Source organism: Papio anubis, chromosome 8 (genome assembly GCF_008728515.1).
Source record: "Papio anubis isolate 15944 chromosome 8, Panubis1.0, whole genome shotgun sequence".
In the NCBI taxonomy this organism is placed as follows: domain Eukaryota; kingdom Metazoa; phylum Chordata; class Mammalia; order Primates; family Cercopithecidae; genus Papio; species Papio anubis.
This window is the reverse complement of record NC_044983.1, coordinates 131,753,534-131,825,622: the sequence shown is the minus strand read 5'-3', so window position 1 is coordinate 131,825,622 and position 72,089 is coordinate 131,753,534.

Sequence of the window (72,089 nt, the reverse complement as noted above, 5' to 3'; positions counted from 1 at the left end):
AGCTTTAAATATTTAACTTTTTAGTTATGGAATTTTATTCTTGTTTCTGTGTATTAATGTCTTCACTGATATCTTTTAAAATGTTTTATAATTTTCCTGAGAAACAAACAAAACTTTCATGAGATTTATTTCTAAATTAATATTTTAATGTCACTTTAAAAGTATCATTCTAAGTTAAATTTTAAAGCATTTTTGCTGATGAGATGTGATTAATTTTTTAATTTAATATTTCACCTAAGTTAATAATCTCTTTTAATTCTAATTGTATACCTATGGATTATATTATTTTAAGCACCCATCACTTAGAAATGAGAACTTTTAAAAATTTTGTATATGTTGCCTTTGTTTTTATTTTCCCACAAAACTTGCTAGGATATCCAATACAATGATGGGTATAGATACCGCAAACATTCATGCTTTTTTCTAATCTTAACAGGAGTGTGTATCACTAAATATGTTTGTGTATCTATTTTTGTGGATATTTTTCATCAGGTTAATGAAGTTTCATTCTATTCCTGTAATAGCCAGAATTTTGTTTTACCTCTTTTTTTCAATCAATGGCTGCTGAATTTTATCAAATACTTTCATTGTATCTATTGAGACAATCATATTATTTTTCTCAGCTAGTGTGTAAAGATGATATTAGGGAGACCCCTATCCACATAAGAAAATACTAAGTTCATCATTGGCACGCAGGTAAACTCCGCTTCTGTTTTTCTGTCAGTTGAAAATGGCCAGATGGTTGGGTTTTGGCTAACAGAACGTGAATAGAAATAACGCATATCACTGTCAGACTTGGCCACTAGAAATCACTTGTGCTTTCTCCTCCATGATCTTTCTCATTTCCAGTCTGTGACATATTCAAAGCAAAGGTAGCAGAACCTCCCACAGGTCTAGTTCCTGAAAGACTATATGAAAAAATACTTCCAAAATGGTAAAGTAAGAAACTCTGAAAATTTACTCCTCAAAAGAGCAATGAGAAAATTGGCAAAATTGACAAAATCAACTTTTTCAGAACTCTGAAAATTAATCAAAGACTTAGAACTCTCTGAGAATCATTAATTCAAGAAACTTAGCTGAATCCCAATTGGAACAGTGAGCTTTGCGGCATTTAATATTTCCTTTTTGTCTTATATGCCTCTCTACAGCTCCAAGTGGCATTGATTACCAGTAGCCTCACAATCATGGTAGCTGTGGCAACAAGCAGCCAAGAAGGTTCTCAGGTGGGTAGAGGGGGTCTTGGGCCTCCCAGAAGTCCCAATCCAAAGACTTTTCACTCTTTTACCTAGTGTAGTAACTCCCTGAAAAAACTTATTTGAGACTTGCCTTATTTGACTGTAACCAGACCTTACTCAGTAAAAATGCCCTCCCGAGGTGTTTGTTAAAAATAATTCCAGGCAATTATTTAACACCCTCACTGTTTGGAACAGTAAAACGAATCAGCAGAAAACAAGTGGTTGACCAAAACATTTAAAAAGAAAACCTGTGTAATAAGATATCCAAGGAGATCTGAAAAGCTTTGACATATTCCTGGAATCTAGAAGACTAAGCACATGTGTAGGGGTGCACACTTGTTCAGGAAAGACCTGAGGAAGCTCTATTTTCTCACCTGTGTCTGACTTTGACACTACCCACAAGCAGGAAGTGAAAGCCAAGGATGAGTTTGACCCAACTGAGCATCAGAGTGCCTCAGCAAACAGTGCTTACACCCTCGCCACTGTCTATTAGATTTTGACTTTTTAATAACAGTCATTCTGACTGGTGTGAGATGGTATTTCATTGTGGTTTTGATTTGTATTTTTCTAGTGATTAGTGATTGAGCATTTTTTTTTCATATGCTTTTTAGCCACATGTATGTCTTCTTTTGACAAGTGTCTGATTCTTAGCAAACTAATGCAAGAACAGAAAAGCAAATATTGCATGTTCTTACTTATAAGTGGTAGCTGAATGATGAGAACACATGAGCACGTAGAGGGGAACAACACACACTGGGGTGTATCAGAAGGTGGAGGGTGGGAGGAGGGAGAGGATCAGAAAAAATAACGAAAGGGTGCTAAGCTTAATACCTAAGTGATGAAATAATATGTACAACAAACCCCCATAACGCACATTTACCAATGTAGCAAACCTGCACGTGTACGGCTCAACTTAAAATAAACATATGTTTTTAAAAAGAAAAGTGTCTGTTCCTGTACTTTGCCCACTTTGTAATGGAGTTACTAGTTTTTGCTTGTAAATTTGTTCACGTTCCTTACAGATTCTGTATATTAGACCTTTATCAGATGCATAGATTGCAAATATTTTCTCCTATTCTGTAGGTTGCCTGTTTATTCTCTTGATAGTTTCTTTTGCTATACAGAAGCTCTTTAGTTTAACTAAGCCTCTTTTCTAACACACCTGACCTTCAAGAAATACTAACATGAGTCCTACAGGCTGAAATGTAAGGACACTGGATTGTAACTCAAATCCACATAAAGGAATGAAGAACAGCAATTAACACTCTCAATAAAGGTAACTACATAGGTATATATGGAGAACATTATAATGTATTTTTAAAAATCTTCTCTCTGATTTTAAGATACACTGTATAGAGCAATAATTATACAATTATGATGGTGGTATTATAATATACAAACAGCAATTTGTTTGAAAATAACACAACTTGAAAGGTAATACAATTTTATTGGTGCAACATTTTAATATTGTTGAATTTAATTTATAATTAATCTAAACTAGATTGTTTTCAAGCTACAATAATTATAACCCCCTATGGGTTATAATTATAATAATAAAAATTAGACTGTATGGAGAAATATTGTGCCTTCTAAAATAGAATATATACCTTGCACTGTTAAACATAAATAAATTTTGTATTATTTGAGCTATTATGTGTTTTCTTTTTTTTTTTTTTTTTGAAATAGAGTCTTGCTCAGTCTCCCAGGCTGGAGTGCAGTGGTGCCATCTCAGCCCATTGCAAGCTCCGCCTCCCGGGTTCACGCCATTCTCCTGCCTCAGCCTCCCAAGTAGCTGGGACTACAGGCGCCGCCACCTCACCCGGCATTTTTGTATTTTTAGTAGAGACGGGGTTTCACCATGTTAGCCAGGATGGTCTGGATCTCCTGACCTCGTGATCCATCCGTCTTGGCCTCCCAAAGTGCTGGAATTACAGGCGTGAGCCACCGCGCCCAGCCCATGTGTTTTCTTTCTTTGTTGATTTATTCCTGTGTTTACAGTTACATAGGCTAATATATGTGCTAAATTACATTGTTGATACTTTTGGTATCAAACTTTTCTTGACCTTCTGAGATAAACTGAAATTAATCATAATGTATTTTGCTTTATATTTGTTGCTAGACTCAGCTGGTAAATAAAACTTAGTGGGGGTTTTGGATTTGTATTCATGAGTAGATTGGTGTACATTTTTCATTATTCTTAAAGGCTTTATCAGATTTTGACTAAAATGTGATATGCTAACCATATAAATCAAAATAGAGTGTTATCTCTATTTTCATTCTCTAGAATTATTTATCTAAATTGGATTTTTTGTTTTATGAAGGTAATATTTAACAGTAAAGCTCTGCACATTTTTATTTTTATGAGCAGATTTTAATTACTGTCTCTGTTTTTATAAGACTATTTACATTTTTATTTCTTCTTGAATCAATTTTACTTAGTTTCACTTTTCTAGACAGTTGATTCTGTGTAAATTTTTTCAAATTATCATCATATTTTTATAACATCCTCTTATTAATCTGTTTATAGTATCTGCATTTCTATCTAATATTAAAATCCTAATATTGACATTTCACCTTTTTTATATTAATCAAATTTTTAACACCTTTGTTTTTCATAAGAAACAACTTTGGTTTTGTATATTTTTTCACATATTTGTTACATTTATATTTTATTAATTTTGGTTTTCATGCACATTATTTTAGTCTACCTTCTCGTGCTGAGTTTATTCTCTTCTTTACATAAATTCCTTAAATCAAATGCATAGTCATTGATTTCAGACTGTATCCTCTAATAAAAATACTAAAACTACAGTGAGCCTGTAGGACTCCCTAAAAATTTTTATGAAAATACTGCTTTAGATCCAACATGGAGTTTTTAAATACAATATAATCAATTTTTTAAATTTATATTATAAATAATTCCTGATGTATTTGTGATTTATAGCTGCATTTTAAACTTCATTTTTGTTACAAATTTTTGTAAAAGTTACATGTGCTCAGGAAATATATTCTATAAGATGCCAATCGTTTTACATTTTTGAGATGAGGTGAGCTATATGGCTACTATGTGCCCATATTTTGAAAATGATTTATATGTATAGAAAATAACATATATAAGGCAAATGCTAGATGTTTCATATATGTCCATTAGATACCAGGTTTTTCAGATAAAATATATAATGCCCTATTAAATTTGAATTTTGGATAAATATTTTTAGTACAAATATGGTCCAAAATATTTATTTAAATACAAAATTAGGTAAACATCCTGCTTTGATTTTTCTTGCTAAATTAGGCAACCTTAATTAAATCAATCCTATTTATTAATTTTGTTCTAAGCTTCTATATTATTTTTGCCTTCTTGATCTGTGATTGAGAATGTTAAAGCTTTTCCTGTGATTTTGGATTAGTCAAAGCCTTCTTTTACTTATATCAAGTTTTGCTTCATATAATTTGAGGTTATATCATGCCATACATAAATACTGATAATTTTTTTTTTATGTTTCAAGTGTGTTTAATAGATCTTTCAAAATTCTTTACTGATCCTCTTAAGATCTAATAATGATTTTTGCCTTGCATTCTATTTCCTTAGTGTCAACATAGCTATAGCAGCTTTTTATTTCTTTGCATTTAATTAATTCAACACATACTTATTGAATGTCTATTAAATGCTATGCTCATATCAAAGAAAAACAAAAATACAAACAGAGCAAAAATAAGTCCCTGTTCTCCTAAGACAAACATTATAATTGTGCAAGAGAAATTAATAAACTGTATGCGGAATTAGATCATGATACATACTTTAGAAAATAACTGGAGAAGAAAGAAAAGGAGTACCAAGGTTGGCCTCATTGCACTCACAACATATAATAATTAGATTCTGAGAAATGAGTTATGACCTGGGTATCTTTAGTTTATTTTACTGATTCATGAAAATAGGTGATTAAAACTTTGTGTTTAGTTCTGATGATTCAAAAGTCAGATGTAGTGAGGTTGTCAATGTTAGAGGATGTGGTGACAGGGTCCATGCTAGAGTGACTAGAAGTTCTAGGGCCACTTCTCCATTTCCACTAAACATAATTAGATGATGAGAAGCGAGCGGCGCTCTCAGAACACCAGAGATGCTAACTTCTCGATTCTTGACCACGGTATTAAGGATGGACATGGGTGCATACATCAACAGAGAGGGCAATATTAAAATATAACAAAACCCATTAAAGTAAAATGCCTTCATTAATTTCAGTGTCACTATCACTACCTTGTGCTTCTTTATTTTAAATTTTTTGAGTATTTTTGAGACAGGGTCTCGCTCTGTTGCCCACGGTAGAATGCAATGGGTGTGCTCATGGCTCACTGCAGCCTCAACCCCCTGGGCTCAAGCAATCTTCCTGCCTCAGCGTCCCAAGTAGCCGGGACTACAGGCATGTACCACCACACCCAGCTAATTTTTTTATTTATTTTATTGGTTTATTTATTTGCACAGACAAGCCTCACTATGTTGCCCAAGCTGGTCTTGAATTCCTGTGCCCAAGTAATCCTCCCGCCTTGGCCTCTCAGAGTGCTGGGGTTACAGGTATGAAACACCACACTCAGCTTAAATAGTTATTAAATAATGGTATAGATGAACAATGTTGAGCACACGGAAATTACTTTTTTTTAACTTAAATCTCGTTCTTGTAAAAAAACAAAGAACACATACTAAAAGTACCTATAATATAAATAGCCAACTTAACACATGTTTATACCTTGAGAACTAATGTAACACAGTTCCAGTCCAGATATATACTGACAATCATTCAAGAGTCCTCCTCATGATCTACCCAATTTCACACTCTGACTCTTTAGTTTCCCTTATTTTGTTTGTTTGACTCAACATGATGCTAATGAAATTTATCCAAGTTGCTTGAGAGCGCTGTGATTCATATTCTTTTTTTTTTTTTTTTTTTGAGATGGAACCTCACTCTGTTGCCCAGGCTGGAGTGCAGTGGTGCCATCTCGGCTCACTGCAACCTCTGCCTCCTGGGTTCATGCTATTCTCCTGCCTCAGCCTCCCGGGTAGCTGGGACTACAGGCGCTGCAACCACGCCCAGCTAATTTTTTGTATTTTTAGTAGAGATGGAGTTTCACCGTGTTAGCCAGGATGGTCTCGATCTCCTGACCTCATGATCCGCCCGCCTCGGCCTCCTAAAGTGCTAGGATTACAGGCATGAGACACCGCGCCCAGCCACTGTGATTCATATTCTACATGTTATTTACTATTCCACTGTTTGATTAGACCACAGTTTTACTACTTATGGATACCTGGGTTGTTTCTAGTTTTGTGCTAATATGAAGAGTCATAATATGAACAGTTTTAGCACATGTCTCTTTGGACGAGTATGAACTTATTCTATTGATTATGAAGAAGTTCTGGAATGGCACAGCCACAGGATACAAGTTTCCACAGATTTAGTAGTGTATGCTACCTTTTTTCTAAAATATTTATACAAAATTTACCTTCTACCCACATAGTTTGAACAGTGTATTATTACTCCACATCTCTACAACTTTTGGCACTAATGCATTTACTCATTCATTCATTATTCATTTTCGACAGCTACTGGGTAGGTAGTGTTATCTAATTGTACTTCCCTGATTGTTAATAAAGTTGACTACTTTCTCATAAGTTCATCTGTCATTTGTGTTTTCCATCTTGTGAAGTGTGTTCTTTTCTAGCACACTATCTGTTGTTTCCTTATTGGTTTGTACTAGTCAAGTATGTACCTCTGTAACAGTGGTTGTTCTTAGTGTTATATTTTGATGCACGTTAGCTCTTAATTTCATGAAGGCAACCTTATCAATAATTTCCTTTACCAACTGGTATCACATATTGTGTGACAAGCCCTTCATTGCCTGAGATCAGGAAGATTATTTTCTTGAAGTCACACAGACAGTGAGTGGCTAAGCCAGGTGAAAATCTGAGTCTGAGGAGTTCCAATGACTGTGACCTTCTCACACTGCCGGCAAGACATTGCTTCCATCTGAAAACAAAGCAAAGCGGAAACTTCCCCCAGACAAAAACATATGCACTGGAAATATGGAGCGGTCATTGTCAGAGTTATACAATCTGCAGTGTGAATGAATCCTTTGTCGTTTCTTACTGAGTTAGACACAGCCTTGGATGAACAAGAAGGAATAAACAAGTGCATCAGAACAGTCTGTTTAGTCGAATGAAACGAATTCAGCTGCCTCTGGCACTGGGTAGTGTTCCGTAAATTATCTTTGCCCATGAACTAAGTGGCACCCCTTAAAGAGTTCATCCACCTCACATGGATGAGCAGTTTACATCAGATAACAGATTCTTCACCTCCATGATCCCGCCGGCTGCTATTATCTCAGAGATTTGTCACTGTCCTGTGGGGGAATTGGATGGCTTTGAACGCATAGCTAGTTTTTCCTTTGCCAATCTTTCAGACATGAATGTGCATATGGTGAACTGCTTTATGGAGGGAAAAGAGCTGGTTTAGAAAATGTTTTGAGGGATGGAGGACACATTGTGTTCTTAGTTAATGTAGCATATCACCATGCTGTGCTGTGACTTTGAGTCACTAGAAAAAAATTAAAACATATTTACAATTAGTACATTAGTTGTAGTAATTTCACCTTAGTAACTTGTATTACTATTTTGTACTCCCTACTTTATGGCCATGTGCATTAGGGTGCTTTAGGTTGCAAGTGTTCTATCTTTTATATTTCAAACTTTCAAACACACGCACACACACATATACATGTATGTACACACATACATATGCATATGTTAATCTGCTTAATCTTCATTGAGCAGATGATAGATGTCAGCCTCATTTTAAATTATGTAGAAACTGAGGTATAGGGCGGTTAGCCATCCATCCTCTTGCAGACTATATTGAAGGTATTAGTACCTTGCACTTAATGGACAGAGATCCAAAGTATGTTAGGTAAAAAATATTTAGGCCAAATGACTTGATGCTTGAAAAATACATTGCAGGCAATGAAATTCAGGAGTAACAGCAAAATGAGGACAAATATTAATAAACCATGTCAACACATGTAAAACAAGACACAATCAATAAGTTGAACTGGTCACACAGTTTAATATGTAATTAAGATAAATGAACACCTAAATAATTTATGCTTTGACATGGTACCATTCTTGATCAATTTCACAGTGGAAATTGTGTGTGTGTGTGCGCATGTGTGTGTGTATCTGTACAATAGTGCTTTATTACTCAATTTGGATTTGATCTTTCCTTACATATACACCTAGACACACAAATAGTGAGACAGCAATTATATTCTTCAATTTATGTGTGGGCAAACTGTCAGAAAGAGTCTAAGTGAACTTCTATCTCAGTTTACCTATACATAAATTTGAAAATCTATTTATTTCCCCAATTTAACTTCCGAGGATCGTAAAGTCAATATGTAGTCAAGCCAGGATTTTAAACCACTTCCAGTCAGTGTTAAATTTAGTAAGTTTTCATCTGTATCTTGCTATACCCTTACCAAGGCGTGGCAATGCTTATCAGCTATTTCTGACATTGTTAGTGAAAGATCTCATGTGTATCAGCAGAAACTGGAAATAAGGCTTGACAGAAGGTGTCTTCTACAGGCTAAGCTTTTCCAAGGAAATGCTGCATTGAGATGCTCTTCATCAGTTCCAAACCAATTAATAACTAGATACAAAACATGTGAGAGTCTAGTTGAGGACTCACTACTATTTCTTTGTAATGCTCAAAATTACATAGAGAAACACTCACTCTCCTCTTGTGTAGCTATTGCTTCTGTTTCAAGTCGTTTTAATTCCCTAAGTGTTTATTAATTTCCATTGCTTCTAAAACTCAATTTGGATTTTCAATGGGAATCAGACTTTCAATCTTCTTTTAAAATAGAAACTCAACTTTTTTGTTTTTGCTCTTGCAGGGAGGTATTTGATTTTGTCTGAACTAGATGACACACATTTTTAAATTGGGAGTGGATACCTGGCCATTGCATTTCTGAAGAAAAAATACTTTCTGACCATGAACATAAGGAAGAAAAACAGCCTTTGCGTTTGGCAAGGTTTATGTTGCAGTTTTTGTACATAAACAGAACATTTTCTGAGTGATGCCTGGCATCAGGTATCAGGGCTATGAAAGAAAAGAAGAAAATAAGGTTTTTTAAGGTAGGATAATGGGGTTTGTTTCTAAAGTTTGAGATATTGGTGGTGTGGTTTGGATGTGTCCCCACCCAAATCTCATCTTGAATTGTAGCTCCCATAATCCGCACGTGTCATGGGAGGAACTTAGTGGGAGGTAATTGAATCATGGGGGTGGGTTTCTTTCTGTGCTGTTATCATGATAGTGAATCAGTCTCACTAGATCCAAAGGTTTTATAAAGGGCAGTTCCCTTGCACATGCTCTCTTGCCTGCTGCCATGTAAGAAATGCTTTTGCTCCTCCTTCACCTTCTTCCATGATTGTGAGGTCTCCCTAGACATGTGAAACTGTGAGTCCATTAAACCTCTTTTTCTTTATAAATTAGTCAGTTTTAGGTATGACCTTATAAGAGTGTCAAAACAGACTAATATAATTGGGGAGGAGGAAACAGTTGGGAGAGACAGATGCCAGGGGTGTCAGAACTGAATGTGTGCCCAAAGGGTGTGAATGCCTGCTGGCAGGTGCTTTGTGGTGGGTTGGCAGGAGGGCCCAGAAGAAGAGCATCACTCAGATGCTTAAAATATGATGGATTGGTGTTCTTTCTTTAAGGAAATGGGTGCTTCACGTTCTTCTGAGCACAGGTTTATGTTGGCTGACTTACCACTTTTCAGGTAACAGAAAAACCCATGTTGTTGATAGCATAAGTGCCCTCACCAACCACAGTCATTTCAGGAGAAGGAGTGATTCTGGGATGATGCAACAGTACCTTCCTCATCCCTCAAGGCACTTTCTGAGAATGCCTCTGTACAGCTTGCCCCCTTCTGATGACAAATACATCTGTAAAAATAAAAGGAAGCCCTTGCATCCCTGTCAAAGGGGGAAAGAGGTGATTCTTTCACTGTATCCTGCAGAGCACCCAGAGCTGGGGCAGAGCAACTAGGGTAATTACTTCAGAGACCATGGTCATTGTACTGTAAGAAACCATTGACTGATGGAATGTGAACATCTTACAATTAACATAAAAGCTACTATGTGTCAGGAATGGCTATAACAACACTGTATCTTTTATGTTTTTAATTCTCATTTTAAAAAAATTCTCACGATTACCCAGTGAAATAGGTATTTTCATCTCTGCTTTAAGAAAAGAATGAGTTGGAACTGAGAGAGTTATAAAATTTGCTTATAACCGCTTGCATTGGGCACAGCACCAGGATCAGACACTTTGTTTGGTTGAACATCAAAGCCCTCCTTTTCTTTGATGATGCGACACTGTTTCTTTGTGCTAATTCTCTGTGTGGCTTTAGGCAAGTCATTTTAAGTACTTTGGCCCTCAAGTAACATATTTGAAAGTGCAGAAAAAAAAATGGCTGTCCATTGCCATTCTTTGCAAGCTTGCCTTCCAGTGTGAAGGTTCGAAGAGGTGGGCCACTTTCGCATTTTTTTCCCTTTAAACACATGCAGCCATATACTACTGAAAAACTATATTAAAACTGTTTATCTCTCTTGGTCCTGCCTTGCTGTATGTGCTTTTCTTGAAGATTGAGGGAGGAGATGAGATTGTATCAGTGTCACTAAAACAAGAGCAGCCCTGCTGTAATATCGCCCCTTGGATGAAAGGAACTTTTCCTTTTTTCCTGTTTTGTATTGGAACCACTGTAGTTTCAAGTCTATCCTTCTTTCACCATCATCAAGAATCAGACAAGGCCTAAAGACATTTACGGAATGCCTGATTGCTTTCTCTCCATTCTAACTGAGTTGGGTTGAGGGTCACGGCTGACATGGGAAGAACCAATGGGGAAGCTTCTCGGGGTGTTTCTCACAATGAATCATGCCAGCACTCTCAGTTACCCCCGAGCTGTCCAGTTTGATTGATACCAAAGGCTTTATATGTTGGAAAAAGATAACCCAAGATAAATTTCACAGCATTCGTAATGAGTCAGGAGAGGGTAAAAATCAACAAACTCTAATGCTGTTTTAGAATTCTTCATCTGAATCAGCTCCAGGAAATGAAGGTCACACAGTGGTCAAGGCAAAATAATAGCAGGCTGTGAGTTTCAGTGTCCCTTAGATTTAACTAGTGAAGGGGGAAATAAAAATGTGGAGCAAAAAAACATCCTTCACAATCCAAAATTCCTCTCCCCTAGGATGTCACTAATCCCTTTCAGCTATGGTACTCAAGTGGGGAATGGGATGGACCCTTTGAAAAAAGTCTGGTGGCTTTCTCATGATGTGGGATATGTGTGGCGGTGTCCCCAGAAGCTGTGTTTTGCATAACACTGTTACATCCCCACCTGGCATCATCTGGCCACTCTCCTCCCATGTGAGAAGGTCAGACAAATAAAAAACAAAAACAGATAAACAAGAAAACATCAAAGCTTTGGCTTGCCTAGAGAAAAATATAGAGATTGAATGAGTCTCCATTTTTGTTGTTGTTGTTGTTGTTGTTGTTGTTGTTTTTTATCTCTCCACACACCCTTGAAAGTATCCTTGCTCTTGAAGTCACGTAATTCATCAGCTAATCTTATGCTGGCATAGTACTGCATTTTCCTCTGTTGTCTGTGAGCCAGTAAGCCGTATTTTGTGGGTTTATATTTTCCACAGTATGTACAAAGATAGTCAATAATAAGTTGAAAAAAAATAAATAAAATGGAGCAATAAAAAGGTTCAAGGCTCGACACACCACTAATTAATCATAAAGCTGAAAAACTATAGCAGGTGGATATATACTTGACAGAAGATGATTTTTTTCTGTGTGACTGGAAGTGGTACACCAAATCCAGGAGCATATGTGAGTCATATTTGAGACAGGAAGGGACAACATGAAGAATTTTGCCTGAGATGCAGCTGTTGTGTACGAGACCAGAAATGAATCTATTAAGAAAGGCTGTCTGAGGACAGAGTGAGGGTTGATGGGAGAGATAGCTAGAAGACAAAGCTAAACAGTCTAAGTTGTAGACCATGAATAGTTAAAGTGAATTGTGAAGAGTATGATATAATTTGGAGACTTTGTTTTCTCCCCAAAAAATCCTGTGTTTCAGAGTGGGCTGGTATCCTGAGAGCAGGGCTCAGCCCAGAATAGTGGAGGAGATGGGAAATAATTGAAGGACATGGGACAGTGGGTGATGGGAAGTCCCTCCCTGAAGAATGTTTAGCAAGAGGATACAGAGACTGCCAGGATGTCAAACACAACAGGCCAGCTTTGGGGAGGCACAAACAGGTTTGAAACAATGAGCATACAGACAAAGTCAGCAGAATCTAAAGCACTGAATGGTTCAGAAAGTGGGGAAGGGTATCAAAGGAAGGGAGAGAGCTTCACAGGAGGCCTATGTGAAAAGGGAAATGTTAAGAACATAAGAACACTGGGCTTGTATGGATGTCAAATACTGGACCATTGTTCAAATTTAGTTCAGCTGTTTAATGACAAAGAGATGGGATAGACCCTGCATAATGATGTAAATACAATCTATTTCAGTGAACCACAATTTTCTCACCCATAAAATAAAAATAATAAATAAAGACACTCTATTAGTTCATTCTCATGTTGCTAATATATACATACCCAAGACTGGGTGATTTATTTTTAAAAAAGAGGTCTAATGGATCCACAGTTGCACATGGCTGGCGAGGCCTCACAAAAATGGTGGAAGGGGAAGCAAACACATCCTTCTTCACATGATGGCAGGAAGGAGAAGTGCCAAGAAAAGGGGGGAAAACCCCTTATAAACCATGAGATCTTGTGAGAACTCAACAAACTAATTATCACAAAAAACAGTAGCATGGGTTAACCACCCCCATGATCAATTATCTCCCACTGGGTCCTTTCCACAACACATGGGGATTATGGGAACTACAATTCAATATGAGATTTGGGTGGGGACACAATCAAACCATATCATTCTGCTTCTGACTCCTTCCAAATCTCATGTACTCACATTTCAAAAGCAATCATGCCTTTCCATCAGTCCCTCAAAGTCTTAATTCATTACAACATTAACCCAAAATTCCAAGTCCAAAGCAAAGTCTCATCTGAGACAAGGTAAGTCCCTTCTATCTATTCCACCTATGGGTCTGTAAAATAGAAAGCAAGTTAGTTACTTACTAGATACGATGAGGGTACAGGCATTCGGTAAATGCAGCCATTCCAAATATGAGAAATTGGCCAAAATGAAGAAGATACATGCCCCATGCAAGTCCCAAATTCAGTGTGGCAGTCAAACCTTAAAGCTCCAAAATTATCTCCTTCAATTTCGTGTCTCACATCCAGTGGCACCCATGCAAGAGGTAGGTTCCAATGGTCTTGGGCAGCTTCACTCCTGTGGCTTAGTAGATACAGCCCCCACCTGGCTGCTTTCATGGGCTGGTGTTGAGTGTCTATGGCTTTTCCTGGTGACTAGCGCAAGCTGTTGGTGGATCTACCATTCCAGGGTCTGGAAATCAGTGATTCTTTTCTCATAGTTCCACTAGCCAGCGCCCAAGTGAGGACTCTATGCAAGGGCTCCAACCTCACATTTTCCTTCCATCCTGTCCTAGCAGAGGTTCTCCATGAGGGCTTGCCCGTGCAGCACACTTCTGCCTGGACATCCAGGTGTTTCCATACATCCTCTGAAATCTAGGCAGAGATTCCCAAACCTCAATTTTTGACTTCTGCATTCCAGCCAGCTCAACACAATGTGGAAGCTGCCAAGACTTGGGGCTTGCACACTCTGAAACAGTGGCCTGAGCTGTACATTGGTCCCTTATAGTCATGACTGGAATGGGTGGGAAGCAGAGCATCAAGTCCCAAGGCTGCACACAGCAGGGGGACCCTGGATCTGGCCTAGGACTCCAGGTCTGTGATGGGATGGGTTGCTGTGAAGGTCTCTGACATGATCTGGAGACACTTTCCCCATTGCCTTGGTGATTAATATTTGACTCCTCATTACTTATGCAAATTTCTGCAGGGCTTGATTATCTCCCCAGAAAAATAGGATCTTCTTTTCTATTGCATTGTCAGGCTGTAACTTTTTTTTCAAAATTTTATGCTCTGCTTCCTGCTAAATACTTTGCTGCTTAGAAATTTTTTCCACCAGATACCCTAAGTCATCCCTCTCAAGTACAAAGTTCCACAGATCTCTGGGGCAGGGTCAAAATGCCATCAGCCTCTTTGCATAGCAAGTGACCTTACTCCAGTTCCCAACAGATTTCCCATCTCCATCTGAGACCACCTCAGCCTGGACTTCATTGTCCATATCACTATCAGCATTTTGATCAAAGCCATTCAACAAGTCTCTAAGAAGCTTCAAACTTTCCCACATTTTCCTGTCCTCTTCTGAGCCCTCCAAACTGTTCCACCCTCTGCCTGTTACCAAGTTTCATAGTCACTTCCACATTTCTGGGTATCTTTATAGTAGTACCCTACTCTCTGTGGTACCAATTTACTGTATTAGTCAATTCTCATGCTGCTATAAAGAACTGCCCAAGACTGGGTAATTTATAAAGGAAAGAGGTTTAATTAACTCACACCTCCCACCAGGTCCCTTTCTTGACATGTGGGGATTATGGGAACTACAATTCAAAATAAGATTTGGGTGGGGACACAGTCAAACCATATCAGACACTCTCCAACTTTAATTATAAGTATAAAATAAACTAATTGATGTAAAGATTGTGTTGATAATTTTTTAAAAATAATTAATATGATTAAGTATTTTATTGTGTGCCAAGCAGTGTGTTTTACACATTTATTTTGTCTATTTCTCCCAAACATAATTCCAGTTTACCTTGTTACAGCCTTGTGACATAGGAATGCTGTTTATCCTCAGAGAAGTAGGCTCAGGGAGAAGCTGCGTAATTTATCACTAGTCACATAGCTAGTCAGTATCAGAGTTAATATTTGAATCCAGGAACTTCTTATGCCTAAGCTCAAGATTTTGACTACCGAATTGTGTGGACACTGAAGTTTTAACTTGTGAGACAGTTCTGGCAGGAGGATTTGTGCAAAAGGGTATTCTAGATGAAGGGCTGAATGCCAGTTATCAAACAGGGTTAATAAATTCTCTGAACAGACCTGTCCTTCCTGGTTGACTTACATCCTGCCCTTTTACTGTCTTCCTTAGAGTTTAAAGGCATTATTTCTGACATTTATTTATTAGAGTAGCAAGACCTAAATGTTATAACACTGTTCATTTACTTTCCATTACATCAAGGGGAATATCAGAAGGTTCTTTTTTTCTCTTCCTTCATCATCTTTACAGTATAGATATTGAGTAGGAATGAACAGATACTTCTAATAATGACTGACATCTATTTTGCCAATCCCTTTAGCTGTTAAAGAGTCAAAAACTGTAGATGTCCCTTGAGACCACTTTACGTCCTGAAAGTATATGGACATGTTATTTACTGAGCTTTCCCTACTTTCCCTCAAAAAGATGTGCAAGACAAAAAAGAATGTTTAAGATTTGATTACTTCCCATAATGAGCAACTTTAAAATATTGATGTGAAAATACAATCAGACAATTTTGCTTGTCCTGTATTATTTTCACTTGCACATATTTAACATTAAATAAAGCACAATGTTTCCTTACTGTCTTTCTTTTCCCTTATCTTGGTAGCATAAAATACGTTGCATTAACATTTAGACTCTTACGCGGATAAGAAACACTCAGGGGTGGTCTGACATGTGATAATGCCTCAGTCTAACATACAATGATTCTTTTTTACAAACACACACACACAAACAGACTAACAGATCATTGCATGACTCCAGTCACATCCATATACATAGTTAAACACATGTAGCACTTTAACAGAGTATAGCACTCTTTCCTTCCTGTTCTATCTCATTGTTATTTTCTCTTGTTTAGTCAATGTCTTCCTCATCATTTACCCTCACATTTTTGACATTCTGAAGTGTGCACATATTCATTCATGTATTGATAAAATATTCATTTATTAAGCACCCACCATTCTGCCAGGCATTTGACACCAAAGGTAAAAATATTGAACAAGTCAGCCAAATTCCTGTTTTCATGGAGCTTGCATTCTAGTGGAAGATAATAGAAAAGGCAAAAATCAGTAGACACAAAATGCTATTTCAGAGAATAAATAATAAAAATAAAAAGGAATCATCACTTTTGAATTTTTCAATCCATTCTTTATTTATTCAGCTAATATTTGGCACTTATAATCTTCCAGGAAATGCATCAGAGGCTGAAAATAAATGGAAATGAATAATATAGTAGGGCAAACTCACAGTGGTTGAGGAAATAAGGAGAGAGGCAGGAGACCGGTTTGCCTTGAGTATGAAGAGAGTAAATTGTTTAAAAACCCAAATGCATATGCCATAGAGTAGACATTGCACTCAAAATACATTGTGGTCCCATTTGTCTGCTCTTGCTTTGTTGCCATTGCTTTTGGAGACTTCATTATGAAATCGATGCTAATGCCTATGTCCAGAATGATATTTCTTAGGTTTTCTTCTAGGGTTTTTTACAGTTGTATATTTTACATTTAAGTCTTTAATTCATTTTGAGGTGATTTTTTTATATGGTGGAAAGAAGGTGTTCAGTGTAAATCATCCGCATATGGCTAACCAGTTAACCTAGCAGCATTTATTCAATAGGGAGTTCTTTCACCATTGCTTGTTATTGTTGATTTTGTTGACTAGCAGATGTCTGTAGGTATCTGGCTTTATTTCTGGGTTCTTTAACCTATTCCATTGTCCCATATGTCTGTTTTTGTACCCGTACTATACTGTTTTGTTTACTGTAGCCTTGTAGTATAGCTTAAAGTTGGGTAGCGTATTGTATGATGCCTCCAGCAATTTTTTTTCTTAGAATTGCTTTGGCTATTTGAGTTTGTTGTGGGTTCCATATGAATTTTAGAATAGTATTTTCTAATTTTGTGAAAAGTGACTGATATGGTTTGGCTCCTTGTCCCCACTCAAATCTTGTAATCCCCAATGTTACGGGTGGGACCTGATAGGAGATGATTGAATCATGGAGGCAGATATCACCCTTGCTGTTCTGAGTTCTAGTGAGTGAGTTCTCTTGAGATCTGGGTTTTTAAAAGTGTGTGGCACTTCCCCATTCACTCTTTCTCCTGGCACCACATGAAGACATGCTTGCTTCCCCTTTACTCTTTCCCCATAATTGTAAATTTTCTCAGGCCTCCCCATCCATGCCTCCTGTACAGCCTGTGGAACTGTGAGTCAATTAAACCTCCTTTCTTTATAAATTACCCAGTCTCCAGTAGTTATTTACAGCAGTGTGAGAACAAACTAATAAAGTGACATTGATAGTCTGATAGGAATAGCAATGAATCTGTAAATTGCTTTGAGCACCATGGCTATTTTAACAGTATAGATTCTTCCTATCCATGAGCATGGAATATTTTTCTATTTTTGTGTCATCCCTGATTTCAGCAGTGTTTTGTAATTGTCATGGTAGAGCTCTTTAACCTTTCTGGTTAGCTGTATTTCGAAGTACTTTATTCTTTTTCCGGCTATTGTAAATGAGATTGTGCTGTTGATTTGGCTTTCAGCTTGGGTGTTTTAGTACATAGAAATGATACTGATTTTTATACATTAATTTTGCATCCTGAAACTTTACTGAAATTGTTTATCAGTTTTAAGTGCCTTTGAGCAGAGACTATGGAATTTTCTAGGTATAGAATTATATTGTCTGTGAAAATAGATACTTTGACTTCTTACCTTTCTTTTTAGATGCCTTTTATTTCTTCCTCTTGTCTGATTGCTGTGGCTAGACTTTCAGTACTATGTTTAATAGGAATGGTGAGACTGGGAGTCCTTGTCTTGTTCCAATTCTCAAGGGGAATGCTTCCAGCTTTTGCCCATTCAGTATGATGTTGGCTGTTGGTTTTTCCAGATGGCTCCTGTTATTCTGAGGTATGTTCCTTTGATGTCTAGTTTGTTGAGTATTTTACCATGAAGTGATGTTTAATTTTATTGAAAGCCTCCTCTGTCTATTGAGATTATCATCTAGTCTTCCTTTTTAGTTTTGTCTGTGTAATGAATCACATTACTGATTTGGCTATGTTGAACCAAACTTGCATCCCAGGAATAAAGCCTACTTTATAGTGGTAAGTTAGTTTTTTGATGTGTTGCTGTATTGTGTTTGCTAGTATTTAGTTGAGGTTTGTTTTTTCATCAATGTTCATCATCAGTGTTTGCCTGAAATTTTTATTTTCCGTTGTATCTCTACCAGATTTTGGTATCACAATAATGCTGACCTCATGAATGAGTTAGAGAGTAGTGTTTCTTCCTCAATTTTTTGGAATATTTCAGTAAGATTGGTACCAGTTCTTCTTTGTAAATCTAGTAGAATTCAACTGTGAAGCCAACCCGTCCAGGGCTTTTTCTGGATGATCGATTTCTTGATTACTGATTCTGTTTTGGAACTTGTTATTGGTCTATTCAGGATTTAATTTCTTCTTAGTTAAATCTTTGGAGGTTGTATGTTTTCAGAAATGTATCCAATTATTCTATGATTTCTCGTTTGTGTGCATAAAGGTGTTAATAACAGGCTCTATGGGATTTTTTTCATTTCTATGCAGTCAGTCATAATGTTACCTTTTTCATCTTCGATTGTGTTTATTTAAATTTTTTTCTCTGTTAATCTAGAAGGAAGTCTATCAATTTTGTTTATCCTTTTGAAGAATCAACTTTTGGTTTCACTGATCTTTTGTATGAGTTTTTACATATTAATCTCATTTGTGATATTAGGTTGTTAATTTGAGATCTACCTAACTTCTGAATGTAGGCATTTAGCAATATAAACTTTCCTCTTAACACTGCTTTAGCTGTGTCCTAGAGATTCTGATATGTTGTATCCTTGTTTCCATTATTTTCAAAGAATTTTTTGATTTCTGCATTAATTATTCTCTGTATCTAAAACTTATTCAGGAGCAGGTTGTTTAGTTTCAATATAATCGTATAATTTTTAGAGATCTTCTTGGTATTTATTTGTATTTTTATTGTGCTGTGGTCTGAAAGTGTTGTTGGTACAATTTTGGTTCTTTTTTGAATTTATTGAGATATCTTTATGGCTGAGCACGTGGTTGGTCCTAGAGTATGTGCTTTATACAGGTAAGAAGAATGTATTTTATGTTGTTGTGTGGAGTATTCAGTAGATGCCTCTGGACAGCCAGAGAAATTGTCAACAAAGTAAACAGGTAACCCGCAGAATGGGAGAAAATTCATCCAGTTGGAAGAATACTTTGTGAATATTGGATATTAAATTCTAAGTCTAATATCCAGAATTTAAAAGGAACATAAACAAAAAAACAAGCAAAAGCCAAACCACTTCATTAAAACATAGACAAACTATATAAAGAGAAACTCCTCAAAAGAAGACATACATGCAGCCAACAAGCATGTAAAAAATGCTCAACATCACTAATCTTTAGAGAAATGCAAATCAAAAACACAATGATATATCATTTCACACCAGTCAGAATGGTTATTATTAAAAAGTCAAAAATAACAGATTTTGGAAAGGTTGTGAAAAAAATAGAAATACTTATACACTGTTTGTGGGAATGTAAATTAGTTCAGCCATTGCAGAAAGTTTAGAGATTTCTCAAAGAACCTAAAACATAACTACCATTAAACCCAGTAATTGTAGTACTAAGTATATACCCAAAGGAATATAAATAATTCAGCCAAGAAGACACATGCACTTGTATACTCAACACAGCACTATTCACAAAAGCAAAGACATGGAATCAACCTAGATGCCCCTCAATTGTGGACTTGATAACGAAAATGTGCTACATGTATACCATGGAATACTATGCAGCCATATAATATAAAATCATTCCTTTGCAGCAACATGGCTGCAGCTAGAAGCCATTGCCCTAAGTGAATTAATGCAAGAATAGTCAACCAAATTTCACACTTTTTTACTTATAAGTAGGAGCTAAACATTGAGTACAAATGGACACAAAGATGGGAAAAACCGACACTAGGACCTACTTGAAGGGGAAGGGTGGGAGTAGAGGGATAGTTGAAAAATTACCCACCAAGTACTATGCTCACCACCTGGGTGACAAAATCATTTGTACACCAAACCCCTGCAACATGTGATTTACTCATATAAGAAACCTATACATGTACTACCGAACCTAAAATAAAAATTGAAAAAAAAAAAAAAAAGGCAAACGAATAAAATACAGTGAGGGATTTTTATGGGAGTTGTAACATAAGGGTCCAAATTCATTCTTTTTAATGTGAATCTCTAGTTTTCCCAACACTATTTAGTGAAAGGCCTACTTTTTCCAATTGTGTATTCTTGACACCCTTGTTGAAGATTAGTTGACTGTAGTATGTGCATGAACATATGCATATGTACATACATACATATATATGTGTGTGTATGCCTGCATATATAAATATAGATATAGATTTCTGGAAATTCTATTTTGTTCCATTCATTTTTTAATGCCAGTACCATATTGTTTTAATGCTGGAACTTTGTAATATATTTTCAATTCAGAAAGTGGAATGCCTCTATCTTTGTTCCTTCTCAAGATCACTTTGGCAATTTTTCATCTTTCGTGTTTTCATATATATTTAAGGATTGTGCTTCTTAATTTCTGTAAAAATGCATTGGGATTTTGATTAAGATAGTAATGAATCTGTAGATTAATTTGGGTAGTATTGGCATTTTAATAATGTTACATTTTCTAATCCATGAACATGTGATGTCTTTCCATTTATTTGCAACTTCTTCATAATCCTTCATCAATGTTTTATAGTTTTCAGCAAACATTTTTTTATCTTCTTAGTTTAGTTCATTTCCACACATCTTATATATATATATTTTTTTGATGGGGTCTTGTTTTCTTGCCTAGGCTGGAGTGTAGTGGCATGATTTCGACTCACTGCAACCTCTGCTTCCCAGGTTCAAGAAATTCTCCTGCTTTAGCCTCCCAAGTAGCTGAGACTACAGACATGCACCATCATGCCTGGCTAATTTTTGCATTTTTAATAGAGACAGGGTTTCACCATGTTGGTCAGGCTAGTCTCAAGCTCTTGGTCCCAGGTGATTCGCCTGCCCGGCCTCTCAAAGTGCTGGGGTTACAGTTGTGAGCCACTGTGCCTGACTTTATATTTTACTCATTTTGAGGCTATTGTAAATAAGATTTTTAAATGTGTAGTTTAGATACTTTATTTTTCGTATATAGAAACACAACTAAATTCTGCATGTTGATTTTGTATTCTGCAACTTTATTAAATGTATTAGTTGTAACCGTGTGTGTGTGTGTGTGTGTGTGTGTGTGTAGTCTTTAGGATTTTCTACATATGAGACCATGTCATCTGCATTATTTCACTCATTTGACGTATTTAAAACAGTCAAACTAATAGAAACAGAGATTAGAATGGTTTTTTTCCGGGAGCTGGTGGATAGGAAAATGGGGAGTTGTTATTCAACAGACATAAAGTTTCAGTTATTTAATATACTTAAGTTCTAAAAAGATGCTGTACAGCATACTGCCTATAGTTAGCAATAGTATTTTGCATTTAAAAATTCAATACAAGTATAGACATGTTGCATGGTTTTTTGTTTGTTTGTTTGTTTGTTTGTTTAGACAGATTCTCACTCTGTCACCCAGGCTGGAGTGCATTAGCGTGATATCAGTTGCCACTGTCTCTTTGGTTCAAGTGATTCTCCTGTCTCAGCCTCCCAAGAAGCTGGAATTACAGGTGCCCACCACTACACCAACCTAATTTTTGTGTTTTTAGTAGAGATGGGGTTTCACCATGTTGGTCAGTCTGGTCTTGAACTCCTGACCTCAGGCGATCCACCTGCCTCGGCCTCCCAAAGAGCTGGGATTACAGGTGTGAGCCATTGTGCCCAGCCATGTTGAGCGTTCTTACAACAAAAACAACCTAAAACAAAGAGGTGCAAGGAAATTTGTAAAGTTGGTGTACATTCTATTAGCTTGATTGTGATGATGGTTTCACAGGTATACATACATGTCCAAACTTCTGAAATTGTGTATATTAAATATGTGCAGTATTTTATATATCAATATAAATCTACTAACACACTGAGAGAGAAAAAAATATTTTGGTCAGCGGAGACATTTAAGAGAGAGGCTTTCATGGCATCCTAGGTTGAAGTGTAATTAGCAGCTAAAGTGGAGAGAGTGAGCACAGGCCACTCTTCATGAAGTTGGTGTTGAAAAGGGATAAAAGGTTAGTAGATTTATGGAGAGGCAGTATTAAAGGATGTTTGCCAATAAGGGTGCAATCTTATTTTTGAAAACCAAGAGAAGAGCGTGATGAAAAGAAAAAGAGTGGGCTAGCATAAAGGAAAGAGAAAGGGAGCAAGGTCAAAAGGAGTTGAAAATGAAAGTCTTCATAATTTAAGTAGGTGAAGTTATTCCCGTTCCTGAGGCCAGAGGAAAAGCACTAAAAGTGTGTATTGTTGTGGATACATTTAAAGCCAAAGAGAAAGACATACAGGAAGAATGAACAACTGGCATCCTTTGTCTTTAAAAACAATTGGATAAAGAGCATAAGTCCTAGAGGCAGTCTTTTCAGACATGAATGAATCCCTTCTCTGTCATTTAATGGTTGTGTGGCTGGAGCTCAATACTTAGTGTCTCTGGGTCTTGACTCCTCATCTCTAAAACAGAAATAGTGTACCCCACAGAGCTGATGCGGCCATGTGATGAAGTAATATGTATAACATGTTATGACAGTGCTTGAAACACAAGTGACACATACTACTACTATTTTTGTTATTTCTCATTCATTATTTCTATATTCATCAATTAATAATAATAATATTAGAAAACTAAAAATGTTGCTGAGTAACTCATTATTACCCCTTAACTCCATGTTCACCATTTATCTACAAACTCCAAAATAGGCATCTATAGCACATCCCGCAGCAGTTTGTACTTAGCTCTGCTCCCAAGACTTCTGTCCTTGAAATCAAAGCAAGCTGTGCTTTTGGCATTGCTGAGGCCCAACATTATTAAAAGGACATAGATAACAGATTCACAACACCCTTCTGGTTTGATTTTTGGCAAGTTACTGTTTCATATGGTACAAATAATCATAAAATTATATAGCATGCACTTATAATTTTATAGCAATTACTCACATAGCCTTGGCTAGGTTTTCCATAATAACTTCATGTATAATTAGTATGTAATCTTCAAGCATAAATAACACTCTAATTAGTCTGTAATCTGTAATTACAATATATTTACAGGCAAGGTGTATACATGTGTGAGTATATGTATAAGTGTATTTAGGCAGTCTGAAATAACAAAGCTCTTTTAATAAGTAAAGAAAAGGAATTATGTAGATTTCATGTTAAACAATTTTCAATGCTATTAAGGAATAAGTGAAATTAGATGAAACCTCTTCATTGACTTTCCATGCCTTCATATTATACATAGCAATAGCTATATTTACAAAATGGCAATAACTAATATATGCAATATTGTTATGTTTGAGCAAGCACGTTGTAAGCACCAGATACGGCAAGAAGACATAGTGTCTGGACTTGTGAGGTTCATATTCAATTTGGAGAACAGAAATGATATTATTACATAATTTAAATATTATTGTCAAACTCTTTTTCCAAATAGGTGTGTTTAGAGATTAGTAAGTCAATTAATTTGAAATCATAAATGTTATGAGCTTTGAATTTGAGTTTTAAAATTAAAATAACATATTCTTGTGACCCCACCATTCTAAAATGTAAATCAAATTATTTGGAAAGAAAATAATTAGAAAATACTTGCCAAAGCAACCAAGAAGTTAATGTCTTATGTCTCAAGTGACGTATTAAGAGGAAAGGAACTTGCAGCTTAGCAAGAGGTAGGAGAGAAAGGGAAGTGAGGGGTAGACAGGGAATTATCTTTTTTTTTCTTTTAACGTTCTTACCAGAAATGCTAATGAAGAAAATACAGGAAAAAACAATTTTTTTCATTTGATAAAAGAGCCATCCTGCTGTCAATTAACAAAATCTGAGATATGAAAATCTACAGATAAAAAAAGTTAAGAAGGAATTACGTGTGCCTGAGTACAGCTTACATCTCTGAAAGAGCCAGGCAATGACATCAAAAGAAGACAATATGATTAAGACTGGGACAATATTAGGTTATTTCTAGGCTCTGTTCTGCTCCCAGTAGGATTTGGTAAGAAAGACAATTCTATCTCAGAACCAGGATCTGTTTAACCCCAAGGATGATTCTAAAGGAGAACTTACTTTCTTCATCTCCTTCAGAATCATCCTTGGGGTTAAATAGATGCTGGTTTTGGACCATGCTTGGGACCATAATTACATGGAATCATTTATTTGTTTGTAATATCTTGGTTGTCATGATCACTTGTGACCTTATCGTATAAATCTTGTTTATTAGGAAGTTTAAATTTCAGCAATAGCTTTAGCTGTGCGAGCCATGAACTTAGGCAGTGAATAATACATTTTAATAAATTTCACATAAATAAAGTTTAACACCAAGGACACCTGCTGTTCTTTGTGTAATTTCATAGGAATGTGTCAAATACAAGAAAAATAAATGTTTTTCCTTTGGGGGATGGTTCCAATATGTCAGAATACTGGTAAAATTTATCTATGCAATCGTTCAGTCAACAGACATTTTTGAGCATCTTCTATGGTGCTCGGGGGTTAAAGTTAATGGTGACACTGTAAGCATCTGTCTTGATCACTGATATTGAACTCCACACTGAAGGTATGACGGAGGCTCAGGGACAGGCTTGGCTCAAGGGAAAGTGGAAATAACAGAGAACAAAGGCATCCAAAGAACATTTGCTGTTGACATTCAGGTACCGCTTTTGGGAGTTTCCAAGCAGAAGTCACAGTACTCAAATAAAAAAGGGTTGAATGCTAATAAAGGGGATGTGAAGCAAGACATTTAAGAAATCAGCAGGGGGTATGTTTATCTGAGAGCTGCTCATCTGTCAATCTGCAACTGGCAGGTGAACACAGGTGTACCAGACAGTATTTGATAGCAAGTAATGGAATTCAACTTAACTGACTTAAATTAGAGTCTTGTATGACTGAAAGATTACATGTAGGATTGATTTTAGTCTTAACAGAATCAGGAAACTGAAATGATATCTTTCCATGTAGTTTGAGTTTGCTCTCCTCACTGGTACCTCTATTCTCAGGAAATCTTTCTCTGGGAAAAATGTGACCACCATGAGGACCAAAGCTGTATTTACAGGCTTATGTTCCCCGGAGTAAGCAGAGGACCATTTTCTCAAGAGTTCCAGGAAAACTCTGGGCAGCTCTTTCACTGTCCTCATCTTGAATTTGGTTCTCAGACCTGAACCCATTCCTATGGCCAGAAGGATGCAGTATCCAATGTTGATGGCACCTCAACTTACCCAGATGGATGGACTTAGCATACAGATCATGGCTCCTAAAGGAAAGTTGGGTGCTATTACCAGAAGCAGGAGGAATGGATGCTGAGCAGATACATGCAGCCTTTGAAGGTCTCCCCAAATTTTTCTCTCTTACGTATGCACACACATGAATAAACACAGACATACACGCATCCCTTAAACTATGTAATTACAACTTCTCTATACATGGTTAGAAAAAACATTAAGATTCCAATAGACCAGAGATAAGATATATGCAGACAACAGGAAATAAAAATCCTTACATGCACATGAGAGAAAAGTGTCTCCATAAAGGAAAACAAATTAGAACACTAATGAGGTACCATGCTTCAACCAAATCTAGCAACTGTTCTGTGAAATGAACAGCTAGTATAGTGTGAATCATTGTCAGTTTCTTTGGAACATTTTATTCTTCAACTTATATCTCCACACTTAAAAAGTGTGTTTATGTATACTGACCTAGTAGTATTGATTTTCAAAAACTAACCTAAGCAAACAATCCAAAATATATGAATATTATTTCAGTGTCACATATAATAAGAAAAAATTAAGATCATATAAAAATTAACATCAGTAACATGTTGTTTCTTATAAAACAGATATATCAAGTTATCTTATGCAATTCAATTTTGATCTTTCTGCACCCTAATTTTCTGACTAGTAGAACAAGAAAAAAATGTTACTAATAAATGGTTTTTTTGTAACAAAATAAAATAAAATAAATTGATAATACGTGTAAACACCTAGTGCATTGAATATAGTTGGTTGGGGAATGGTAGCCTTTATTAAAACTAGAATCATGATTAAAGCTACATTTGTATAGTACCAAGAAAGAATTCCATTACCCTATGTTAAATTAAAATAAATCATTGAATGAATGCACATGAATAAAACATTTAGGGATTTCTCATTATCATTACTGCTGTGTTAGGGAAGATGGTATACTTAGCTTTTTTTACTCTGTTTTCCAAATTTCATACGTCCTTATATTTGGGTGTTTGCAATAACCAATGTATGTAAAAGCAGTTTACAACATGTGTTGTGTCATACCAAAGTAAAGAGTGCTGATAGTGATTATTTTGATGAAGTGAGAAAGACAGAGCACTTCCCAGGCTAAATTACCCATGCCATGGGAGACACACAAGTGTCAGACAAACACAGTGAACATTTCAAGAGCTGGAATATCTCCTCCCAGAGGAGATGGGTCTGATGGCACCCAGTGCTGGCTGGATTGTGATCTAGGGTCTTTGGCAGGGTAAAGCTAAGGGGTAGAACATCTTTCTCTTGCCAAAGCTCGTCTGCCTTTATCCCAAAAATATTTATCCCAAAAAATAGCCAGATGAGAATTTACTGGGTTATAAATCTAAACAGGCTTGGGACCTAATAATACCAGTGTGTGAGCAAGTTTAAGATGGATAGGAGAAAATGGGAATTTGTCCCCAGCAGCTAAAGCTACTGTTGTTTTTATCTGAAGCACCAACAGCCATGGACATAGAGATATTTCAGCTTATTAGAGGAAATGACTAGAGAGTGTGCCTGAGCAGAAAGAGACCGTGCCTTGGAAAGAGTCTTGCATGACAAAGATCTAAATTCTGACTGGAACTATGAATGGTTAGCAATGGGTTCTCAGGCAGAAATTTGGTCTCCCTAAACTTCAGTGCCCTTAGACATAAAATGTGGCACAAATATCTGCCTTAGATACATGACTTTTGTGATGAACAGACATGATTAATGTGGAATGCTGAGCTGTCATCATGGGGCTCTTCCCAGAGTGTTATATTGGTTAATTAAGAACCATATACATTAATAAATTTCATAAAACATAATTTGTTCAAATAAGGTAATTTTAAATAATCAATTTCTAAATAATCTGAGTGTTTTTACATATATATGTACCTATACACCTATACACACACACACACACACACACACACACACAGTTTGATTGTTCTTCTCAACATTCCACCCCTAAAAATTTTTAATAGCTACTGCTCTCACTCTCAAGCTTATACATCCACATGCCTCTCTTTGCCTTCTAAAACCTTTCCATCCCTCCTCACTCTTGCTCTCAAAAGTCTAAGAGTCAGTCTCACTAAGCAAGATTCTCCTTAGGAAATGATACCAGGAATGGAAGAATGTTAATATTTATGGAGAATAGTGTATATGTTGTGTGTAAGGTGAATATTCTAATGATTGGCATACACTAGTGTCTGAAATAAATAGCATGTACATTAATGTTATTATCATTATTACTTTATTGCCTTTTGACAAGCTCATCTAGACTGTTGGGTTGCACTTTCCATCTTTGACTAGTTAGTTAATAAAATGTTCCAATGTGCTTTAGTGAGGACCTATGCTCTGTCCACAAAGTGGTATATACTAAGAATTCTCCTACAGAAAATCTTAAGAAACAGTACAGGACAACATTTGGATTTGGAAGTCAACGGTGTGTTAGTAGTCAAGGCTGTTAATCAAACACTTTTTGGCTATTTTGAGTAACTGAATATCTTTACTCCCTCCAGCGTTGTTCAATTCCTGTTTTTCAATGGAGCAAATAAGAATGAGATACCTGCAATGCACCAAAAACAGTGATAAACGCTGGGGAATATGGAGCTGAGTACAACATAGTTGTTCTGTGTTTCCAAGAATTGTATATGGAACCTATGGAGCAGAGAGATAATTTGAAAGTGATAGATACTCCTTTGCTCCCCATCCTCACTCACCACTTTACCCAGATGCAATAATGGCAAGAGTTGGGTGGAAATGCAGTCTACACTCTCTACAATGTTAGGCCCATTGTACTCTGAGCCTAAGGGTCATTGGCTTCCCAGGGACACAAATAAAGCAAGTATGGTAGTCCCCTTTTGTCTGTGGGGGATAAGTTCTAACATGCCCCGTGGATGCCTAAAACCATGGATGATACCAAACTCTATATATACTAATTTCTGCACACATTTCTTTTTCCTTATTTACAATTTTATGGATAGAATATTTGTTCTTACACTAAATCTTAGCAACCTGACAATGCAATATCTTTTTTTCCTTTATTAGGTAGAGAAATTTTTCTTTTTCACTTAAAGAAAAGGCATTATAGCTTCTCTTTGACCTATCTGAATTACCAGCATCACCATTCTTGGTCTTTGAGCCATTGTTAAGTAAAATAAGGGTGACTCGAACACAAACACTGCACTACCAATACTTCCACAGTCAGTCTGATATGTGAGAAAGCTCCTAAATGACTAATGGGACAGGTAACAAATTCAGCATAAATACATTGGACAAAGGGCTGATTCATATCCCGGGTGGGGCATAACAGGATGGTGTGAGATTTTATTACCCTACTCAGAATGGTGCATGAGTTAAAACTTATGTATTGTTTATGTGTGAAATGTTTCATTTAATATTTGTGGACCACAGTTAGCTGTGGGTAACTGAAAATGTGGAAAGCAAAACTGCAGATAAGGGAGGACTACCGCACAGTCTTCTTTACAAGTAATTGACTACTTGTTAGTGATCACCTCTATAATCAACGATTTCCTTCAAGCATCTACAGCAGGCTCTCAGACACATGGTGAAGGGCAGATATTCTAGACACAGATTGCTAGGGTTTATATCAAATGATGTCACTTTCTCAGGATATGTTTCTGAACAAGTTAATCTTTCTATGCCTCAGTTTCCTCTGATCATAGTAATACTGACAATACTGTTTTCTGCCTCAGAGTTGCTATGAGAATTAAATGGGCTATTACAAATGAAGTGGTTGGGCCTGTGAATGTCAATAAATCAGAGCTGTATGTATCAGTGTCATTGTAATACTATTGTTATCTCACCAGTGAAACCCAGTGCTGTGACTTCCACAAGAATGTCTCCTAAATTCTTTCCTTTGCTAACTGTCCACATCTTAAACCCTGTCTCCCACTCTCTCTGTCTCTCTCCGCACTACATCTTGGGCATATCTTGTAATTCTCCCTTGTTTTCTGTTTTCAATACAAATACTTCAATAGCTATAATATTGGTAATAATGATAGTTTTACTGTCACTGGGATGAATGAACTATATCATATGGGTTTCACATTTTTCTTAGTTGGGTAGTGTCATTATCCATATTTCATTGTTAAGGCTTGTAGATAGAATGAAGCAATTATTCAATCCATCATATGTGTTTGTTCTCAAGTCCTGTCATTAGCTGTGGATGTCCACTACCTCCTTTAAGCCCTTATATGTCCAGCCCAGGTGGCCATGAGAATCTCTTGTATGGGCTCACTGCCTCTACTCCCTCCCAGTTTATATAGATAAGTGATGTTTTCCAACAGCAAATCTGACCATGGTACTTTCCAGGTAAAAGCTCTTTCATAAGGATTACCAATGAAATAAGGTTTACATTTCAATATGGAACTTAATCAACTCTCATATTTGACTCTGGTTTACTTGTGTAGTCTTCTCCCTTTCAGAACAGTCGTGATTCCTAGTCATTGAAATCCATGGAACTTTCAGAATAGACCTTGATGTTGTAACATTCTATGTCTTCATCTATTTAGTTATCTTTGCTGAGTTTGTTCTATGCTATACATCATACCACCTGACCCCCTTTCCCACCTAGAAAATTTTTATTTGGGCTTTGAGGATCAACTTCATCGTCCACCTGTTAACCTTTTGATAACCTTTACTTTGATGAATGGACCACTTCTTTATTAAAACCTCTAATGTTCTCTTCTTTCTTCTTTTATAAAACCCAGACATCATGACATGTGGGTGGCCTCACAGTCTCTGAGTTGTTTAATTATTTGAGGGCAGATATAATTCTGTATTTCTCTTGATATCTTAGCAAAGCATAGAGTTTGGCATATAGCACATGTTTAATAAATATTGCCTAATTGAATTATGTTGATGTAGCAAGATGAGCTAAAACTGTCACCACTGCTATAAGGAGCTGATGAGTTATGTGGAAAACAGAAATCAACTGTTTGGACACAGCACCATTAACACCAGATGACTGAGAGCAGGAAGAAACATGCCATTAGTCAGGGTTGTAAATTGTAAGAAACAAGATCAACATCAATTTAATAGGAAAAACCTGAATCCTCTGTCTAGACTCTATGAAAACATATTATGCAGACTAAATTAATTCTTTCTATTACAAATAAAATAACTCTAATGGTGGAAAGTTGTGTCTCCATTCACGTTTTTAGGAGAAAATTTGTTGTTGTACCACATTCAGGGAGAAAGTTTGCTTGCCATATAGTTGGGGAAAGCCTAAACAAAGTAAGATTTTATTCAGCACCCTCAGTTTGAGGAGAGGATGACTTAAGAAAGGGCCAGATTCAGATTTTGCTTACCTGGTGGAGAGCCAGGACTGGTCCTGAGGGAAGGAAATTAGCTTCCAAGAGGCCAAGAGGAGGTCTAAAAGGTAGGAGAAGCTCAGCCAAATGTTGTATTCAAGTAATCTACTTTGCAAATACCTATAGCCAAGGATGCAGATTAATATAAGAGAAGTTACTTAATCCTTCTAAAACAAACAAAATTATTCCAACCTCACTGTGGATTTAGGCCAGTGAAGGAAGCCAAGGAGCTATTCAGGAAGAGTACAATTCTGTGATTATTTGATAAGCACCAGCTGATAAACTGTAAAGTAAGAGACATATTTGAGTTATTATTTCAGTTTAAGAAACAGAAAAATTGATTTCTTTAATTCTCAGCCTATCATTCTAGAACTTCTAGGGGTAAACTCTGGAGACCACAAAGATATGCATTTGTGTACAAAACATTTTTCCTCTGGGTCACTTACAACACAGACAGTGGTGGTTCTGTATTTGACTCTTTGTCCAGAAATACATGGAATCATCTGGAAGTTCTATGGATTTTATAAATTGCATGTTTATAATAGTTAACAATAAAGATAAGAACATATTTTATTTATTGATGGTCTCATATGCCGAACACAATGATAAGTTCTCCACTATAATATCTGTAGATTATAATATCTATTGACTCACAGTCTATTTACCTCCAAAGTCTGCAGGTTTTCTTCAGAGTGTCCTTTTAATACTAAAGTATTCTCTGGCAGTACTCATAATATATCCAGGACCATCAATAAATAGAAAAAGTATCATTAGACGGATGAAGAAAGTCAGGAAGGAATCAAGTTTATTTGGAACCACACACACAAAAAAAGCAAATGAAGGAAAGAAAGAGGATGTTTTAAAATAAAAAAAAAAGAAAGAAAAGTAACAGATAGATCAAGTTTCAAACTAAGAACCCGGGCTTCTCACCAGATGGTTCCTAAGAATAAAATGCCTGAAACAACCCAGACAGGATTTTCCATAAGGCAAAGTTAGGTCTCCTAAAATTCGCAGCTCAGTAAGTGCAAATGAAATGTAAAAATAGACATTTTTCATAACATCCCCTATGTAATCTTGAACATTTCAAACTTCTGAAGAAAACTAGATAATATTTAGTGGAACCATCAGAATATATGGGCCTGATATGATGCAGTCTATACTAAAATGGGGGATTTGCTAGTTGGAGCTCACTCTTATTTTGTCTATATGACAACTTTCAGAGCCCTCCTCACACTGTCCTTCTCTGTTCCTAGACCCACAGTGCCTTGAAGTCAGAAATAATGGCAAATTATTTTGTCTTCATATTTGAAACTTTTATTCATTTTATCTCTAAAAGTTTCTGTAAAGAGGTCCTCAGAAGAGAAATTCAGCAAAGCTTGGAGATGTTTGAGTTGGACACACAGGATGATTTACCCAATCTAGAAGGACTTGTGAGTAGAAAAGGAACACAAAAGATAAACAAAACTAAAAGCTCTTTTTTAAAAAGATAAAACTGAAAAAATTCTTTAGCTTGACTAAGAGAAAAAAGGTCTCAAAGAAGTAAATTAAGAAAGAAAGAGAAAACATTACAACTGATACCACAGAAATACAAAGGATCTTACAGGACTATTACAAGCAACTATATGCCAAAAAATTGGATAGTCTAGAAGATATAGATAAATTCCCAGACACATAAATCCAACCAAGACTGAATCATGATGAAATAGAAACTATTAACAGACCAATAATGAGAGAGGATGTTGAAGTGGTAATAAAATTAACCACCTTGGAAGCTAATTTCCTTCCCTCAGGACCTGTCCTGGCTCTTACCAGGTAAGGGAAATCTGAATGTGGCCCTTTCTTAAGTCTTGCAAATTATTCTCCTCAAACTGAAGGATGTTGAATATAATCTTACTTTGTTTAGGCTTTCCCCAATTTTATGGCAACCAAACTTTCTCCCTGAATGTGGTAAAGCAACAACTTTTCTCCTAAAATAAAAATTACCAAGGATGGAATTTAAATAAACCAATATGAAGAGTAAAACACATGCAAAGTACATATTAGTTCTCAGTACCTAGATGTTTTAAATGCTAAGAAACAGGAAAAATACATATCCTCATTAATAATCAAAGAAGTTTGAATTGAAGCAATGTGACATCACTAGTGATACTTTGGGGCAAGTATCTTTTCTTTTCCATCAAAGAAAAGTCCAAGCTCTAATGGCTTTACTACTAAATTCTACCAAACATTTAGAAAAGAACCAGTATCAATTATCCACAAACTACTCCAAAAGATCCAAGAAGCAGGAATACTTCCATATTCCTTTTATAAGGCCAGCATTATTCTCATACCAAAGTCAAAGAAAGATATCACAAAAAAAGAAACAAAACAAAAAACTATACGCCAATATCCTTGATAAACATTGATGTACAAATCCTCAACAAAATACTAGCAAACCAAATTCATCAACACATTAAAAGATGATTCGCCACTATCGAGTGGGATTTTTCCCTGGAATGCAAGGATGGTTCAACATAGGCAAATCAATCAGTGTGATACACAACATTAACAGAATGAAGAACAAAGCATATGATCGTTTCACCAGACACAGAAAAAGCATTTGACAAAATTCAACAACTGTTTATGATAAAAAGAACTCTTACCAAATTAGGTATAGAAGGAATGTACCTCAACACAATAATACCCATATATGGCAAACCCACAGGTAACAACACGATACTCAATGAGGAAAAGTTTGAAGCTTTCCCCTAGGATTCAGAACAAGACCAGGATGCCCACTCTCACCACTGCTATTCAACAGCTCTGCTTCTTATTAGCCACCACGCCTAAGCCAGTACCCAACACACAGCTTGTGCTTTCTACATTTTGTATTTTTTTCTTCCTGCTTCAAATCCGATCTCTACCATTTACTTGCTATATAATTTATTACAAGTTACCTATCACTTTACCTCTCTCTGTCTCAGTTTTCATAACTGAGGGTTTTTTTCTCAAAATTAAAATGATTTTATTTTTTCAAATATGTTGTATGTGTTCCAGTGGATTGACATAATTTATTTATATTGCACAAGTGAAACTGAATTAGACAAATTTCATTTGGGCATGGGGAAGGACTTCACACATAAGCAAAAATTTAAAATATCACACAAAAAATATTAGAATCTCTGCATTTTAAAAGAAAGAAATGCAAAAAACAAACAAACAAAATATTTGTGGTAAATGTGACAGATAACATATTGAAATTATTAATCTTAAGAAATTTAAATAAACCAATATGAAGAGTAAAACACATGCAAAGGACATATTAGTTCTCAGAACCTAGATGTTTTAAATGCTAAGAAACAGGAAAAATATGTATTCTCATTAACAATCAAAGAAGTTTGAATTGAAGCAATGTGACATCACTAGTGATACTTTGGGGCAAATATATTTAAATGTGTTAATGTAAAGCACATTTTACATACAAGATAATCAATTCATTCCATTTGGAAGAAAATTATATTGATGTCCTATGTATTAGTATGTTTAGTCTCTGTACTAAAATATCAATGAGTTCAGTGTATCAAATTGCACTTCAAGTTCACTTAATGTGCTAACGTACTAATGCCTGAGATGAGAAGAGAATTGTGAAATCACTGCTGATGGAAGTAAGTTTTGTATGTTTCTTTTGTCTCAACTTTTATTTTAACTACTAGGGGCACATCAGTGCTGGGTTGGATAAAGAAAATGTGGCATATACACACTATGGAATACTATACAGCCATGAAAAAGAACAAAATCGTATCCTTTGCAGCAACCTTCCTTTGCAGCTGGAAGATTATTATCCTCAGCGAATTAATGCAGAAACAGAAAACTAAAGACTGCATGTTCTAACATCTAAGTTTAAATAATAGTGATAATAACACCTGTCTTACAGAGTTCTTGCCAGTAGTACTTGAAATAACATACAAAAATGCATAGCACAGTGTCTAGCTTTGTGTTGAAAAGGTGTCATGACTATGACTTAGAAGATACGTGCAGTTAAATAAGCCTCTATCCCTGATTCCAAGGAATGAATAATCTAGCTGAAAGAGAAAGTAAATTTAAAATGACTTTATACATTGCAATGAACGTTAAAGTCAGACATGCACATAAAACATTGTTTTTGCCACTTACTAACTGTGTGAAATTAGGAGTTTACTGAACCACCTCTGCATTTCGTGGTCACCATAAGCAAACAGGGCCCATGATACTTATCTTAGAGAGACATTGTAAAGGTTAAAAATATTATAGGTTATTAACTTTGCAAATGAGTGGCATATGGTAGATGTTCATAATAGTAGGCATTATTGTCATCATCCATTCAAATAATTTGAACTCACAAAAGCAATAATTTAAGAATACATGCAACAAATGTCATCAGGAGAGCATAAATAAATACGATGCTATAATAGTACAGGGCAGGAGAGGTGCACTTGGTTAAAGAGAGGACATGAAAAACGGGACAGAATGTCAAGAACTACGTAGAACGTGAAAGAACTTCCAAGCAAACCAATGACTTGAACAAAACCATAGATTTAGAAAAGCGGGCATAGACATAAGTAACAACAGTTTGTTTTTTTAACACAGACCACACAGAGTAGAGTAATGAAGAGACTGATGTTATGATTTAATAATATTTTTAAAATTATATATGAAGATGCAAGTTAAAACAAAGGCATAACCATGGGAACAATTTCAGACTTTAAAAAGAAGTAAACAATTTAGTGCTTCCATGTCTCTCTGCGTTGGAGCATGCATTCCAAAATGTTAAGCACAGAATAATCTACCACATAGTACCACAAAATGTGTTTGTTGATGGCTGAATGGGTTACTATGCCTACTTTCTTCCAGGCTATTAGGCAAGAGGGACACTGCCACCCATAGACAGTGTCTGTTTCCTTGCTGGAAGTTCTCCTATTTCAGTATGTGGAGGAGGCCTAAGACTAGACTTGCTCTTGGTGAGTGGCATGATCAATCTTCCCAAGTCTCTCTTGTTCTAAAAATCCTACAAAGACCCTTTCTTGTTCACAAGCTTAAATTCAACCTCAGGAACATGGCAGAAGTGGCCTTTTGTGACCTGGACCCTGACAGATTTTCAAGCCATAACATTGTCTACTTTTGACTTACCCCTGGGGCTGACACACCGACTTCTTAGCTGTTTCTGAAACATGCCATGCTATTTCATGTTTCTTCACTTTTCATGTATCATTTCTTTAAGCTGAAATACTTTTACATTATTTTTTTGCAGGTTTTAGCATCCAGAATAGCATCCTGCCCATGAGAGTCACACAAAATAATTGTTGAATTGAAATACTTGTGTATCTCTGAACTTGTACACTAATATAATCCAAGATCTTTCACTAACTGTGGAAAGATGCACCTGACTGAAAACTAAAAGCCAGGGAATCTCAATCTTGCCCTCCCCTGAGAAACTCATGTTGCTCATAATACCTACTAAGCTTTCTAAAAAATACTATTATGAGTTTAGTTTCTCTGTGAATTTGTCACTGAGGACACTGAAGCACACAGTAGTTAAACGACTTACAATGTCAGAGAAATACTGTTAAGCACTAAGACTCAGGTCTGTGAGTGCAAAGTCAGCTTATTACACTCTATTGCCTGACCTGGGAACATGGAGGGCTTTCATGATTGTCATGCAAAATTTTATGTTCTGCAAGACATAGATCAAAAGAGTCCACCTGTTTAAAAACAGAGCAAATGTTTTTAGTCCGTCAGATTTCTACATGGTTGAGTACTAAAAAGATAGTCAATTCATTCCATTTGGGAGAAAATTATATTAATGTCCTATGTATTAGTATGTTTAGTTGCTGTCTTGAAATATCAATGAGTTCGGTGTATCTAATTGCACTTCAAGTTCACTTAACTTATTATTACTTAATAAATAGTGGTTAATTTATTTAACATTTTTAAACACCTACTCTTTGAGAAGCCCAGAGTCAAATACAGTATAGAGAAAATTATATGAGTGAATTCCATTATTAGGCATATATTTTGTTTAAAGCACTCTCTTTTGATGTAGCTATATTCAAAATATATAAAATAATGTCTTGATCTTTGAATATTTACAATTCACTTTTGGGAGATAAAAATATTTTCTTTTTATTTAGTTTATATTGCCTTGTCAACATTCTAAAGGTTTAGCTTACCAAAAAAAAAAAAAAAAGACAAAAATAAAGAAAATTATCCCTGTACTATTCAACAGAAATATTAAACATAACTAAAGAAAATATGATAAAAATAATAAAAAATAAATAAAATCAGAGGTGTGTAGTCTACAAAATATTTCCAAAGTTTTCCATAAACTCGTTAGAATCTGGCAACAAATTAAGTTCTAACCTTACTAGTAACCCCTTCAGAAAGGGAAATGCTACATGCTACAATTATATAGTTTCCATTTCATTAAGAAAGATAGTTGCACAGTAGAAAACAATTATTGCAGAGGCAATATCTTCTAATAAATAGAACACAGCAATGCAATGGACAAACTATGTCAATTATATTGGAACGGGCTTTTTAATTAAAATTATGCAAGAAGGTAGAAAATGGCACCAAGCACAAAGAGTGAATACTAATTTTAAAACATTTCACTATGATTCACATCAGTTCTAAACATTAATGGAAATATAATCCCTTTATCCATTTCTAGAGGAACAGAGGCACTACAGAACTGTTTATAAAATCATCTGAAAAAACACCATCCTTTTGTGATCACTAGACACCGATATGCCAGAATTGGTGCCAGATATAAAGAAAATGTCCTTTTGTAACCACTGAATTTTAAAGGTTTACCATGACAGATGATAACTCTGGGACAACTATAATAACAAGAGTTAAAATAAAAAGAGGGGAAGACTTCTGCTTTGAGTCATGAAGAACTGGATAGTATCATATTAATATTCACTAGAACAATTTGATAAACTAGGCAAAGTTTTTAAAAAGCATGAATTTGAAGCCACTCTAGAGAAACTAAGCCCGTAAGATTGGAAAGAAAAAGGGTCTAAAAAGAAGGGAAATATAGGAAGATAATCCAATGTGTACCAGTTTTCCAAGTGGAAATTTACTAATTCATTAGCAGTAGCCGAGAAGTTGAAAAGTAGAGTAGAATTACGTAAAAGCCTGAAAATCTAAGAATAATATTCAGTAATCTAACAATAATTTAATATTCTGCCAAGATACATTTTGAAGGACGGAATCTTCTATGAAAGAAACCTTAGTAAATGTGCAACCTTTCAAAAGTTGCTTATGTAAAGAAAGCATGATATGAAAATTAAAGAGCCCTTATAAAAAGACTGAATCCCAGCTTCAAGTCTGATAAAACTCAGACTGGATTAAGATGATCTACGCCTACCTCAACTATATGAAAAAAATAAAAATAAGTTCTAAGTGTGGGAATATAACACCACTCAGAGCCTCAAATAGTTTCTGAAGTATTTCATGACATTTAATAGAAAACAGCAGGCATACAGAAACAAAAATAAAGTCTAAAATTAAGAGGAAAAAGTTGACATTAGAAAAAAAATTCTCAGGAGAATAAAATATTAACTTTATCAGACAAAGAAAGAAAAAATATGTTCAAGTGAATAGATGATTTGATGGACAATGTCAACAGAAAATATAAATCAATGGAAGACAGAAATACATTGAAATTCTAGAATGTAAAATAAAAATCATCAAAATTAAGAACTCAATATATGAGATTCACATAAATCAATGCCACTGTGGAGATACTTAATGAACTGACAAATAGGTCAGTATATCAGGACTAAGATATGGAAAGAAAATAAAAAGTAAAAGTTCAGACAAAAAAAAGGGTAAGAGACATATGAGACACAGTCGATGGTCTGCCATATTTGTAATTGGTGTTTCTGAATAAGGGAAGAGAGATAAAAGGAGAGAAGAAATATTTAATGAAATAAGATTAAAGAACTCTCAAAATCTAATGAAAGATATCAACACACAGACACAAGAAGTTTAAAAAAACTAAGCAGGATAAGTAAAAGGAACACATGACAGGGATCATAGCAAAACTGCTGAAAATTGAAGAAATGAGAATGTTTTCAAAAGAGCCAATGTTTCCCGGTTTTTTTGTTTGTTTGTTAGTTTTGTTTTGTTTTGCTACATGTTACTTTCAAAGGAGCAACAAGACCTCTGTGCACAAAACTACTTATTAGTATTAAATTACAACCTGCAAGAATGGAAGAATTTTTACATTTATGAATGAGAGGGCTCAGTATTTTAAAGGTTCAGTTTTCCCTAATTTGACCTGCCAACTCAATGAAGTTTCATTTAAACAGTAAACAATAAAATCAATGGGCCAAGCAGGCAAAAACAATTGTGAAGAGCAACAGAGCCAATTGGCACCCACCACCAAACACCAGTCACAGTAATGAAGACAATTTGGTATTGGCATTAGGAGAGACACATAGATTAATGGAAACGAAATAAGAGTTCAGAAATAAACCTACTCTTACGAAACATTTGAAATTAACATAGGTAAATAAACACAAATGGGGAAAGATATTCCTTTAATGAATGATGCTGAATCAACTGCTACTTATAAGGGAAAAAAAATCTTGGCTCCTACTGTATACTTTAAACAAAAGTTATTCCAAGTGGATTTTAGATAGAAACATGAAAAATAAAGAGAAATGAATTAGGTACAATATATCCTATCAATAGCAGGATCGAGTAAACATTTAAACCTTAGAACATTATACAGTATTGTAAATAAATGAACTGTTACCGCATTCAACAGCATCAGTAAGTCTCACCTAAAATGTGTTGTTAAATCTAGGGGCGTGATTATACAGGTACGTTTGCTTTGGAAAACACATCATTTTACACTTAAGATCTTTGCATATCTCTCTCTTTCTCTGTCTCTTACACACACACACACACACACACGTGTGTGTATTAGACTTCATTAAAATATTTATTTAATAATAAATAAAGTATGGGTGAAATTCTGTGCATATTTACTCCTGTTGGCTCCTACTCGAGGTACACTGCCCCCTCTGTACCCTTGGTATTCTACTGGGGTACCTCTTAGTATGGGATAGGATTTGTTCTCTTTAAAATCATGCAATATGGAAGACCAGCATTTGCTCCAGCTTTACACAAAAATAATATTTTTTTTTCTTTTCGAGACAGAGTCTTACTCTGTTATCCAGGCTGAAGTGCAGTAGAGCTATCTCAGCTCACTGAAGCCTCTGCCTCCCGCATTCAAGTGAAACTTCGACCTCAGCATCCCAAGTAGCTGGGATTACAGGCTCCCACCACCAAGCCCAACTAATTTTTGTATTGTTAGTAGATATGGGGTTTCACCATGTTGGCCAGGCTTGTTTTGAATTCCTGGCCTCAAGTGATCCACCCACGGTGGCCTCCCAGAGTGTTGGAATTATAGGTGTGAGCCACCGCTCCTGGCCAAAAATAATATTCTCTTCCTGTCCCTGATTTGAAAATTGTTGGCAAACACTCCCCTACTACTACAAGTTTATTAAGGCAGAACCTTGCTTATTCTTCTATTTTTGGCTTTTAGAACGTCACTATCCCTTAGTATTCATTAAACGTAGCAACAATTTATTTAAATAAAGGAAGAAACTAAGTTATAGAAATCATAAGACTTTCAGTTACATATATATGAACATTTATTAAGGGGAAAAGGTAATTTATAATCTGAGAGACCTAAGTCTGGCTGCTGGCTCCCAGAAAAACGAAATCCAGTAGCTAAAATAGCAAGCAGGGTTTTGTTTCTTTCTACTTCTCTGAATTCTGTTGAGCTGAGCTTGATTTTGTTTGGGCAGACTGCTTCCATATGTCAGATAAAACAGTGAATGGCAAGCCAGGACTCACATTTTTCCAGTGTAACAATCCTAGTGGACAGAGCCTTCCTGCCTTAATAATTAAAGCAGAAAAACTCTGGGAAGGGATCTAATTGGATCAAGGGTCTATTTTGGGTCCAATCACTGTTGAGAGACAGAATGAAGACCCTGATTAAGTGGCTGGGGACATTCCTTTAGTTGGAGGTGGAGCAGGTAGGATTGGCTCCTTTTGAACCACATAGAAACAGGGTTACACAGAAAATAAATCACAAGTATTACTTTAACTAAACACGAATAAGTGTTATCTGCATTCATTGACACAGAATGAAACCTGAGAGAATCACATCAAGAGAAAATATTCAGAAGATGAGGGGTTGTAGGGAGGTAGAAAGGGAGGCTGTGGAAGAGAAGAGAAATATTAAATTAGAGAAGGAAAGCTAATAATCTGTGTGTCTGTTAATGGGAATATTCTTCTAAATCTTGCCATTGTTTATCTTTCCCTAAGGATGTGGGATGATTGAGAATAAGAAAAGCTTTACCTTACTCCCCTAGATTCACAAGTCATGACCATAATATTCTTTTTTAAAACAATGATAAGTGCTATACATTTTATTATTCTCTTTAAATGTAATGCAGTTTGAGTTTCCTTGAATATTTTGAAGGCTATTTCCAGATAACATCATAAAAATCTGTGACTAGAACTTCTCCTTCTGTGAAGATGGAGGAAATGTAATGTTATCTATTCCTCCTGCTATGTACAACTAAAAACTCTGGATATCATATTTAAAATAAACATTAATTCCAAAGTTAGAGAGACAAAGATATAGCAGCTGAGGTTTGGGGACTCAAGAAGTGACACAGTGGAGAGTGCCCTGAAATTGCTTTTTTTTTTTTTTTAATTATTATTATTATACTTTAAGTTCTAGGGTACATGTGCATAATGTACAGGTTTGTTACATATGTATACTTGTGCCATGTTGCTGTGCTGCACCCATCAACTCGTCAGCACCCATCAGCCTCATCATTTACATCAGGTATAACTCAGTGCAATCTCTCCCCCTCCCCTCCCCTCCCCCTCCCTATGATAGGCCCTGGTGTGTGATGTTCCCCTTCCCGAGTCCAAGTGATCTCATTGTTCAGTTCCCACCTATGAGTGAGAACATGCAGTGTTTGGTTTTCTGTTCTTACGATAGTTTGCTGAGAATGATGGTTTCCAGCTGCATCCATATCCCTACAAAGGACGCAAACTCATCCTTTTTTATGGCTGCATAGTGTTCCATGGTGTATATGTAGCACCTCACATATTTGAGACTTGGAATTGAAGAAGCTAGCCACCCAGAAACACCAAAAGCACACACAAAAGAAGGAAAGAACAAGAAAAAGCCTGTTGTCTTCAGCTAGAGGACCAGGGAAGGCAGTCTAGCAAGACAGAAAAGTGTTAGATAACAACTTCGCTAGTCCAGCCAAACACACCTAAAATAACTGTACCCACCTTCACTCATATCAACAAAGACTTGGGCGGGACTTAGATTTCCACATTTCCCAGGCAAAACTGAGCATCAACTAAACTTTAAAGCCCACTCAACAATTAAGTCAAAATGAACTACAGAACTAAATTTACAATATGAAACTAAAACTTTTAGAAAAACACGTGGAGAAAACCCTCAAAAAGTTCTTAGACAACACCAAACCCATGATCCATACAAGAAAAAAAACTAATGAATTAATTTCATCAAAATGAAAAAAAATGTTAGCTCTGTGAAATACCTTATTTGGAAGAGAAGAAGACAAACTACAGACTGGGAGAAAATATTTGCAAACCACATGTCTATAGTATCTCATCCAATTTAAAAAAATTCTCAAAACCCAACAGTAAAAACAAAACAAAGAGAAAACATTTCAATTAAAAAATGGATACAAAATATAAGTAGCCATTTCCCTGAAGAATGCCCAAGACTGCTTCAATAGAAGACAAGATTGGCTTTCATTTGTTTTTTAAATTGTATTACTGTGATAAATAAGCGATGACTACATTTATTATAAAACGGATTAATCTCAGGAGGTTGTAATGAAGTAAAAGTCAAAGAACTGTTTTTCTGATACATCTCTCCTTTGGGTTTTTAGCTTTAAAAGCCTATTCTAAGTATATCTCTATTTTAAAATGCTGTCTCATGAAACATAGTTACAAACACTCTTGAAAATGTAAATCACTATTTCAAACTCTATGAAAGGCATCCATTTACTAATACAGATCAAAACACGTCTCACTATTTTAATACACAATTTTTATCAATCAGAAACATCTTTTATTTATGTTTACTTTTCTTTCAGTGAAATAGAATTTTTGTTTGGCCTCCCACAAATTAACGTTTTGAGAGAGTGGAATATAGTCTCAAATGTGGAAAAAAAAAAAAACAGTACATAGAGGCTCATAGATGAGGTTGATTTTAATTATTTTATATTAAAAATATATGCATCAGCATATTTTAATTAATATCTTTTTTGTATAAACATTATTCATATAGTTTAAGTTTTAAAATTTAAAAAGTATCTTTGCCTTGGATATGGGAATTGGATTCTACTTTCAATATATCTGCATTTATCGAGTCAGTCTATAGATCCCTGTTTTGTTTTTTTTTGTTTTTTTTGTTTTTTTGTTTTTTAACCTGGAACACTTAGATGGCCATTTAAAAAAATACTTTCCTTCTTAATTGTCCTCTCTCTACAACATTTTTTACAAATTAAATGGGACAACTTTTGAGTATTAACCACATCATATGTCTCACTTCTTGCTTAAAAAAACTGTCTAGTGATTTCTTGTTACAAAGAAAATAAAACCTAAACCTCTGACAATGGTGTTCTGCTCAATATCACTGGCTCCCTGCCTGCCCCTCTGATCTGACATCGACCCCAACCACTCTCCTAGATCTTCTACACAGGGACTTTACATTGCTGTCCTTCTGCCTCGTGTGTCCTTTTCCCTAATCTTCTCATATTTGGGCTTCTCTGACTTTTACAGGTCAACTGAAATACTACTTTTTTAGATATATCTTTACCATGTACATCCTAGTTGAAACCCTGGTCTTCATGCCCCATCAACATACTCCACTTCATACTGTCAAATGACTCTACTCAATTGTGTGTGTGTGTGTTTATTTTTTACAGCATTACTGTGTTTTAAATAATCTCATTTACGTATTAGTTTATTTTTCATTTTTTTCCAATCTGACCCCTCTCTGGAGAATATATGCTTAATCAAGATCAGGACAAAACTTGGTCTTTTTGGCCACTTCATTTTTATTACCTAGAACAGGGCTGGGATACCAGGAATAGAGGATGTATGTGTTGAAAGCATAAATGAATAAATGCATCACTAGATAATTATTATACAATTTTAAAAGCCACCGCTTACATAACTTAGACGAGTTATGTAACCTCTGTGAGATATTTTTTTTCCTGTCTAAATTGGGTGGAATAAAACATTTCTCAGAAACTCATAATATTAATTTCATATTTTAAATTCTAGAAACTGTACTTATGATAGTTCTTTCCTGCCTTTCTTTCTAAAATCCCCATAGCTGGATTTTTTTTAATTTTTATTTTTTTATTTCAATAGGTTCTGGGGGAATAGGTGGTGTTTTGTTACATGGATAAGTGATATAGTGCTGATTTCTGAGACTTTGGTGCACCCATCACCCAAGCAGTGTATGCTGCACCCAATGTGTAGCCTTTTATCCCTTACTTGCCCTCCCCTCTTTCCCTCCAAGTCCATTGTATCATTCTTATGTCTTTATGTTCTCATAGCTCAACTCCCATTTATGAGTGAGCACATATGATGTTTGAAATTGGAGACCATTATTTTAAGTGAAGTAACTCAGGAATGGAGAACCAAGCATAGCCGAATCTTAAGAAAAGTGAGAAAAAGGAGGAAGAAGAGGAAAAGGGAGCGGGGAGGGGAATAAGTAGCAGAAGGATTGGAGGGAAACAGACAAGAAAAAGAAGAGAGAAGGGGAACGACAGGGAAAGAGAGAGAAAAAAAAGAAAACCCTAAAATGCTAAAACTTGAAGAACAAACCTAAATATAGTCAGATCACTGGGCATGTAAACGTTGATTCATGTATTCAACAATGTAGCGTTAAATTAGGGGTGCTACCAAGGTTATGCCAGAGTTTTCACAAAACTTGGCAGATGTACTCTCACAAGGTGTTTTTAATAAAAAGAGTTATTTTGAGGGGCAGGTTAGGTGATTTTAAAAACACAAAGGAACAATAAATTGCTTATTTGGGAAACTCTGGCACCCCAGATATTGGTACCAAATATTGGTATATGCTGGCTTTTCACCATATAAATCCACAGAAATCAAGATACAGCAGGTATTATGAGTGCCAAATTTTACAGACAGTCAACATAGCTAGGGGTCCATATAAGCTGGAGGTTGATTTTGGTTTCATGTTGACAGAAAAAATAAATTAGTGATAAATTAAAGATGATGGAAGCCTTTCAGACCCCAAATACAACCTGTGTCAAATTTACTGCGTGAAACACAAACTGCAGAATCTCTGGTTGTTTTGTGAACCTCTCTGTCAAATCTGCACCCCATGAGACTCCTTTCCAGCTATAACTTTTTGGAGAAGGATCACTTTAGAATAGGCTGCTGCTAGATTTACCTGAGCTTAACGTTTATTTGGAAATATTGATTACTCAAAATCTGAGTAGACAGTCAATATGATTGTCTGTGGTTAATTTTATCTGCAAATAATCATGGTCAATGATGTCACAATATATAGTTTAAACATGATAATGTTTGCTCCTTAGCCATGAGCCTTCCTGCTTGGTTCATTCCTTCTTTATATATATATTTTTTTCTTTTATGGTATAAGAACATCTGGAAAAATAAACTCAAATGAAAAACAAACTTACTTAGTGCAGTTAACCCCAAAATCTAGCAAGAAGTATTAAAAGAATATTGGATTTGTTTGAAAAAGATTTTGGTACACATTTTTAACCTTGACTATACTGTGTTTGATCAATGTTTTGCAGTGATCCCTTATGATTGTTTAAATTTTCTATGTAAAAACAATTGTTTGATTTTCAACCACACAGGCTCCAAATAACACTCTATGAACTAAGAATATATGGTACAAGCACACAGCAAATTCCTTAGCATTGTGATGTTTCCTATATTGTCCTGCAGAGTGGCATATTATAGTTTGAGTTTATTTCTTCTTGTATGATGTGTGTATTCCATTTGCTTGATATAATCCTGACTTATACTCCTTGTCCACACGTATTTATTAATAGCTCCCCTTTTTACTATGAAAAAGTCGAATATGAAAGGTAAAAGATATTTACCTTTCTATTGGTCAGACTTTACTGACTGTATCAAGAAGGAAATGGCACACATCACCATTCTAAAGGTAGCCTATAATCGTGCCTAAGACTCTAGATTTGACCATTGCAAGGTCTGAGTCTAGAGATAAAGCAAACAATAGTTAGACAAAATCATTTGTCATTGCGGAACAGCAGTCACAGGCTTTTCAGATGGCAGTGGATGGACTGCTCTGGCAGCTAAACCCCCTCCACTAAGCTGATGCCACATTTCAGATTCTCGTACAACAACATTCTATTTCTGATACTGAATTCTATATTAGTTAGTGATTAAGTTTAGCTACATTTAATAGACTATCCAATGAATAATGGCTTACACAAAGATGGGGCAATGTTTACAAGTATCAAAAGAGGCAGAGCAAGCAATATTACCATTCCAATCTAATACAGCAATTTTCTGAGTATTTATGTGAACACAGGAATCTCCAAGACCCTGATGGATGTTCAATGTCTACACCATTTATATAATAATACCATAATTGTTACTTGCCTTTTTGCAATACGTGGACACTTGCATTAATGATACAAAAGAAATATTAGTGAAAACTGTTGGCATTTTAGTACAAATCAAGGCAATGGAATCTTCTATTCTAGTAGACATTTATCTCTTCATTGTCACACCATTGAAGGCAAAAAGCCTGTTTCACTTTAAAATGCCTTTGATGAGGCAATAAAGGTACTACTTTTGTCAAATTTTGAGTTGAATCCATATATTTTTAATATTTTATGTGACAAAATGGGAGGATATATAAAGCATTTGGGATGCATAACTAAGTAAAATACTTGCCTCAAAAACAAAATACTTGTGCTTGTTTGAGGTGTAAGCAGATGAGCTGCTTTTTTCATGAAATACTATTTTTACTTGAAATATAGGACTGAGAGACTAACTATGTTCAAAAAAGTGCATGGCAGGTATTTTTTCAATAATAAACTAAGTGCATTTGTCTCTTCAAATAAAACACTTGACATCACGTATTGTAAATGATAATATATGAGGTTACAAATGAAAACTGGAATTTTGGAGAAGTTGTTATCTCCCGATGTGAGATTGGCTGTTTTTCAAAAGTTAAAGACTTTCTTATTAAAATACTGGTGATATTAACAAATGGATTTTGTATGTTTTATAATTAAATAGGCTAGCAGTTGGAAAGTCTGCATAAATCAGTGAGCTAATATTTTTAAATAATTAGTGCATGATGTTACAAAATCATGCATGGGTAAAAGATCCACTCAAAGTGTAAGATGGATCGATAGATATTTACGTAACCCAGTAAAGAACATTTTATATGAATTTTAAATTCCACATTGAAACTCACCTATAAGAAACTTAACACTTACCAATTTGGTTTATTATCAGAGAAGAAAACCCACAATCATCTTAAAAGGTTATTAAAGTACACTTTCTTTCTCAACTACTTATGCCTTTTCCATGCAGGAACAGATTTTTCCTGTACACTTAAATTTTTAGAAAGCTCATAACAGATTGATGCAGAAGCAGATATGAAAATCAAGCTGTCTACTTTTGCACCAGGCCTTACGGTCTTTTTTTAAAAAGTAAAGCAATGCCATTTTGTCTCAAAATACATTGGTTTTTGAAAAATATAAACATGAAAAATACATTTTGAAAAATATAAACAAATATATGCAATTCACGTTAAACTATAATGTGATTAATATAGTGTTTTTTTAAAAAGGAACTACTGCGACTCAAGCCTGTAATCCCAGCACTTTGGGAGGCTGAGGCGGGCAGATCACGAGGTCAGGAGATCGAGACCATCTTGGCTTACATGGTGAAATTCCGTCTCTACTAAAAATACAAAAAAATTAGCAGGGCATGTTGGCAGGTGCCTGTAGTCCCAGCTACTCGGGAGGCTGAAGCAGGAGAATGGTGTGAATCTGGGAGGTGGAGATTGCAGTTAGCCGAGATGGTGCCACTGAACTCCAGTCTGGGCAGCAGAGCAAGACTCCATCAAAAAAAAAAAAAAAAAAAAAAGGAACTACTAAATATTTAATTTTTTCTTTATTTTAATTTTAATGTGCTAATTTTCAACTGATATAACCTATATAATCATAAACTGTCTTGGGTATTCAGTAAAGAAATTTTGGACAAAAATATTTGAGGAACACTATTCTACTATAAGGCACATGGTTACAATTTAAAACATATGACCTCATTGTTTCTATGAATACACAATTAATGAATCACTGAAACAAAAGTGATTAAATGAGAAAAATGATACTTAGGTATGTATTACTACATCCTTATTTAATATACACGAAGATAGAAGACTAAACAACCACCACCAAAATAAGTCAGGCATACATATATGGAGAGAGACAAGGAGAGTGAGATTTCTTAGAAGAATTATGGAGCATAAGAAGCCTCATGAGCTGTCATCTGCAAGCTGGAAAACCAGAAAAGCCTGTATTGTAATTCAGTCTGAGTCTGAAGGCCTAAGAACCAGGTTTTAAAAATTTGTCAAAAGTTAAACATGTTAAGGGATTCAGGAAAAGGGTCCTCAGATTTGCCCAGTTTCCCAGAAGTATATTTTTAAAAGTTAGAGAAAGAAAAAGTTGTGGCACAATATCATATCTATATTGCCTATATGCAATAGCTTTGCGAAAATTAATGTAGGGCGTCAAAAAGGTTTTAAAAACACTTATACTTTCTGACTCAGTAATCTCAGTTGTAAGATACCAGCATGCTCCAAATATGACTTGGTAGTAAATCCAAACTCCAACAAACCTAAAAGCATGTAAAACTTCATCATAATATTATTTATAATAGAGAGACTCTGGAAACAATGATATATCTAAGAATACCATGATACGTGTGCACAACGGGATGTTCTATAGCCAGAAAAATATCATTTGTAAGGTGACTTTTATATAGAAAAACATTTATTAAGTACAAAGCAGCCATACCCAAGGTATTAGTTACGGTTCTCTAGAGGGACAAAACTGCGTCTGAAGACCGAAAAACCAGGAGCATTGATGGCCGAGGGTAGGAAAAAATGAATGCCCTGTCTCAAGCAGAGAGAGCAAATTTGCCCTTCATCTACGGTTTTGTCTTATCTTTGCCCTCAATGGATTGAATGATGTCCACTTACTTTGGAGAGAATCATCTTTACTCAGTCTACTGATTCAAATACTAATCTCATTTGAAATGCCCTCATAGACATATCCAGAAATCATGTTGTGCCAGCTATTTGGGTATTGTTGACAAAAAGAGTCAACCTCTGTAAAATATTTTAAGAGATTTATTCTGAGCCAAAGATGAGTGACCATGACCCTGGACAGAGCCCTCAGGAAGTCCTGAGAACATGTGCCCAAGGTGATCAGGGTGCAGCTTGGTTTTATACATTTCAGGGAGGCATGAGACATCAATGAAATACATTGAAGAAATACATTGGTTCACTTCAGAAAGGCAGAACCACTCAAAGTGGGGGACTTCCAGGCAATATGTAATTTTAAACATTTTCTGATTGGCAGTTGGCTGTGTTTATTTAAAGTCCTGGGATCAATAGAAAGGAAATGTTCAGGTTAAGGTAAAAGATTGTGGAGACCACGGTTCTTTTGAAGGCTAATAGTGGCTGCCCGTAGAGACAACGAATGAAAAATGTTTCCTCTTTACACCTTTAGAAAGCACCAGACTCTTAATATTTTCAGGATTGGGGGTGTCTGGAAGAAAAAGATCTAGCTATCTTAATAGAGATTCTTTACAGAGGTACATTTTCCCCCATAAAGGACAGCTTTGCAAGACCATTTCAGAATATAGCAATGAAACATGTTTTGGGCTAAAATATTTTGACTTTCTTCTTTGTCACATAATGTTATCCCAGAGGCAGATTGAAAAGTAGGACATGCTACATATAGGGTTAAATAAAAACCATGGGATGAGAATTTACGGTTTGTAGGGCATGACTCCCCAGACCTCTTAGATAGGAATTTGGGCAAGATAAAAAAAATAAGAGCTTAGTCCTCAGTATCCCTCAGCCCAGTCAAGTTGACACATAAAATGAATTATCACAGTATCTTAAAATGTTTTAATAACATGGGGAAAAAATAAATCAGGAGAAAAATAATATCATGTGTCAACAAAAGGAGGATTGCAACTGGAGATGATCAGGCTTCATCTCATTGAGAAGATGGCATTTCAGCAAAAGTGTGGAGAGGATGAGGAAGAAAACTACATAGCTATCTAGAGGCAGTATTAATTCACTTGACATATTACAAAATGGCTTAGTGGCTCAGAATGAGGAGTAGTAAAAAATGAGGCCAGAGAAATAATGAATAAGCTTGATAGATTATATAGGACATTTTAGAAACCTCTAAAAAAATTAGCTTTTGCTTTGCACAAAAAGAGATGCAGTGGTAGGTTTCCAACAACAACAAAATCCCCTTAAAAAATTATTTGAATGTTACGTCAATAATAGACCATGGAAATTCTGGAATGTAGGAAAAATAGATACCAGTTAGGAAGTATTACAATAATTTAGAAGAGATGTGATGGTGTAAACCAAAAAGTATCTGAGACAGGTCTCAATCAAGTTAGCAGTTTATTTTGCCAAGGTTAAGGACATGCCTGTGACAAAGTGTCAGATGACCCTGAGAATGTGCACTCAAAGTGGTTGGGCTAGAGCTTGGTTTTATACATTTTAGGAGGACTTAAGACATCAATGAATACATGTACATTTGTTCAGTCCAGAAATGCAAGACAACTCAAAGTGGGGTGGGAGTGACTGGGAGTGGAGAGCTTCCAGGTCATAGGTGGATTCAAAGATTTATCTGATTGTCAATTGCTTGAAAGAGATGACGAAAGACCTAGAATCAATAGAAGGGAGTGTCTGGGTTAAGATAAGGGGTTACGGAGATAAAAGGTTTTTATTATGCTGATGAAGTATCCAAGTAGCAGGCTTCAGAAGGAATATAGTGTAAACGTTTTTTATCAGACTTAAAAACCTGCGAGTGGCTGGGTGTGGTGGCTCATGCCTGTAATCCTAACACTTTGGGAGGCTGAATCGGGTGGATCACAAGGTCAGGAGTTCAAGACCAGCCTGACCAACGTGGTGAAGCCCTGTCTACTAGAAATACAAAAATTAGCTGGGTGTGGTGGCATGTGCCTGTAGTCCCAGCTACTCAGGAGGCTGGGGCAGGAGAATCACTTGAACCCGGGAGGCAGAGGTTGCAGTGAGCTGAGATTGTGCCACTGCACTCCAGCCTGGGCAAGAGAGCAAGACTCCATCTCAAAAAACAAAAAACAAACAAACAAAAAAAGAAAATGTGCCAGACTCAGTTAATTCTCTTCTGCATCATTAAAAAATACCTATAAAGGAAAGGGGATTCTCCAGAGATCATAGATTTTTTTCCACAAGAACCAACTTTGCAGGATTATTTCAAAAGATGTCAAAAAATATATTTTGGGGTAAAATATTTTTTTTCTTCTAGGGCCTGCTACCTGTCATGTTGGTATATTATTGCTACAAACAGTCTAATCTGTTAATCTTAAGGTTTCTGTTTTAATGTTAAATGCTAGTCAACTGTGCCTGAACTCCAAAGGGAAGAGAGGGTAATGAGGTATTTCTGACTCCCATTTCCCATCATGCCTAAACTACTTTTTCAGGTTAACTTATGAATGTCCTTAGCCAAGAAGAGGGGTTCATGCAATTGGGTGGGAGACTTGGAATTTCATTTTTGGTATACAATGATGACATTATAATAGCAGTAGAGTTGACTAGAAATCAATAGTGAGGAGCAAAAATGGTTACAAGCATTAAGCGTAGGGTTTGTAAGAAAAAGAAGACACATTGGCAATTTGAATGATGTAATCATTTAAGTGACCATGTGATATGGTTTGGCTGTGTCCCCACCCAAATCTCAACTTGAATTGTATCTCCCAGAATTCCCATGTGTTGTGGGAAGGACCCAGGGGGAGGTAATTGAATCATGGGGGCTGATCTTTCCAGTGCTATTCTTATGATAGTGAATAAGTTTCATGAGATCTGATGGGCTTATCAGGGGTTTTTGCTTTTGCTTTTTCCTCATTTTCTCTTGCTGCCACCATGTAAGAAGTGCCTTTCACCTCCTGCCGTGATTCTGAGTCCTCCCCAGCCATGTGGAACTGTGAGTCCAATTAAACCTCTTTTTCTTCCCAGTCTCTGGTATGTCCTTATCAGCATCATGAAAACAGACTAATAAACAATGGGAAAGTGGGAATATTGTATTGCATTGGTTGAATTGGTGAATACTATGTGTGAAAAGAATGAATCTGGAATTTAGTTTTGGACATATTGAGTTTTAAGTGTCTGTTAAGTGAAGATTTGAAGATATTGGCAGTTCTGTGGTCAATTCAAGGGCAGAAATAGAAATTTCAGATAATCAGCATATATACATATAGTTTCTTAAAAGTGTGATACCAGGGAAATCATCATAGAAATGAAACTCACAGAAGACTAGATGTTCAAGGTATAATGCCTTGGGGCTCTCCAAAATTCATAATTCACTGTAAACAAAATAAACCACTGAAAGAGATAAAGTAATTTCAAGTATGCCAAACTGAAAAGTAGATGAATATGGTGTCTTGCAAGTCAAGTGATGAAAGGATTTTAACAAGCAAAGGGTGATCAACTGTGTCAAATGATGTTGATAAGTCAACTTAGATTAGAATTTACAATAGTCATTGTATTTAGAAAGGGGAAGGTAATTTAGTTGTTTCAGTGGAGTGGTCTGAAGAGTGAATGATATAGATTTAAGAGGATATAGTAGCAAAAGAGCAGAAAACAGATCACCTTTACATACATTTTGAAAATGTTTTTCTGTGAACTGGGTAGGCAAAAGACAAACTGAGGGACAAAGGTAATGACAAGATGAGGAAAATTATCTTATAATAGAGGAACAACATCATCAGATACCATTTATATCCTGTCTCAGATACCCTCAGTCTTACCTATCTCTGGGGACCCTCGCTGCTTGCTTTGCCCAGTGGCCATACAGATTAACATTACACAGATACCACCCAGCTGTGCCACAAGGGACATCTCAAGTAGTTTTGCTGCCTAAGGTTTCCATTTAGATTTCCAATTCTATGGTTACTTCAGATATAGAAAGCACAACATATGCAAAAACTTATTTGGCTTCTTTGGTTGAAGGTGATAGAACACTGAAGTTCAGAGAATATTTGTGAGATGAATTTTGACTACGGTAGAATATGAAACCTTTACTGCTTATCAGATGAACTATTTGGGGAGTATTATTACCCAACTGTTTTACAGTGAGTTAAATTATTCTGTACACATTCACTGTACTTAATTTCTGTAGTATGCAAATACATATTGAGATAGATGTACTTAGCATCTGACAGAATCATCTTTTATTTATTTGTCTTCAGTGTAAGAACCATTATAGTAGGATACATAAAGTAGTCCCTGAAACAGCTCTCCCCCACCCTATATGGTAAACCAGAAGCAAAAATACATCGGAAGAGAAATTTAAAAGATTAGCACCATCTTCAAAAAATGGAAAGATAAATGATGTCATTTTCCCATTTAATTTCCTCATCTAGACTCTGAAAATAATAATAATAATAAAATTAGATGGTTCCTGACAAGTATTTATGGAATATTCAAAAATTAATCCAGTAGTAGTAGCATTAATTGCAGTTCCATGGTTAAATGTGCTTTCACTTTGTAATAGATCAACACTGCTTCTCATGCTTACTATACAGCTAATGCTCTCAAGCCCCATTGGTTGAGAAAGTAAAAATGCTTTGCCTTTTCAGGGCAAAGATAGCAGTATCCCTTAACGATCTTGCCATAGAACTGTGTCAAATTTCTTGTTCTCTATCATAATGCAGTCCTCCGGGACTTTATGCAGAATGTAAAACTGGTCCGGTATATTGAAGGCAATAGGCCAATTGAATCTACTAATCAAAAAGTGTCAGAGACCCTAGACCTTTTCAGGAAGACACACATGCACCATAGGGTGAAAGATAAGCCACTCAAAGATTATGAACCTTATCACGGTAATGAACTTTTCTGGGGCATGCTGGCTGGCACAGCCTAAGATAAAGAACAATATGGTATATCTCATACCTTCTAACAATAAAATAGGACACAGCTATTCGTGGTCATCTTTCTATGCGGAGGCAGCATACATCAGATTTAGCAATACTTCTACCAAGTAACTTAGTGGTTTGACAGTTGCATTTTGGGCCCAGCACTAGAACAATGTGTTCTGCTCCACATTTATGATCACATATTAACTCTTCTAACATTTGGGAAAACTGACCAAGGAACCTGGTGAAGCTAGAAGTCTTCAGGGTGAATAAGCATTCCACAAGGAATCTCTGGCAAGTCCTGACATGAAAGTCACACAAAGTTGCACAGATTTCTGAGGTAAGCCCATTCTTTCTCCTAGAAATAACTAGTATCCTTTTAGAAGAATCAGCACAGACTGAAATTTGGAAAATGTAGCTCCAATCTGACTGGAACCTGCCCTAGAACTGAATATTGTCAAATCTCCTACGTCATAAATCAGAGCAGGCACAGCAATTATTTTACAGTGGCAACATACCTTGAGGATAGAGCCAGAGACAAACATATGGTACAACTAAACACACAAACAAATGGCTCAGAATCTCACATTTCCTCTCTTGGTTCCACAGACGCTTCTCTCTCCACCGAAACCTCTGTCTTTGTGGGGTTTCTATACAACCAGCTGACAGATTAGAAAAGAACTCAGGCTTACCTGGTTAACAAATAGATTGGCAATCTATATTGGCACTAGCTAAAAATGAGCTCCTGCTACATTATAACCCACTCAGGAGCAGTACCCAAAGACAGCAGTGATGAGAGCCACTCCAGATATGCAGAGTTATGAGCAGTACATGGGATCCTTCACTAATTACAGGAGTAATGGCCAGCTGCCAAGATATACACTTATTCCTAGGAAGTTGCAAGCGGCCTTGGTCATCATTTAGGTTATTGCAAGAACAAAACTGGAAGTTTGAAGACAATGAGGTAATAGAAGAGGGATTATATACACCAGTGGGAGTTAGCCTAGATTGCAGATATTTTGGGTCACATTTGATAACCACTTGAGAGCTTCTGCTACTACGGAGGGGCTGGAAAATGAGGTGGGCAGGAAGCACAATGAGTCAGCCACCCTTTTCTCCCACTCAAGTCTTGTTCAACTGACACATAGACAGAGTGGCCGTGGTGGCCAGGATGGAGGTTATATGGCAGCTCGTAACATAGCTTTTCTCACTAAGACTGACCTAGTGGATGTCACTGCTCAATGCACAATCTGCAAGCAGCAAACACAGTATCTGAGTCCTTATTATGACATCAGCCCTCAGGGTGGTCTAGGTCTATTGCATAGAAACATTCACCGTTTGCAGAGACTGCATACTTCATAGCACACCTCTGAAGATGTCCTTGGAAAAGATAAAATCAGTTGAGTTTGTCATAAAAGATATAGCCAGTTTGCTAATATCTTCCTCATATTTCGATTCCATATTTTTCTCTGCATTTCTTCCCTTTGTTAACCTCCTTCTCTTTTCCATGGAATTGTAACTAAAAAAAATCCAATAGAGATTAGAGAATTGCTTTACTTCAGATTCTATTTTTTCAAGGGAACGTGAATTAAGGTGAATAGCATATATTATTAGGCTAATAGGAAGCATCTTGTGAGGTTGAGAAAATGATGATATATTCCAGGTATGCATGTAATCACGGACTACTATCTTAAAAAGAAGACATAAGGTCTAATACACAGGTGGAGAATATTTAAACAGGAGAATTCCAAGATCCCCTCTGCAATCATAAAATTTAAAATCATATAAATTCCTGTAAGTTGCATTACCTTCAAACTGATCCTCTGTAAAATATTGATGAAGGTGGTGAGACTTACGATAGTGTTAATATATTTGTATCAGAAATTGTTGAGAAGAGCTCATAAATTTGAAGATGATTAGTAGAACAGAATGAATTACTATCATTAATGTGTCATAGTACCCATGTGTCATTTAGGATGTATTTGGCTGCCTATATGCATATACATATGATATATATGAATGTATATGATATTGCCTATATGCATATATATGATATATATGAATGTATATGATATTGCCTATATACATATATATGATATATATGAATGTATGATATATATATACACGATATATCCATATATAAATATGTGTGTATATATATGGCGCTGAAGCAAGAGTTACAATGGTAGGAATAAAGATTTTAACTTCAGTTATGTAAAGAAAAATCTGGAAGTAGTTCATTCATGTTTGATTAGATCAATAAACAACAATGAGATGACATTTCACATCTATTAGAATGCCTAAAATTAAAAAAGCACAGAACTGCAAATGCTGGCAAGAACATGAAACAACAGAAACTCTTATTTATTTCTGGTAGGAATGCCAAATGGTACAACCACTTTGGAGGAGAGTTTGGCAGCAATTTCTTACAAAACTAAACATACTCTTATCATACAATCCAGCAATCATGTTCCTTGGTATTTACCCAAATTAGTTAAAAACTTATGTCCACATAAAAACATACAGACAGATATTTATAGTAGCTTTATTCAAAATTGCCAAAACTTTGAAAGCAACAAAGATGTCCTTCAGTAGGTGAATGGATAAATAAACTGTGGTACATCCAGATAATGAAATATTATTCAGTGCTAAAAGAAAATGAGCTATCAAGCCATGAAAAGACATGGGGAAGCTTATGTGCATATTACTCAGTGACAGAAGCCAATATGAAAAAGCTACGTACTGTATGATTTCAAATACATGACATTCTTGGAATGACAAATTATGGGAACAGTAAAAGGATCAGTGGTTGCCAGTTGTTTGGAGAGAAGGTGGTATGAACAAGTGAAGCATCAAGGACTCTTATGGCCATGGGACTATTCTATATAATAGTGTAATAACAGATACAAGCTATTATACATTTGTCCAAACCTATAAAATATATAACACCAACAGTGAATCCTAATGTAAACTGTGGCACTTGGGTGATAACAATGTGTCAATGTATGTTCATAAATGATAACAAATGTACACTTTGGTGTAAGATTTTGATAGTGGGAGAGGCTGTGTGTTTGTGGGGGCAAGAGGTATAAGAGATCTCTCTGTACTTTCCACTGAATTTTACTGTGAACTTAAAAGTCTTCTAAAAACATAAAAACTGAGACTGGGTGTGGTGGCTCACATCTGTAGTCTCAGCACACTGGGAGGCTGAGGTGGGCAGATTCCTTGAGCTCAGGAGTTCAAGACCAGCCTGGGTAACATGGTGAAAGCCTGTCTCCACAAAACAAACAAACAAACAAACAAACAAACAAAAAATAGCTGGGTGTGGGGATGTTTGTGGTCCCAGCTACTCTGGAGGCTGAGGTGGGAGGATTGCCTGAGCCTGGGAGGCAGAAGTTGCAGTGAGTTGTAAGCACGCCAATGCACTCCAGCTTGGGTGATAGAGTGAAACTGTGTCTCAAAGCAAACAAACAAAATAAATAAATAAATATAAAGTCTGTTTTTACTAATTTAATTAACATTACCAAGGCAAGAATAAAGTGTAAAGGTACTTTGTGTTGCTGTTGTTGTTTGGCACTCTTCCCTATTAATCTGCAAGGGAAATATCTTGCATAGGCTTCCAGTAGAATTCCTCTTAAAGTCTATGGGCCAGAATAGACACCACTCAGTCAAGTTCCTATGAGAGATGAACTGAATCACAATAAGTGGCCCATCTTCCCATTCAGACTTGAGCAACATGAAACTTCCATTCACAGAAGGAGATAGCTGAGACAGCAGCAAGCAGTAGAATCTGCCAGGATATATTCTAGTTTTATGCTTGCCATGACATAGCTATGGTTCATAAAAAGTGTGGTAGGAGCCATTTAGGACCTTACAGATGTAGGTGTCTGTAAATAATGTAGTATGATGGTTAATTTTATGTGCCAACTTGACTGGGCCATGATATTACTGGATATTTATTTAATATTATTTACTGTTTTGTCTGTGAAGATGTTGCTGGATAAAATTATCATTTCAATCAATAGAGATTCAGTAAAACAGAATGTTCTACCCTGTGACTGAGCCTCATATAATCTACTGAGCATCTGAATGGACTATAAGGCTAAGTAAGAAACAGTTCAATCTCTTTGCCTGATGGTCTTCAAGCTGCAACAAGAGTTTTCTTCAGCCTTTGGATTTGAACTTGAAGTAGAATTTACACCATTGGCTCTCCCAGTTATCTGGCCAGCAGACTCAGGCTGGAAGTATACCATTGGCTCTCCTGGATCTCCCAGCTTTGTTGACTACAGATCTTAGACTTCATAATCATATGAGCTAATTCCTTATTATATCTGTGTGTGTGTGTGTTTGTGTGTGTGTGTGTGGGGGGGTGTGTACCAACAGCTATAAAAGTCTTGGCTGATTTCAATTATCAGCTCTAAAGTCAAAAGTATTTTTCATTCATAGTACTTTGAATATATTTTTAATCTGACAAGTATATGAATTTTGTGAAGGCTAGGGATAGAATGTTATAGTCTGAATATTTATGTTTCCCCAACATTTATATTTTGAAGCCCTAACCCCCACTGAAACTACTTGGAGACAGGGCCTTTGGGACCTGATTGGAATTAGATGAGATCATGAAGGTGTGGTCTTTATGATGGGATTATTGCTCTTATAAGAAACATCAGAGATCTTGCTTTCTCTCTCCCCACTCTACACAAAGAAAAAGTCATTGAGTATACAGAAAGATGGTGACAACCTATGAGCCAAGGAAAGATTTCAGAATAAATTTACCTTGCTGGCACCAGGATCTTAGACTTCCCAGCCTCCAGAACAACTGGTAGAAATAAATGTATGTTGTTTAAGCCACCTAGTCTATGACGTTTGTTATGCAGCCTGAGCAAACCAACATATGCAGTGACCATGAGAGACACAGGTGCCTCTAAGATTGGTTTCCTCCTTTAAGACAAGTACAAAACAAACTTCTCTGGTTGTTGTGTGATGAAGTTAAGAAAAGGTGTAATGTACGGTACTAGGTTCTCTAAAAGTGGTTCTTCATCATTTTCTAACTACAAATATTACACAAGTTAGGCACATTACTTCTCTTATTTGATTCCTCACCAGAAAACCAGAGGTTTTAACAACGTTTATCTCATAGGGATATTGTGAAAATTAATTGAGATAGGAGTCATTGTTATAGCGTTGTGCTATTGAGTGAATTCTCAATAAATGGTATCTAAAAAGGAGTCATATATATTTAAATAATATTAATTTGGCCGGGCGCGGTGGCTCAAGCCTGTAATCCCAGCACTTTGGGAGGCCGAGACGGGCGGATCACGAGGTCAGGAGATTGAGACCATCCTGGCTAACCCGGTGAAACCCCGTCTCTACTAAAAAATACAAAAAAACTAGCCGAGCGAGGTGGCGGCGCCTGTAGTCCCCGCTACTCGGGAGGCTGAGGCAGGAGAATGGTGTGAACCCGGGAGGCGGAGCTTGCAATGAGCTGAGATCCAGCCACTGCACTCCAGCCCGGGCGACAGAGTGAGACTCCGTCTCAAAAAAAAAAAAAAAAAAAAAAACAAAATTAATTTTATCGATTTCCCTGTATCTTTACATGTGTTTCTTTTATGACTTATTCTTCAGTCTCTGACTCACCTTATCTTTCTCGCAGCCTGCAGAGCCTCCTCCCTCTGTGCTGGTCCTGAGATAGAGTGAAAGTATAGTTCTCTGCTGGGGTGTCTGGAAACAGCAGGGCACACTGAAAATGCAAGAAAGAAAAGTGAAAAATATGAAAAGGAGGAAAAATGGAACAGTTTCTAATGTTAGTTTGCCTACTAATTACTGAAGTAATTAAAGAGCACACAGAGTTTACCAATCCATGTAATGCTGGCATTCTGTGTGGCATCTTCCTATACTGAAAAGGGTTGATTGACAGACTCTTCCTCCTCTTTTGTTTTGAAAGCTCTCAGCTCCTTTGGGCTTTTGGCAAAGACGTTGTTTTCCTTTCCCATGACAAATGCACAGATCTCAATGTTTGGCCCAAGAATTTCAGCCACAGCAGTAATGCTTCCTGCTAGTTGAGTAATTTGCAATCTACAGATGCCTTCATATATGTAAATTCAGCTCCCACAACAGCATTGTAAGATTGGCAGAGTATTTTTCCCCATTTTACAGATGAGGAAATTGTATCCTGTTCCAAATGGATTGTGACCTATTTGAGAGAGGAGGTCATATTTTATTTGTAAATGAATTTCCAAACATAGGAACCCTCCTTGAGAATGCATAAATGAATTAGAGAGTGCGTGCAGGAGGCAAACAGAGCTCTTAAGGCTGGCGAATAGCAGATCTGTATGTAGAGTAGTCACATGCCATACTGCCTGGCTCTACCACTCACCAGCTTCACAACCTTTGGCACGTCACTTACTCAGTGTCTGATGAGGCCTCTGTGGAGATTTAATATACAGTTATTAGAAAAGTTTCTGGGACATAACAATTGCTCATTAATGCCTGTGGTCACTCTCTTTTTCTCCCTACTCTAGCTGGGTCCAGGAGTCCTTGAGAGGAATTTTGATTTAACACATAGTGGTCCAGCACAATGGTAGACCGTGTATACTGTCCTTAATATATAAACTACCTTATTCAACTTAAAATTAAATAGCTTACACCCTGTCATGATTTTACGTGAAAACGAAAGGATGCATATGAAATAGCCAGTAGGAACTAAGAAGTACAAAAATTCTTTCCACATACATGCTGTCATTAAAACTTCATCCCAGCCTGGAAAATAGGCAATACTGAATCTTACTGGATATCAAGGCTCAGAAAAGAGAGATGTTTCTTTTTCCAAGGTCAAATAGTTAGAAGTTGGGGTTGACATTTAGTGAAAGATGTTTTTGTTTCTTAACTCAATATGCACTTGCCCACAAGCATATAATACGTGTGTACGTACACCTGCTATATGACAGTATTTATTTTTAACTTTTTGTCATCTTTATTTATGTTATTGCTGGAGATATACTAGATATTTTAAAAACAATTTTCACAGAGTTTTGTGCCTTCTTTCTTCTAAAAATAATATATCCTGGAAGCAAGTATATAATAATCTTTCAATATAGTTCTTTTCTGTAAAGGATGCATGCTGGAGTAGCCAGTAAGGTTAATAAAATAACCTTAATGAGGGCCTCACCTTAATTTATCTCCACTCATGTTCTACTGAACTTTATTCCTGGGTCCACTAGGTTATTTTCTATGTAATATGATCATTTTAATGAGGGATAGGACATAGGTAAGGGCACCGCAGTGGAGAACCTCAGGCAGCTGAGAGGCAAGCGTATACCCTGAGAAGCTGGTCAGAAGAAGAGATTGATCATTTGGACAAAGAAGTGGAAGAGAAATCTGGTCAAATATAAATACTGCAGAGGCCCTGCGATGGTTAATACTGAGGGCCAACTTGATTGGATTGAAGGATACGAAGTATTGATCCTGGGTATGTCTGTGAGGGTGTTGCCAAAGGAGATTAACATTCGAGTTAGTGAGCTGGGAAAGGCAGACCCACCCTTCATCTGGGTGGGCACCATCTAATCTGCTGTCAGTGTGGCTAGAGTAAAAGCAGGCAGAAAAATATGAAAAGAGAGACTGGCCTAGCCTCCCAGCCTACATCTGTCTGCAGTGCTAGATGCTTCCTGCCTTCGAACATCAAACTCCAAGTTCTTCAGTTTTTGGATTTGGCGGTCCTTGCTCCTCAGCTTACAGAAATCCTATTGTGGGACCTTGTGATCATGTGAGTTAATACTTAATAAACTCCCTTTAATAATTAAACTTAATGCTTAATAAACTCCTCTCTCTCTGTGTGTGTGTGTGTGTGTACACACACACACACACACGTGCATGCACGCACATATATCCTATTAGTTCTGTTCCTCTAGAGAACCCTGACTAATACAGATTTTGGTGCCAGGAGTGGTTCTAGAGGAACAGAATTGAGGATGGAGTTTTTCCATTTGTTTGGGGGTTTCTGGAGTTGGCTGCTTAAAATGTTGAGACCCAAAAATGCTAAGGACACTACTTCTAATAGTATGGAGAACACTGATAGTCCTTGGCATGAACTGTTTAGAGAGCTATTGAAAATAAATGCATTTGACACTCCTGATTCATCACTTGTGAGAGGCAAGGGGTTTAGTGACTCCATACATAATACCTCTGACCATATGTGGAGAACCAAGGAAAATAATGAAGCTGGTTGGTTGGTCTTAAGTTCAGGGGGCAAAGTGATGAAAGAAAATGATGAACTCAGGTATTCTATCTCCTAGCTTCAGAAGCACATACCAAGATTCCAGTCTGCTAAGATTTCCCTGAGTGATAGTCTTATCTCCTATAGAGAAAAGTTGAAGTTGTGGAAATACAGACACAAGCTCTTATCATGTGAGTGGCTGACCTGCTTTGGAAGGTGCATGCACAGCCTTGCCAGGTGTCTACTGTTAAAATGAGGGCATTCATTGGAAAAGAATGGGACCTGCAATTTGAAATGGGGATGTTTGGGAAGACCCTGATGAAGCTGGGTACACTAAGTTTGTAAACTCTGATGAAATTTTTTTGCCAGAAGAAACAGCTTCCCCATCTCCTATAGTGGCAACATTTCCTCCCTAGCCCATGCCACCATTAGCCTTTCCACCTTTGTCTGAGGAGACAAACCCTACACTGCCTGAGGCAACAGTGATGGCCTCCCCTGAGACAGTTGCCAGGTAAGATAATGTTGATTCTACTCAGGAGCCACCCCTAATACCCCTGTTTGCTTCTAGACCTATAACTAGACTGAAATCCCAGCAGGTCCCTAGAGGTGAGGTTGAGAGTGTGACCACGAGGAAGTGTACTACACTTAAAAAGAACTGCTTGAGTTTTCTAATTTATATAAACAGAAAACTGGAGAATAGGCATGAGAATGGATAGCAGGGTATGGGATAATGGTGGAAGGAACACAGAGTTGGATCAGGCTGAATGTATTGATTTGCGCCCACTAAGTAGGGACTCAGATTTCATGTTTCAGCCCAGGGAGTTAAAAAGGGTTCTCATAGTTTATTTGCTTGGTTACCTGAAACATGCATTAAAAGATGGACAACTGCTGAGTGAGCTGGAAATGCCTAATCTCTCTTGGTTTAATGCAGAGAAAGGGATCCAAAGGCTTAGATTGGGATGGTGGAGTGGATTAGTCACCTTAAACCTACTCATCCCAGCTGGGAGGGTCCAGAAGATATACCCTTGACCAATGCCTTGTGAAATTTGTGAGGGCAGCACCTGTATCTTTGAAGAGCTCTGTAATTGCTCTTCTCTGTATGCCAGATCTAACAGTGGGAACTGCAGCCACTCAACTACAGTATTTAAATACACTAGGAATAATTGGATCCTGATGTGGCAGGGGCCAAGCAGTGGCACTCATCCATGAAAGGCAAGATGGGAGTAGCTACCATAATGGACAGCAGAGGCAAAGTGGCAATCACAATAATCTGACTCATGTAGAGCTCTGGCATTGGCTAATTAATCACGGTGTTCCTAGAAGTGAAATTGATAAGAAACCTGCTGCTTCTACTTAATTTATGTAAGCAGAAAACTTCTAGGTTGAATGGACAAAAGACTAATTTGAATTATGAAAACAGAGACTCGCAGTCCCTCAATCAATTTCCAGACTTTAGCCAGTTTACACAACCAGCACCCTTTGAGTAAAGGGAAGGCTGGGTACCCTTGACGAAGGACTCCACTACATTACTGACAAATTATGCGGTTAATCTTTCTCCCATCCTTCCCCAAGGAGACCTGCAGCCTTTTACCAGGGTAACTGTGCATTGGGAAAAGAGAAATGATCAGACATTTTGGGAACTACTGCACACTTGTTCTGAGCTGACATTGATTCCAGGGGACCCAAAACATCGTAGTGATCCTGCAGTTAAAGTAGGGGCTTATGGATGTTAGGTAATTAATGGAATTTTAGCTCAGGTTCAACTTACAGTGGGTCTAGTGGGTAACCAGACTCATCTTGTGGTCATTTCTCCAGTGCCAGAATGCATAATTGGCACAGACATACTTAGCAGCTGGCAGAACTCCCACATTGGCTCCCTGACTAGTAGGGTGAGGGCTATTATGGTAGGAAAGCCAAATGGAAACCATTAGAGCTGCCTCTACCTAGAAAAATAGTAAATTAACACGAATATTGCATCCCTGGAGGGATTGCAGAAATTAGTGCCACTATCAACGACTTGAAAAGCACAGGGTTGGTGACTCCCACTACATCCCTGTTCAACTCTCCCACTTGGCCTGTGTAGAAGACAGATGGATTTTGGAGAACGACAGTGGATTATCGTAAGCTTCACCAAGTGGTGACTCCAAATGCAGCTGCTGTACCACATGTGGTTTCATTGCTTGAGCAAATTGTCACATTTCCTGATACCTGGTATGCAGCCACTGACTTGGCAAAGGCCTTTTTCTCTATTCCTGACCTTAAGGCCCACCAGAAGCAATTTTCCTTCAGCTGGTAAAGCCAACAATGTACCCTTACTGTCCTAACTCATGGGTATATCAACTCTCCCATTTTGTGTCATAATCTTATTGGGAGAGAACTTGATCACTTTTCACTCCCACAAGATATCACACTGGTCTATTACACTGATGTCATTATGTTGATTGGATTCAGTGGACAAGAAGTAGCAAACACACTAGACTCATTGATGAGACATTTGTGTGCCAGAGGATGGAAAATAAATCCGACTAAAATTCAGGGACCTCATACCTCAGTAAAATTTCTCTGGGGTCCAGTGGTGTGGGGCCTGTTGAGATATTCCTCTAAGGTGGAGGGTAGGTTGCTGCATTTGGCCCCTCCTACAACCAGGAAAGAGGTACAATGCCTAGTCAGCCTATTTGGATTTTGGAGGCAGCAACATATTCCTTATTTAGGTGTGTTACTCCAGCCCATTTATTGAGTGACCCGAAAGGCTGGATCACAGATGCTTTTGCGTGATATGAAGGCACCACCCAAAAGCAGACAGCTGCAGCACTAAGCCCCTTTCTAGGATATCCCTGAAGGACAACTGTGAAAGGAAATCTTTCCAGTGGGCAGAACTTCGAGCAGTGCACCTAGTTGTGAACTTTGCGTGGAAGAAGAAATGGCTAGATGTGTGATTATATATTGATTCATGGGCTGTAGCCAATGGTTTGGCTGGATGATCAGGGACTTGGACAAAGCATGATTGGAAAATTGGTGATAAGGAAATTTGGGGAAGAGGTATGTGGATTGACCTCTCTGAGTGGTCAAAAATTGTATCCCATGTGAGTGCTCACCAACGGGTGACCTCGGCAGAGGAGGATATTAATAATCAAATGGATAGGATGACCCATTCTGTGAATACCGCTCAGCCTCCTTCCTCAGTCACCCCTGTCATCACCCAATGGGCCCATGAACAAAGTGGCCATGGTGGCCAGGATGGATGTTACACGTGGGCTCAGCAACATGGACTCTCACTCACCAAGGCTGACCCGGCTGCAGCTCTTGCTGAGTGCTAAATTTGCCAGCAACAGAGACCAATACTGAGCCCTTGATATGGTACAATTACTAAGGATGATCATCCAGCTACCTGGTGGCAGATTGATTATACTGGAGGTCTTCCCTTATGGAAAGGACAAAGGTTTGTCCTCACTGGAATAGAAACTAGATATGGGTGTGCCTATCTTGCAAGCAATGCTTCTGCCAAGACTACCATCTTCAGACTCACAGAATGCCTTATTCACCATCACGATATTCCACACAGCATTGCCTCTGACCAAGGCACTCGCTTTACAGCTAAAGAAGTGCATCAGTGGGCTCATGCTCATTGAATGTACTGGTCTTACCATGTTCCTGAAGCAACTGGATTGATAGAATGGTGGAGTGACCTTTTGAAGTCACAATTACAATGCCAACTAGGTGACAATACTTGGCAGGGCTGGGACAATGTTCTCCAGAAGGCCATATATGCTCTGAAATAGCTTCCAATATATGTTACTGTTTCATCCATAGCCAGGATTCATGGGTCCAGGATCAAGGGGTGGAAGTGGAAGTGGCACCACTCACCATCACCCCTAGTGATCCACTAGCAATATTTTTGCTTCCTGTTCCTGCGACATTACATTCTGCTGGTCTAGAAGTCTCAGTTCCAGATGGAGAAACACTACCACCAGGAGACACAACAATGATTCCATTAAACTGGAAGTTAATAATGCCACATGGACACTTTGGGCTCCTCCTACCTTTAAGTCAACAGGCTAGGAAGGGAGTTACAGTGTTGGTTGGGGTGATTGACCCAGACTATAAAGATGAAGTCAGTCTACTACTCCACAATGGAGGTAAGGAAGAGTATGCATGGAATACAGGAGATCCATTAGGGCATCTCTTAGTATTACCATGCCCTGTGATTAAGGTCAATGGGAAACTACAATAGCCCAATCCAGGCAGGACTAAAAATGAGGACTACAAATGACCCAGTCATTCCACCAGGAAAAAAACCCACTACCTGCTGAGGTGCTTGCTGAAGGCAAAAGGAATACAGAACGGGTAGCAGAAGAAGGTAGTCATTAACGCCAGTTTCAACGATGTGACCAGCTGAAGAAAGGAGGACTGTAATTGTCATGAATACTATTTCCTTCTTTTGTTAAAAATATGTTAGTGTACGTATACACTTGTACTAAGAAAAGTCTTCATTTTATTTCCCTTCTCCTTTATCATGTGACATAAGATTAATTGACTTCACATCAGCATTTAAGTATTGTTAACTTTATGTAATAGTATTTGGGTTGGGGATTGGTGCATTTCCAGTTGTATGAAAGATAGCTGTATTATGTTAAGCACAATTACAACTTTATTACTACCTTTATTTGAGGATTATGAATGATCTCAGGAGATGTGCATGGGTTCAAGTTGACAATGGGTGGACTTGTGATGGTTAATACTGAGTGTCAACTTGATGGGATAGAAGAATATAAAGTATTGATCCTGGGTGTGTCTGTGAGGGTGGTGCCAAAAGAGATTAACATTTGAGTCAGTGGGCTGAGAAAGGCAGGCCCACCCTTCATCTGGGTGGGCACAATCTAATCAGCTGCCAGCAAGGCTAGAATATAATCAGGCAGGAAAATATGAAAAGAGAAAATGTCCCAGCCTCCCCTCCATCTTTCTCCTGTGCTGGATGCTTCCTGCCCTCAAACATCAGACTCCAAGTCTTCAGTTTTGGAACTAGGACTGGCTATCCTTGCTCCTCAGCCTGCAGAGAGCCTATTGTGGGACCTTGTGATCATATGAGTTAATACTTAATAAACTTAATTATATATATATATATTTTCTATTAGTTCTGTCCCTCTAGAGAAAGAACCTAATACAGACTCCCTTTGCCCTTCTGGTGCTGTATGTATGAACACAATTTCATCTCCAACACTTGCTGAGTGCCTACTCTCTGGCAGGACTCAACTCTTTGAGTCACAATTTTCCTACTCAAAAAAGAGGGGACTAAAATGATATTCTTTTCATGGTATTGTTTTGAGAACTCTGTATATTTGATGTACGTAATCAGGGTTCAATAAATGTTCTCTGTTTTCATTGATTTTATTATCAACACATTAAAATATCTACATTTCATACCTAAAGAAAATAACATAAAATGAAAGACTTACTTGAGTTTACAAAGTTAGACAATGGTAGAACTTTCATGATATGTGAGTTTAGTATTTAGATTCGATACCATTTTGCCTCTTGGCTACTCCTAGTTGCCTCATTTTGTCGTTTTCATTTTTGGTCTTGATATCAGCTCATGTGCACTTCTAAGTGCCTTCAGTCTCTCTCCTCTCATGTTTTCACCTTTTATGTCCAATCATATAGAAAATCCTATTGGTTTCCCTTTCTAAATATGTCTAGGCTTCTAGGAATTCTCATCTCCTCTATTGCTATCCCTTTTGGCCTATTCATCCTGAGTGTTCACCTGTTTTATGGCAATAGTCTTTTCACAAGTTTTTCTGCTTCTAACCTTGCCTCTTTATATAATATTTTTACCACAGCAGCCAGGCAGAATCTGAAAAAAATCCAGATAATGTCACAATTTTGCAAAGACCCTTCAAAATCTCCCCATTGTACTCAGATTAAAAGCTGAAGTACTTAGATAAACCTATGCATGTCTCCTTCCATGATCTGTCTAATTCATCCTCATACCTTTTCAGTTAGTTTTGTTTTGCTTTTTCTCCTTTGACTTCATCATCTCTGGAATCCTCACCATTCCTTAAACTCATCAGCCATACACTCTCTTTAGGGATGTCGTGCTGACTCTTCTCCCTGAGATGTTCTTAGCATATTTGTTAGCATGGCTTGGTCTAACCTCCTAAAGTCTATGCTCACACATTATTGTCTAAAGGAGGACAACCCTATCTATCCTGTTACAAACTGGAACCACATCTGCCCCAACAGGTCCAGTCCCCCTTAACCTGTTCCATTTATTTCCATAGTGCTTACTGGTTTCTAACACAGGTTATTCATTTGTGTGTATGCTTTTGAAAATTCACTTATTGGTTGCCCATCTTTCTCCCATCCTACCACCTCCAGTTAGAATGCAAGTTCTATCATGGCTAGGATATTATTCTGTTGTTGTTCTTATTTTTTTAAAGTTGTTAGTGTTTTATTTTTCCCCACTTATACTGCATAAGATTCCAGAGGAGTGTCTAGCAGAAAGATATGAATAAATAAATAAAGGAATGGGTCAGGAGGCTGAGGCAGGTGGATTGCCTGAGGTCAGGAGTGCAAGACCAGCCTGGCCAACATGGTGAAACCCCATCTCTACTAAAAATACAAAAATTAGCCAGGCGTGGTGGTAGGCACCTGTAATCCCAGCTACTTGGGAGAGTGAGGCAGGAGAATTGCTTGAATCCAGGAGGCTGAGGTTGCAGTGAGCCAAGATCATGCCATTATACTCTAGTCCGGATGACAAGAGCAAAACTCCATCTCAAAACAAAACAAAACAAAACAAAACAAAGCAAAACTGCCAAGTTCCACAACTTCATCAGTACATATGCATAGCTACTTGCATCTGTGTATGCGTGCTCTACTTCTCTCCTGCTTCTGTTATGAATTCTACATGACACAAGCAAATGCTAAACCATCCACTCAAACATTGGATCCTATCACTTCTTGCCTACTCAATCACTTTGCTGTAGCTATTATTTAGCCTTTTTCCCAAATTATTTTTATTTATCTCCCCATTAATTAATTCTCAGTAGTCTACAAATATTGTGCCATTTTTCTCTTTACCCACACGCGCACACACACATACACACAAGCAAGAGACATCTTTTGATCCTACTTTTGTCTAACACCTAATTTCTTTCCTTTACATCTTAATAAAATCTTTCAAAATTATGCTCTGAACTGCTGTACAATTTCTGTCCCCATTTCCTCTCCTCTCATTCACTTCTTAAGCTATTTTAATAGGATATATTTTCCATCATTTTGTAAACATGAACTTCATCAAGGTCAACAGTGGCCTCCATATTGGCAACACCAGAGTTAATTATTATTCTCAACTCCTTTGCAGAAATTGTCACATGCCTTCGTTTATATTCCTAGATGAAATTATGTCATTTTTGTACTATGGTCTTCTAGTTTCCTTCCACCTTTCTGGTTGCTCATTCATTCTCAGTCTCCTTTTCTGGTGCTTCCTCTCGTCTTGGAGACCACCATACGCTATAATCCTATACTTCTTAACACTTGTGTGTCATCTCATTGAAATCTCTATCTACTTGATTAGTCATATATTCCAGCCTTGTGGTTTTAAATACCATCTATATGCAGATAATTTTCAAATGTATACACTGGGACCTCTCAAAACCCTAGATGAGTATATTTTACATTTTCTCTTTGGTATCTTACAAGTATCTAAAATCTAAAACTGATTTTCTCTTTTTCCCTCAAAATCATAATCTTCTGCCTTCTGCTACATGGGTACCATTTTTCATTTGTTAAGGACAAAAAATCCTTAGATGTATTTTTTATTTTATTGTTTCTATCACATCCCCATTTGATCTGTCATTAAATGATTTATGCTATTTATTCAAAACACATCCAGAATCTGATTACCTGAAAACTCTTAGGCTACCACTACGGCCCAAGGAACTGCAACCTATTCAGTCCTCTGCTTCTGCCTTATGTCTGTCCATGTGATCTACTAAAGTGAGATAAAATCATGCAACCCAACTCTTACATTCCAAACCCTTCAATGACTCCCTATGTTACACAGAATAAAAGCGAATTCCTTACAATGATTCATGAGGTCTTGCAAGTTCTCTCCATACCCATTCATTATGTCTCTGTTATCATCTTGGGCTATTTTCTTTCCTTCTTCATTCTTTCATTACCACCACTCTCGCCTTCTGTCTTGAACTTGCCAAGTCTGCTCTTACCTGAAGACCTTACTTTTGCTCGCTGCTCTGCTCTCTCTGCCTGAGAATCTTCATATGTTTGCCAAATATTTCTATAGGTGGCTTTTTTCCTCACCTCAGATTTGTTGTGAGCTTTGTTTTGGCCCAATACCCTATATAAAAACTATTATCAGAGCATCCTAGAACACAGAGCTTCAGCCAAGGATGCAAGTGCCATTCATCATCTACACCAAGTCAAGCTTGGTCTTCAGAATCTTACCACACTCCTAAAGCTGCCTTGAACAGTAAGGTCCATGTCTAGTTGTTCATTGCAATAGACCCAGGTCTTAACTCAGGGCCTGGTGTAGAGTTGGTGCTCTGTACCTATGTGGAAAATGAAGAAATGAAAAACTCAGGGAAACAACTACTGACAACCATCATGTTTGAAACAAAATAATTTCCTTTGTAACTTTCCCCCTGTGTTTGTGGATGGGTGGTATGAAGTAAAGCTTAGCATGATCCAACCACCTAGGGCTTTTCTTTTCCTTTTTAAAACTTAATCCATTTTGTGAAATATTCAAGTCCATAGTGAACAAACAGGAGCGTTATGCCCTGTGTCTTTTATGGCGGTGTCTCTCATAGTTGTTATTTGTCTTATGTATCCTTTCTGGCCTTAGTAATATGGAGAATTCAATCAGCTACAGAAAGAATCAGCAAAATTGAAAATAGATGAAAAGACCTTGTCCTAAACGAAACCCAAGGCATGAAAAGATGGGTAGCTGGGATACTAGAAAACACAAAACATATTATATAATCCAAGAGATGAGGACCTCCTCAATCTCTGTCAGTGTATTAAAGATATAGTTGGAATTTCAAAAGGAGAAAAGAGAGGAAAGTCAGAAGAAATATTTGAAAAAAAAATTGAGAAATATAATGTATAACAGGTCCCCAACATTTTTGGCACCAGGGATTGGTTTTGTTGAAGGCAATTTTTCCACAGACTTGGTGGGAGAAAGCGGGGATGGTTTCAGGATGAATCGGTTCCATCTCAGATCACCAGGTATTGGTTAGATTCTCATAAGAAGCGTGCAACCCAGATCTCTCAAGTGTGCAGTTCACAGTAGGGTCACATTCCTATGAGAATCTATTGCCACTGCTGATCTGACAGCAGGTGCCTCCTACTGTATGGCCCAGACAGATACTGGTCCACAGCCCAGCAGTTGAGGACCCCTGCTGCATAACACTTAGAGTGTTACATTTACATTACTGGAAA